We start from the raw sequence: 72,089 nt of genomic DNA on the forward strand, positions 1-72,089 counted from the left end.
AAATGTTTCGCACTTGAGAAGTCGGCAGACTCAACTATTTTTTTTTCATATAAAATAAAATAAGAAATACAAACAACTATGACCTGCACAAGAAAGAAATGGATAGTGTGCAACTTCAAATAGCTAGATAGATTGGAATTCGATAGGAAGAGGTATACATGATTTATTTATACTCCCTCCCTCCCAAAATATAGTTCTCATTTTCCTTTTTTCACGGTAATTTATGCAAGTAGAATTTAAGATGGCTAGTAAATATTTTTTGTTTATTTAAATAACTGTTGTACGGAAAAAGATGATTTTAGGCGAGAAAATGGAGAATAATTGGTGAAAGAGCATTAATTGTAACATTTTGGTCGAATAAACAAAGGAAAAAACAAAATTCAAGAAGCAAATGAATGATGGGACACAGTTTTTCTAGACAAACTAGTGAGTGTCCCAGGCGATGCTCCAGATTGTTTCTTTTCGTAATTTTTTGTCTTGTGAGGAAAAAATTGAAGTCATAATTTGAAGAATACAAGAAATTGGAGTAAGAGTTTATGTCTACAATGTCTACTATCATTACCATTAATGTGTTAGGTATCCAACTACTTGTGTAGTCTTTTAATGAAATATAATTACAAGACATTATTATATTTTATTTTGAAATATTAAACAATGATATTATGTTGGATCAATGGTTAAGCTTTCACTTTCTATTTCAAAGGTCACGTGTTCGATAGCTTCTAACCACACGACATATTTTTTTTAGTTGAGGGGTTTGACATGAAAATAGAGTATTTGCATTAGAACCTTAGAGGAGAGTGCCACATGGCACATAGACATTCTTATGAACGCCTTTTAATATATTAGTATAGATTACGAAAAAATGTGGAATTAAATATGAAAATGGAAACTATATTTTGGGACACCCAAAATAAAAATGGAAACTATATTTTAGGACGGAGGGATCGGAGTAATTTGTATCTCGCACTTAGCTTATTTTGAAATGTAATCCGAACTTAGTATTTTCGTTGTCATGAATTTGAGCTATCATATTTTATATATTTTTTATTTTGCCGTCAATCTCATGTTCTTAACACGTGGCTTTTAATTTTCTATTATTTAATAACAAAATAACTTAAAATAATGATAACAATGACATTTATAATAATAACAACAAGATTAATAATAATTACAATATTAATAATTAATAAGTACAACAACAATAATAATAATCAATACTTTGATCAAATTTTTTTTCTCCTAATAAATTAGTATTATTTTTAAACTCTCTTTATAACCCACAAGGAGGATAACGGTTGGGAACATTCTTAGAGTAATAAACAAGCAAACGGTTTTACAATGTAACTAATCAGGGTAACTTATAAAATTTAACTAAAGTTGCTCCATCCTCTCACTTTAAGGAGGCATAAGTCATGATAATCATATTTTTTAAAAAATTGATAAGAAGAATTCTTTTGAACTATTCTCGTGCAGACTCACTTAAAGGCTCGTTACAAGCCAAACACTTACCAACCCCCTTTTCCCCTTAAATCCCAAGTAAATGCTATGAACCATAATCATATGCTATGGCCTAAGACGACGTACAGGTACAGCTACGGGTGAATAGACTGATGCTATATATGGACCATAAGGCCGACCTTTTTGTCACAAAAGTTAAATGCAGTACCTGTGGCCTGTGGGTTGTACAACTACACAAGCTGCTAATAATAAAAACATAAACACTGTTAAAGGGGACGACTAATTAACAAAATACATGTTAGCTAAATTTTATCCTGAGAGTAGGGATGGCAGTGGGGCGGGTCAAGTAGGAGACCCGCTCCATCCCCGCCCAATTGGGGCGGGGATAGGTCTAGGTTTGGCGGGGATGGGGCGGGGATAGAGATTAAAATTGTACCCGCAATGGGTGGTGGAGCGGGTGTGGATTTTATGTTATACCCGCCCCATCCCCGCCCGCCCCACCCCCGCCCCGCATATTTATTATTAAAATTGTATTTATATACATATATATTACTAACGTATTTGAAGACACTTTTGAAATGTAATAAAACATTTGCCTTTGTTAATGTATTTTAACTTTTCTTTTACTATATTATATTGTGATTTTGTGAAGTAGACAACTATAATGGGCTTATGGCAGATTTTTTGATGGATTTTTTGCGGGGATGAAGTGGGTATGACGCGGGTGCGGGGGTGGGGCGGGGGCGGGTCTAGAATTTCCCCCCGCAATGGGTGGTGAGGCGGGGATGGGGATGAAATCTTTCCCCGCAATGGGTGGTGGGGCGGGGATGGGGATGAGAATTTAATGCGGGTGCGGGTGTGGGGGTACCATCCTCCGCACCCGCCCCGCCCAATTGCCATCCCTACCTGAGAGTACTCATGATTTTCGTATGATAGTATTGTAGAGCTCGTTTGGTTCACTTTTTTAGGGTTCAAGAAATGGAATCAATTACCGATTCCCTTTTCTTTATGTTTGATTCAACGTACTCCTTACCAATCCATTACCATTACTTGGTGGTAATGGACTCCCCCAATTTATTACTTCCCCTCCTCTCAAGTAACAAAATCCATTAGTTAGTGGTAAGGTTACCATTTCATTTCCATCATGGTTTGAATCAAATGTAATCATTTTTATTACCATTTTCCTTCTTTATTTGTTTTTATTCCCTTTCCACTTCATATCTTGAACCAAACGACCCCATAGTATAAAAACAAAAAATACCGAATTATTGATTGGAAAATGCTAGAGTGTATGGGTAGATGGACGTTTTTCTAATCGCCATTATTGTGAGATTTAGACTTTTTGATCAGTAAAATAAATAATTATGGATATTTTCAGGTAAGTTTATAAATTGAAATATTCAATTATTACTCAAACTCTCAAAGCCATGATGGATATGTTAATACTATCTCATTTCAAGAAAACATTGTTCCTATTTCTCCATTTTTTGATTTGTCAACACATGTTTTATGTCATTGTCATTTACATTACATTCGTTTTTCAATAAATGAAATACTTTACTTATTTGAAATAGTTACAATAAATACAACCAAGCTCAAATGGTTAAAAAATTTCAATATTATTACAAATATGCTACCAAAAAGCAAGGGAAGACTACAACTTTTTTGTTTCACCACTTGAGTTACCTTACTTTATTATAGTCCCAACTTTCACTCTCAACATACCTTGGTATTCCCCAATCCCCCACTTCTCTGATCTATGTTTCACTTATTGAGAAACGGAAAGAATATATATTAATAAAAAAATATAAAAATTAATTTGATGTTCATAATATATGGATTTATTGAGATGAATCAAATAAAACACCCTATGTCTATGTTTTCTTTTATAATACAATTGAAGGATTAATTATATGAGGAGCACTTTTATATGTACCATTCTTTTTGGACAAACTTATTGAGAGTGAGGAAAAATGGTAAACAAAAATTCAACTCCAAAGAACTCCTGAATAAGGCTTAATCTAAGGTTATGAAATCAAACCTCTACCACGATCCACGCACTACGATCTACTTTACTAGGCATAAAAAACCATTGCATGTCTCAAATAATACTACTTTGTAAACATTCAACTCCAAAGAGCTCCTTAATAAGGCTTAATCTATCTAAGGTTATGAAATCAAACCTCTACCACGATCCACGCACTGCGGTCTATTTCACTAAGCATAAACTATTACATGTCTCAAATAATACTAGTTTGTTACTTCCTCCTAAACAAAAAAAAGTAACATTTGCCATAATTGGATGTAACCCAAATGCAACAACTTGAAATTTACTTATTTTAGTAAAAAAAATTCAACAAAACTACAAAAATGTCACTACTTAAGAAAATAATAGTATGATTATAACACCCTAATTTTCATTACGTTTTAAACACAAATCATTAAACTTAATCATTCTACAACACATCACCAACCCCACTCATCATCACCACCCATCTTAACCTTCGCCTCTCTCTCTATCTTCACCTCTCTCACCATCACCAACCTTCGCCTCTCTCACCACCTCCAACCGTCACCACCTCTATCTTCTCTCTCGGTCACTCCTTTAGGTTTTTTAAGGTCCGAATTTTATGGTTCTTGGGGTATTTTAACGGTGGCAGACAGTAATTTCTGCTATTCTCTTTTAATTAATTTATCCACGGTTGCGTTCGCTTGAGTCTTGACAGACGATAAGACATTCTGGCGGACGGTAAAAAGCGTCGAAATTTATCGCGGACGGTAAATTTTGTATATTAGACAGTATTCAGCTTCTGTTCCACTTCAAACGGTAATTTTAAGTTTACCGTCCGCAAATATAGACGGACGGTAAAAAGGCGGATTCTTGATGTGGTTCAATTGTTGGGGTTGAATTCTAGGTTTGAAAGTTTGGGGTGATTGACACTGGTGAAGGTGGTTAGTGTGGTGGTGATGACGTTGTGCTGACGAGGTGAAGGTGGTTGGTGTGGTGGTCAGTGGATGTCGGTGGTCGGGGTGATTGGTGTGGTGGTCGGTGGTGGTTGTCGGTTGGTGTGGTGTCGGTGAGGAAGGTGGTGTTTGATTATATATCTTCTCTCTCCTCCTTTTCCCCGAATACACCCCCTAATTTACAATTATCAAATTCTCTCTAGGAGTTTGTGCCGAGCCAAAATGTTGCAATAATTTTGTTGGAAAAAACTTTATCTACCCACCGGGTAGACTACCCACCCCTAATTGGGAGTGTAATAAAGAGTGATAGTGTAATCCAACTCAATTTTATTAATGATTTTTTAATAACTCTATTAGTAATAGGTTATCTACCCAGTGGGTTGATGTAGCAATGTCCAATTTTGTTATGGAGGAAATACATAGAATTTGAATTGATGGACGGCATTAAAGGTGATGTGAGTAATTTAATTTTGCATGCATACATTTAAGACTTAAACCACAAAATATTACCCGACATGGCTCATCTATCCCTCCAGATCTGTTTGATGGTTTGACCAAGAGTCACTTTTATGCATCTGGTGAAGAACTAAGGCCGTCGTGACCTCATTTGGGGAAGGGGGTGTTTGGCATTTGAGTCGTGTTCCATTAATATCAATATCAAAATTTCCAAAAAAACCCTCTCTCCCCACCAAAGAAAAAAACCCCAAACCCTATCTCAAAAACCCCTTTGGGGAGGCCGCCGCCTAGCCTCACAGCTGGTTTAAGGTGTGTCTCCCCTCCCTCTGAGTGTTTTTCTTTTGTTGGTTTCTTTGTGTTTACGCCCGATCTATTTCCTCATCCTCATAGTTTCTTTGCCCTCATCTTTTTGCTCTGGTTAGATTGTGGGTTGTGGTTTTTTTTCCTTCCATCTATTCTGAATAGAGAAGGTAACATGTTTGATTGTGGTGGCCCAAGGCGGTGATCTTCCTTTTCAATAAAGATTTTGTCTTCTCATCTGGTAGAAGTTTGTTCTTTCTTTTGTTTTTTTGCTATGTTTTATGGTTGTTTCAGTGGAAGGCTTGATTTGGAAGATGAAAGATCTGATCTACAACAAGAGTATTGATATTCAAAAAGTTACAGCACATTCAGTGAAGATTCAGTTTAAGATGTGTAGACATCGATTTAAATGGGATCGAATAGATTTCCAGTTATCTTCTTTGGATGATGTATTACTTGTTGTTTTCATAACTACTTCTTTATCTCATTTATCAATCAATGTAGATGTCGGATGACTTTTCAATGAATGATAATTTTATTCTTGTCAAAAAAAAATATCAATATCAGGATTACGCCAACACTAACATATTTGGTGGTGAGACGTAACTAAGTAGTTAGAGCGTCATTTTCGATTTCAAAAGATTTTGGGATCAATACTCATCCTTGATAAATTGGGACTCCTTTACTCTTCCTAACTTTTCAAGATATCTCCTTAACAAACAAATTAAAAATAATATATTTAGTGCCATTTTCGTAATAGATCCAAGATAATATACTATTGCACCTACTAAATGGCACTATTACGAATATATAGTATCTTGGATCTATTATGAAAATGGCACGTTTTCCAATGTCCTTATTTAACCTTAAATATCTTTCATTACATATTAGTAAAAATTATAGCGATTGAATATTTATAAAGTACTCATTGAGACAATCAAACAAGACCCCACATAAGTATATATTTTTCTTATATATTGAAAAAATTTAGAAGATTATTTCAATTGTGAAGAGTGTCAATATTTTAAGTAGGAAAAACCAAAAATATACCGAAGAAGTATATTATAGCATTTTTTAAATATTTTATTAAAAAAAAGAGATACACAAATAAATATGATAGTAGATATGATCATTGCGATCGTATATATTATTTTGAACTTATTACAAATATATCATTGGATATGTTATTATTCTCATATCTAGGAGCAGTGTCGGATCTAGAAAATATATTTAATAGGTCAAAATGAAATTGAAGAAGTTTAGAGGGATCAAATAGTTAAATTGAAAGAAACCCAAATCTCGAAAAGTTTAAAAGAAAATTTCGTACTTTTCATATTTGAATAATGGGGTCAATTGACCCCACAAATTGCTATGTGGCTCCGCTACTGTCTACGAGATCAATAAAGACTGGAGTCATTATTCAGGGCGATTACCACATCCCTAATAATAATACTTAAAATTTGGTGGTTTAGATTTCGTATAAAAATTTAATGGCTAGAAAATTTCCATGTCAGTGATTAGTGATGATAACTTTCATTTACTAGGAGAGAGAAAGAGGAAATATATTACGTGTCAAATTTATTAGTGGCATAAGTCCTATAGAACTTTCTCCGGCGAAAATTTTCTAAAAAATGAGCAAAGTATATGCGACAATGACCTCTCTCGCCATTTTAAATAAGTTAGAGGTTCTTTTTAAAGAATATAAAAGAGTATTACGGATTTGTTCAATGAGTTGATTGATAATTGATTGTACCTTGTAAAATAGGGGTGAGCAGAAAGATTGGGTACATGGTTCCAAACCCAGAACCGGTTAGACCTGGTGGGTCCAGAACTGGATCTGGTCTTGTTGGGATCGGTTTGTGTCCAAATTTGAGGACCAGGTTGCAAGTGGTTCCAACTCTGAGTAGTAAAATTTTGGACCGGTATCCACAGGATATCCAGAAAATGTAGATACTTGTCGAAACCAGGTCTCGGGCTAAGTACCTAGTAAATATTTTTTTTAATGTATGATGAATAATTTAGTCTTAAAACTTATTAGCTCGTAAATAGAAGTTTGGCCGAAATTATATCAAGGGATACTAATATATATACTATTCTATGATTCTTATTTTAGTCGTTATGAAGTTTAACAATAAAACAATTTAGCTTTTGAATGTCATTTGGTACTGGAACCCAATACATAAATCGATTCCTACAAATTCCAAAATCAATTCTAGAAAGTCACCTCTGGTCAAATGGATATTACATCATACTTCCAGAGAACCGGGTACCTGATGTTGCAATTGGTTCGAAGACCAATTCCAGAAAATGAGGACCTGCTCCAACCAATTCCAGTTTTGATTCCAAATTTCGGTAACAGGTTCTGATTGGGTCTGAGTCCAATTCCCATAATTTTGATCGGGTACCGGTTCTACTCACCCCTATTGTAAAATACTAATAAACAACTATTTTATGCCTTTAAAAGCTCTAACTATAGGTAGGTACAAGTGGATGCCATCAAATGGCAAAACTCTAATCCACGTTGATAGAAAAGTTGCAACAATTTCCCTAGGCCCATAATTAGTACTATGATGTTGTCAATCAAAAAAAAAGTTGTATGAAGTTATATTTAGAAAGTCCTTATGTCCTTATTGTATGTATAAAAACAAAAAAAAAATAAAAAATTGTTGATATAGATATTGTTGATATAGATATTAAATGAGAAGCTCTTATTTAATGTTGGACCATTCAATATTCATCCAACAAATTCGTTCATTCCCTCTCCTATTCCCCATCTAATCTAATAATGCTATGTCTATAAAGTGATCATAGACCCACCGGGCCCATTTCCGGGCCCTACACCTCCTTATTTCCTTTGTTTAAATAGGCCCAACCACCTCACTTGTCCAACATACACCCACAGTTTCTTCACTACTTTTGCATTTCATAAAGTTTCTTCTCCAAAAACAAATATAATAAAATAAAAATATTCCCTTATTTCAAAAATAGTACTACAAGATTTATTAAAAAGTTGTCAATGGATGATAACATGGTAATCTCATCATCTTCTTCATCATCTCTGATATCAACAACTCCATTAACACAACAACAAAAACTTGAGTTTTTACTGCAAAACCAGCAACAGTGGTGGAATTATGCCATTTTTTGGCAAACTTCTACTAACAACGTTGACAACAGTAGTATTTCTCTTGTTTGGGGTGAGGGCCATTTTCATGGTATGAAAAGCCCATCAAGTAAGCCCAAAAAAAAGCCCAACTTGTTTGTTCAAGTTGAAGATGAGTTAGATGAAGGAGTTTCTTCAATGGATGACGTTGTTGTGACGGATGCTGAGTGGTTCTATATGACGTCACCTCCTCGTTCTTACCCTCTAAAGCAAAGAAATGGTGGAAGTGGGCCTGGAAATACTCTAGCTAAGGCTTATACTACTGGTTCTTTGGTTTGGTTAAGTGGGGCCCATTATCTTCGTTTGTATAACTGTGAACGGGCCAAAGAAGCCCATTCACATGGGCTTCAAACCCTTGTGTGCATACCCGTACCTAATGGGGTTCTTGAGTTGGGCTCGGTGGAGTCATTTGAGGAGAATTGGGCTTTAATTCAGCAAGCCCATTCTCTTTTCGGGCCCTTGAGTAATCTCGATCATTTGGGCCTCGACAAGCCCGATTTTGGCATTGATAAAGGTTTTTCTTTATACGAACCGGGCTTGTTTGGTGGTACTAGTACTACCCATCAAGCCCAAACCCAAGCCCAAACCCAAGCCCAACCCGACTTGATGAGCTCGTTCGAGGATTTTGACTCAGACGGGCCCGTAAGTCGTCAGAGGGTTGTGAGGAAGAGAGGTAGACGACCTATCACGTCTCGTGAAGGTCAAGTTGTAACAATGAACCACGTGGAAGCGGAACGACAAAGGAGAGAGAAAATGAATAGCCGATTTTATGCTCTACGTTCAGTTGTACCAACCGTAACAAGGATGGATAAGGCGTCTTTATTAGCTGATGCAGTGGCTTATATCAATGATTTAAAAAATAAAATTAGTTCCCTTGAGTTACAATTTCAGGTAACAAATAATGATCATAATACATTAATGAGTAGTTCAAGTGGAATTAGCAACATTAATATTCATAATAATGTTGTTAATAGTAGAATACCACTTGACGTTGAGGTTAGGGTTTTGGGGAACGAGGCAATGATTAGGGTTCAAAGTGAGAATGTTAATCATCCATCTGCAAGGTTAATGAATGTGTTTAAGCAACTTAATTTGCAAGTTCATCATGCAAGTGTTTCCACTGTTGAACAAATGATGCTTCAAGATGTTGTCATTGCTAAGGTTCCACAAGAGTTAAGAAGTGGTAGTTTACTCAAAGCTGCTATCAGGAGAAGTTTTGAGCAATAGTGTTTTTAGTCTTATTATCCGTCTATGATGGAACACGTTTTTCCTACATTGCATTAATGGTAAGTACGTGGACGATTAGTCTAAGCATTACTGTTTAAAATGAATTATAGTCATATTTTTCTGCTACTATCTTGTATCTTAATCCAAAATTTCAAATGATCATCTGTCTCGTAAATTATGTACCACTTTTTTCTATTGTTTGAGTATTATGTACCTTATAACTTGTCATACTACAATTTGTGTGATAGAGTCAAGCGGTAATATTTAGTGCTATGTAATGATTAAAACAATCGTGTATAATTTTTTAATTTAAGGAAAATATTATGTTTATGTCTATATAATGGCTTGACCATTCTAAATTAGATATCCATGTTTTATCATAAGAATTTGTTACTATATGTAAGATGGTATTAAGTAATGAAAATTCATGAAATAGTGTCATTTCTCTCAATGTTTCATTTAAAATAGAACGGAGGAAGTATATTTTTACTTTGAATATATATCACTGATCGGCGATCGCCCTAATACTCCCTCAGTATTTTATTTTTTTCTTTCTCCTTGAAACGTTAACACTATTTACAATTAGAGAGAATTTCCGAAATTCTTCTCAATATATAAAAATTAATATAGTCAAGTGGTGTCTTATTTGATCCGTCTCAATAATTGTTTTATTAATATTCAATCGTAATAATTTTTACTAATACGTAATGAAAGATGTTTAAGGTTAAAAAATTACAGTGGCAAATGCTCACAATTAAAGTAGGAAGAACAAAAAACACAGAGGGAGTAGATGAAGAATAATGTTAACTTGAAAATAATAACACAAAATGAAACAAATTGAAAATATTTACTTTTGAGAAAATAAAAATAAATTTAGGAAAATTGACTAAACATAATATGAATTTTTTCTTATATCATTTTCTTTATTCGGTAATAACCTGGCCCAAACAGGCTCAACCCTCATGAGTTAGGGGGAAAGAAGGAGATCCCAACCCATAAAGAAACGTTTAGAGATTGGAAAATGGGAATTTATACCAAGAAACACATATCTACACAAACGCGCCAAATATGGGGTTGATGAAAGTCGAACTCCCAATTACAAGGTTGAAAGGTGGGAACTTCAACCATTAAATTCCCACATGAGTCTCATTTTTCCTTATATCACGTGCCATAAAAACAAACTAAATTATTTGCTATTTTTCATATAAATTTTATTCTCAATTGTACAAAATTGTACAAGGACTACTAGTAGCCACAAAATATTATACGATAATGCATGTACTATCTGAAAAACTTACTCAAGGCTACTATAAAAAAAAATAAAATAAAAAACATTGTACTCCATCTATCGAAAAAAATAAAAAAAAAATCATGTGTTCTAAAATAGCATGACTCTGCATGAGGACTTCTACTTGGACATGACAAAGTTACTCTCACGCCGTCATAGGTATCCCCATTTCACCATGTCTGAGAGTTACAAACAAAAACTCTTTTCTTATAAAATATCCCACTTTCTCCCTTATTGAACAAAATCATACCCTACCATATTCTATAACATTTAAATTCTATAATAATAATAATAATTATTATTATTATAATAATAATAATAATAGGGATAATAATAATAAGAATAATATTATTATTAATAATAATAATAAGTTAATAACCATTTAACACATGATATGTGTTAGGTTTAGCTAATATGGGACAAAGGAAGTGGATTTTAAATATTTTAGCATATTATGGTTTTCTTCTTTTTTATATATATTTAATATATAAGTTTTTTCAGCATAGTATACTTGAAGTATTATGCCATTTATTGATGAGCCCCAAATTTTTATACACACTAAAGAGTAAGACTCATATCTTTAATAATGTATAGAAAGACGTTCCTAAACAAGGAACGATGTCACGTGGTGTCTTCATTGAGAGTGATTTATGACATGTAATCAATCTACTATCTACATACACTAAAAAAATAGAAATTTATTATGTAAGATTTGATTTTGTTATCACAAGCATATTTACTGATGTATTAACCACTAAACCATGTGATACAGATGTTATTACTTCAAATTAAAATATTTATAATAAAAGATATAATTACTCGGGGCGAAGTTAGAGCATAAAAACTAGTTTTATATATATATATAATATATATATATATATATATATATATATATATATATATATATATATATATAATAAGTAGTTCAGTTTATATTATTCTCTACATATTGTGGTAACTTATGTTGTAGTATAAATTAGCCAATTAATATGACTCCCTCCAATTTGAAATTAACCAATATTGTCTTATGATATCCTATAAATTAATTTTCTTTCATGCATTTAGGCCTCGTTCTTCTCTGGCCTGTTTAAAAAATTGAAATAATATATATTAAGTGCAAATAAGAGTAAACATAATTACACAAATTTATTTGATGCATTTTAATAAGCTAATATTAATTTACACACAAATAAGTGTATATCATTATTTTGCCCTCCTCTCCCTCCAGTCTCCTAGGGCTTTGCAAAGACTAGAATCGGAATAGTCATGGATCAGATCAAATCGAAATTTGGACCGAGCGATCCTCGTTCCATAAAAAAAATCCCAAATACGGTTTTCCGTCAGATCCAAATCTGGGAAATTTCTGTCCTTACCGATTTATGTAATTTTTTTTTAAAAAAAAGTTTATATGATAATAAAAATTTAAAAGGTAGAAAGTTAAAAACTAAGTTTTATTGTGTTAGAATTATCACTATTATTAAAACCAAATATTTTTTTTTTAAAAAAAATATAGATTACAGTTAACAGGTTCAAAACTTCGGACCCGACCTAGTAAAAAAAATCAACCAATCAATCCAGCCAGTTACAATCCGATCCTGGGACAGTACACACCTCTTCTCTAATCTCCACCACATGAATGTGTTCACGGGAGAAGAAAAATAAAGGACAGATCAAAAACAAAAATAAAATAAAATACAGTTGTATGATTCAATCAAAACAACACACCATTTATCATTATTGTACAATTCGGGATAGAGGCCCTGATCGCTGAATCTATTATAACCACAACGAGGAATGATAAACCTCTTTTTGCTAGCAGGAGTAAAACTGTCAATATCTAAATAAAAGAGAGAGAAGAGTAAAATAAAAATATGATGTCAGTCAATTGAATGTTTTTTTCTTCTAGTATCTTACTATTTTTGCATGTATAGCTAATTTCTCATTCTCCACGTATTTTCACAGTCCTTTTCGTCCGTAATGTTTTTCCTATATATTACAAATTTACAATTTAGATTTTTTTACCCAATCAAAATTAATACTGCAGTGTTAATACTTATGGTACGTTTGGTTAGTAGTCATAAATAATTGTAATGGTAATTAAATTTATCGTAAATTTGTAAGGAAGTTTTCATGCCAATGACTGTGAAAATGAAACTTTATCACAAAACATAAGTTCCCTTTTATAAATTTTCATTATTACCCAATGTCACATTTCCACGTTGTAAAAGATAGTAATGAGATTTTAGGAAGAAAATGGATATCTTGGGATGGAGTAGTATTACCATAGGTAATGACATCGAATTTTTAGTACAAATTTACACTATAATGCATTACCATTCTCACCATTATAACATCTCACCAAACGAACCGTTACTGTATTAGAGTAATAAGGATAAGAATATTGCTATATTGTTAGGATTGGACCTCTTACGATATGTTCTCTTCGACATAAAACAATTTAACTGAGCTGAACTGGATTGAAAACTTATTGCAACTGAACTGAACTAAAATGAATTAAATTATAACTAAGAAATGATAGTTGTAACTAAACTGAACTAAACTGAATTGAACTGATTGCAATTGATCTGAACTGAATTGAACTGAAAATAATTGAAGAGAACAGGCCCTTAATCAGACCAGGTCTGCAGTATATACAAAGTCTTTTGTTTTTAAAGTAAGATGAAGATTTCTTGCTAATGGGGAATTCAGGGGCAATAATCGAAGTTCGAAACTCTGTATAGTATACATATTGTTGAAATCCATTAAATGTCCATTTGTGAGTGCCCCACATTAAAGAAAGAGGAGAGAATAAACCACTTTATAAGATTAGGAGTTAGTACTCCTCCTATCACCAATTGGTTTTAAGATGGAACCTCATAGCTTATAAGTGGACTAAACTCTCATCCTCCTTATTGAGTTACCTACATCCTCCTTATTGAGTTACCTAGGTCCATTTTCATATAATCTGAAGATTTATATCATTCAATCATCCATGTATCTATTAGCTAGTCATGCGCAAACAATAATCATGTTTGCACACAATAGGCTACAAGCTTACCACCATTGAGTTATCTTATACTTCAGATGAATTGGCTACCTTTTTTTTTTTTTTTTTTTTTGATTGGGAAATTAAGTTAGCCTAAGGGCTAACCCCTACCAAGGCTACTAGCCTTGTAGGAACTACCAACACATTGGCTGGTAAAGCATGCAAAACATGCTAAGGAAATACCCTAACATAATGCTGGGGGTAAGGATCGAACCCCTGACCTCAAGGATCAGAGGGGAGTGCTCTACCACATGAGCTAGCTCCTCATCCGGTGAATTGGCTACTTATAGTTTCTTGAGAAAGCTAGAAAAAAAGGGATAATAAATGATATAATGTGTTATATGTAATCTTCAACCTAATAAAACTGAAAAATTAATTATTTTCAAACTTTTACACTGATTTTTGTACCCCTCTAATAGATAATACCTAGTTTTCAATCTCGTGCATGCACATATATATTTATTTATTTAGTTAAATGAAATTAAGCAGATTATTTATGGATATATAGTATCTTCTACACTTTTAGCAAGCTGTATGGTTTTTACCTATGAAATAATATACAAAACTTTTGTAAAATAATAATACTTATTTCGCTTTCATTCATATACTTTTGAGCTATATTCCGGACTTCCGGTGCATTCTTTCATAGGCAACAGCGACAAGTTGTATTCCTTTTAGCCACGAATTAGAGAAGAAGCTTAAAAAATTAAAAGTTTTAGTGGAAGGAATATAAATGGAGTTAATATACATGCAACTAAAAACTACAGAAATGTTTTCCTAATAGAAAAATACAGAAATGTTAATTCATGTGCGAGAAGAAAGAAAGAGAGAATATATTCTGAAAAATAGAAATGTTGCAAGTAATAGAGAATTGCCAAAAATGAAAAACGGTGTTCATGTCTCAACATTTCTTCGAATTTTTACAATTTGGAAAATCAACTTTGAAATTATCAAAATTACCTTTCATTAAAGGCAACTAACAATATTATAATTTTTATGCACACAATGCGTGCGAAAGTCCTGTTCTCCCCAGTTTATTTTCAGTTCAGTTCAGTTGCAAATCAGTTCAGTTTAGTTTAATTCAATTCAGTTCAGTTGCAATCAGTTCAGTTTAGTTCAACTCCAACTATCATTTCTTAATTATAATTTTGATTCATTTCAGTTGAGTTAAGTTGCAATAAGTTCAGTTCAGTTCAATTCAACTCAGTTGTTTTATGTCAAAGTGAACAAACCCGAAATCATATGTAAAATTAAGTCAATTGTAGGTAGGATCCACCGAAAACTAACTCTATGCTGAAATTATAAACCGACTCTTTTTTTTGTTCATTTTGCAGATTTTTGCTGATTTTATGTGTTTGCTCATTGCAAGACACTTTTGCTAATTTAACGAAGTTTTTGCTCATTTTACAAACTTTTGTTCATTTGAAGTTTTTTGCTCATTTTAAGAAACTTTTACTCATTTTACAAATTTTTGCTCATTTAATATTTTTTGCTCATCTAATAGTTTTGCTCATTTTATTGTTTTGCTCATTTTTAGAGACTTTTTACTCATTTTATGTTGTAATTTTCAGTTTTCAACATAAGGAGAGGTTCTTACGTGATCCTATTCCTGTATATATAGAACTGTCTTTGCATTTTGTTTTTTCAAAAAAACTGGTGCATTCGATACTTTTTCTTCCCCCTCTTTTTCGTTTAAAGAGAAGCAGTTAATTATCCTTTTTTTTTTTCCTTTTTTTAACCTTTGATGTCTCTCATGTATTACCTTATATAATAAATATATTTTCATATAAGTGATCGATTCTTATTGGTAAAAACACATTTGGGCTCAATTATTGATGTAAGTTACTACTACTATTAAGAATGATTCTTTTTCTTGTCATTCATTGATAAAAGTTACTATTAGAATCACCTTTCACTAAAGGCCATATTAGATTATTAGGAATAATGCTCCTAGACTCCTATTGCTATTACTAGTGTACTTAATTTTTATTTAGGGCCTGTTCTCTTCTGCATAAAACATCTAAATTAAATTGAACTGAACTAAAATGAATAGTGATATGTGAGAGTAAAAGTATTATCCAGAGCTGAACTAAACTGATCTGAACTGAATTGAACTGAACTAAATATAAGATGAAGAGAAGAGGCTCTAAAGTCCTCAAATTAGCTGACAGTATGACAAGATACTTCAAATAGCTAGTTACCCGACACTCCGGCAAGCCGGTACATGCCTTTTGAACAATGGGGCTCGTCCTTATGAGAATATTTACAGTAATTAGAATAAAACAAGAAGATGTGAATAAAGAACAAGTATATGTCAAATAATATTGAGGAAAGTTTTCCAATAGACCTTCTAGGAATATATTCTCTGAATAATCTGTCAGTTTTTGTTTTACTTATCTTGACTAATTTTTAAAATAAATAAGTTAAATTAAGTTTTGATTGATTTTAAGAAAAAAAGATGATAAGTTAATTTCTCTCTTGATATGGAGTGGATAACGCAAAGCTCATATCATTTTTAATGAGGCTACATAAAAGAAAAAAAATTATCTTTCAGGAGTCAAATTTATGAGTGCAATTTTCTATCCCACTTTTTTGTATCGTTATATTATGTTTCACTCAATATTATTATCTACATATTAAATTTAAACAATGTTTAAATATAGTGATTTTCTCTCTTACTATAAAATGTGAGTGGGGTATATCATTTATGCACGTGGTTATGGTCATCTTGTACAATGACCCTGTGCTAAATTAAATTATAAGGATTGAATTTTTTTTGCTGAATAGAAAGAGACGAAAGAGTCATTAATGGTTTTTTTTTTTTTTAAAAGAGATCGACGAAGCAAAATACTAAATAAAAGTTTAATATCTTTGAATTTGCATCCAACATTATACTCAATAAATGGGAAAGGAACCACCCGTAATTAGATTTACTTTTCTTTTTATGTTGGCGGACAACTAATAGAATCGGACCCTTATATTATGGTGGTCTTGTACAATTGTCGTATCTGTACATGGACATAGCCGCCCCTGGACATTGAGCTATGATTTACTATGTGCATGATTGATGTTATTTTGCAAAAAAGTCCTGGTTGTGACATTCTATCTCATTATCGTGAAGACGTGAATATGTATGATGTAATAATTATGATGTATATGTATCCAGAACATTAGTATATATGACTATCAAATATTCAAATTGTAAATTGATAAGCTCGTGCTCATCATATTAATCATATACCTAACATCTTGTCTAAACTTTGTCCGGTTTCATAAATTGTCAAGTTTTGAATTCTCACTTGTAAATACATATATAACTTTGAAAATATTTTTTACTTTGGTTTTATATTAGTAAATATTATCCAAATTTCTTGATATTTGGTAAACACAAACTGAAATGAATTCAAAAGTATTTAATTATATACAAAAATTGTTACATGGTCAAAATACTTATCGACAAGTAACACAAAAGGAATAAAACAACAGATTGAACCGAAATGTAGGAAATCTTGTAAACTTTATTTGTATATTAATACTTGTAATAGTCCGCAGCTCCTCACAATTCTTGGATCTGATAAATTAGGTGTAGCCATCGAGAGGAGAGCCTCCTAATTGTATTCTTTTATCTATTTAGAAAAAGTAATAAATAGATATTAGTAGAGATCTCCAATCAAAGTTAATACTTCTTCTTTTCTAAAATTAGTAAGAGTTAGGGGGGAGACACGAGGATTAAGGAGAGAAGGAGACAAAGAGAAATAAAAAGAGAGATTCATGTGATGAACATAAATAGATAAAAAATACTCTCTTCTTTTATAGAAGATCTACTCGCTTTCCTTTTCCGTCCGTTTTTTTAAGGTCTCTATTCACTAAACTTTATTTCTCATTTGAGATATACAATTATTTAATCATCCTTACTCCACACTTTCTCTCTTCCATGCTCCCTATCTCTCTTAAAATATAATAAACACATCCTTTTTCTCCTCATTAAAAAAAACACTCTTTCTAATTTGCCTTAAAATGTGTATCTACGATAACTTAACATATTTTTAAAATACGGAAGGAGTTAATGTTAAATAAAATAATGTTTCATTCATTTGAAACAATCAAAAGTTGCACGAAAAATATGTATGAATAGTGTAAAAGTCAAAAGTGTAATATGAAAACTCGAGATTTTGTTTTTGGTTACTTTCATGATAGACAAGTGATGTACATTATTTGTACTTTATGGTATGCACTAGCTCGTTTTACTTATGGTTCATGTATATGGACGACTTTCAATTTAGGGCTCCCAAATTTCAATTGTCTAAAGAACTAATAAAATAATAAATCCAAACGAGTGAAAATGGACCTGAATTATATTTAATTTGACCTCATGTTTTTTTATGTTGCTCTCTTCTTGACAGGAAAAAGGAAGTGTTCATGCATCTCATAATCTGCTTCTTTATCTATCAATTATATAATTGTATTTAGCATTTTACCACGTGATGGAAAATATAAATGACCCCACACTCAATTTATATATGCCCAAAAAGTTGCTCAACTGAGAATTGAAAATTCAAACTATACTTATTATGGTACAAATGTTACATCAAGAGATCGACCTTTTCGTTATTATTGGCCATATTAGGGGTCCAACTTTCAATATCACCACCTAAGGGTACCAAAAAAGGATGAAAGAATCTTAATACCCCAGTGTAGTCTATCCCTTCCAACGTAAAATATATATATAAATAAGTTCATATGAGAATGCATATTTACATGAGAATGAGAATGAATTTTATACGTCATAACTCTTATGAATAAGTGATGTAACTCTAATGAAAAAGTGATGTAACTCTAAAAAAAACGAATATTAGAATAAAAAAAATTCAAAAAAAAAAAAAAAAAATTTGGCTCAAAATTTTCTAGGGGATATAACTCTAATGAACAAGTATTGTAATTCTAATCCGACCGTGTGGTTGAAATTCATTCTCATTTATCATGTAAGGAGCATTCTCATGTGATCTTGCCCCTATATATATACACGTTGAACTTCAAATCAATTCCATACATATCGTTTACGTAGGATAGTATGTCAAAATTTTGATTTTTTTAACAAAATCGCTACTCCAAGTAACAATTAATATTAATAATGTGAAGTTGATTGGTACTTCAAATAGCGGATATATTTAAGATAAGGTATAATGCATGCATATAAAACGCTACTCAAAATGCGCTTAGGTAGCGGTTTAACTTAATGTTAACTGCTACTCAGAGTAGCGGTTTGCTTTGTCGGAAAAAAACTCGGGTGCTGAATTATTGCTTAGGAATAATTTTAAAATTTGGAAAAAATTATTTAAATAAATTAAAGTACTATTTAATTTGATAAGGTCCCCTCCAATAAGATGATGGGATTAGCATCTAATACGACTAGATAGTACATACTAGGATTATTAATGACAATTTTTCTTAAAAGATCAATATGATGGGTTGGGTTTCATTGTTCACTTTGTCTCACAATAGTCTTCTTAACAAATTATTGGTGTTTTAGATATGTCACTCATTCGAGTTTTTATGTCATCATTTTCTGTGGCGAACCTTCTTGGGAGCAGGCTTGGGCTGGCCCCCAAAAGATTTTGGACAAAATTTTAATAAAGCTTTGTTATAGCCCAATAAGAAAAAAGCTCGAAATAAGGAGTACAACACATAGGCCATAGCAAATATATACGCACGGTTTCTTAAGAAAGGGAAAGAGGAAAGAGAAAATACTTTGGCCCACATATTTTGAATAGTTTTTTTTTATTCATATGAGTCATGAGGCAATACAAAAAAAAGAAGGGAATTCGGAATTCGTACCTATGATATATCGTTCATAGCACCTCAATCTTAACCGCCAAGACATCATTGGCACACATTCTGAATAGTACTTGTGAATAATACCTTTTTAATTAACAACTAATTATTAGGCCCGGGCTATGTCCCCGGGAAATAAAAAATTTCATTTATTAATATAATACTTTATGATAATAACACTAAATACAACTTAGTCTACTGATTAAGACTTTAGTATATGTACTTGAGGTCTCGAGATCAAACCCCTATACTATGCAATTTCTAATTTTTTTTATTGTATACATGAACTGAATCTCCCTAAAGCAAATTCCACGTAACGCCATTTCTTATTTATGTACGCCTTTTAATATATTTGTATATCATTCACTTTCCCGTGCCTATTACTTTAGGCTGCAACCCAAAATAAAAGAGAGACCCTAAGACCACAGGTCCACAGTCCACTCCACAGTCCACACGTTATACACGTATACACTCCTTTCTTTTTTTTTCTTGAAGGGTATATTGTCTTTCATTTTCTATTATAGATATTTTTTATCTAGTTATTTTTACATATGTTTTTCATTTAATGCTATTTAAAATTTGAAACTTGTGACTTGTTTATTTCGTTTTTGTGCCAAGACTTATTACTTATCAGGTATAGAAATCAATTTATTATTCAGCTTATTTTGATATTCATATATAGTATTTCCTTTTGGGTTTTTGATGCAATGAAATGATATTTTTAGGTCAAAAATGGTTTTCCAATACAAGTAAAGAAAAAAGGATTTTCTTCGTTAAAAAAGAGCATCATAATTTCTTTCTCAGGCCTTGCATTCCTCCCCTCTCTCTCATGCATCTATTTCCTTATTTGTTTTATATTGCATTAGTAAGGAATTAAATTAAACAAAGAAAAAACAACTTTTAAAGCCGATTTTTATAGAGGTGTAACTTTAGACATAGAATAAGAATAACGTAGAAGGAGAGGCGTTAGCTCAATGGAATACCACCTTGAATTTTAGAGCTTTGCCCAGGATCCGAATCCTCATCTCAACAATATGTTGAGCAATTATTTTTACTATTTATCCTTGTATTCAACCTCTTATCTAGTAAGTCGTAAAGACTAGTAACTTATTAGAGGTTGATTTTCGCACTAATTATCTTTCTTTATAAAAAAAAATAAAAATAAGACCAACACAACATCCTAACACGACGAGTTTAATTCTTAAGAAATTGTGAACACCTAACGGAGCCCAACTAAATTTAGCAATTAGTGGGCTGGGCTCTTGGCCTGATTGAGTTTCTTTCTCACGCAAGGAATTTATGAACAGGGCCCAACAATTGTTAAATGAACTTATTTACTTATCTATTCATAATAGTACTACTCTTTTCTCGTTACTTGCATAATTTCCTAGTGCACATTATGAAGATTTAGTCTTTAAATTGATTATGCTTATTTTAATTTATTATTTAATATCTATAATACTACATGCATAAAAAAACCATAATATGTAGTCATCTCACATTGGTTATTGAGATGATGTTTTAACGCATAAACTAATGAACAACTTACATACATTCAATTGGTAATCATTCAACATGTGCATGTGTATGTGCTCATCAAAGATCTATTAATTTACTAATCCGTCATACATTAATGTCATATTATAACCGAGATTACTTGAACTTGTATAAGCTGGTTTCAAAATAATTTTCCAATGACAAAAAGTAATGTTGATGCAATTTTTTGTAACGATAAAGTTATTTTATCGATTACTACTAGACTATCACTCCAGACTCAATCGATTATAGATACATTTAATCAATAATTTAGAAAACAAGGATCCAAGTTGAAAAAATTCAATCCATATATAGCTTAATATTCAATTCTTTAAAGATGAAAAGGAAAATACCCCAACCTAAAGTAAAACACTTTAGATTGAACCATAGTTCTCACTTACCTAAAAAAAAGGAACAAACTAACGATTTTAAGTTACTTCTTGAACATACAAGGAATCAAGAGGACAAGCATATGCATCAAGTTAAAGCTATATTCAAGAATCAGTTCCAATCACATCGTAAAGTTATGAATACAACCACAACCCACAAACTAAACTAGCTAGCTAGTGAGAATCATGTGAGAGCACAATGGTTGGAGCTCCCACTTCCCAATCGTGTGGGTGAGAATTCGATTCTCATCGATCCTATATTTGGGGTGTTTGTGTGGATATTTGCTTATAGGTATAAATTTCCAGTTTCCACTCTCTAGAAGTTTCATAAGTTGGGATCCTCTTTTTACCCCATAACTCATGAAAACTGAGCCTGTTTGGCCCAGTAAATTACCGAATAAAAAAAATAATTAGCTAGCTAATACAACTTAGGAACCTATGATACTCTTATATACTTCATATGTTCTTTCGTACTTGTGACATTTTGGGACAATATATTTCATCTTTTCTCTCATAGCACCTAGAGATCCTTTTTAATTTCTCTCTATTTATCATCTCCTCTCCTTAATTCTTATGCATATTTCAACATTGCGAGTATTAAAAACGCAAGAAACATATACTACAATATTGAGCGTTGATAATAAAGATAACTCAAAAATATTAACTCAATAAATCCCAAAAAAAAAAAACAATTCTTATCTCATTTCCTTTTCCTTCTTTATTTCCTATACCATACATACATAATAATATTATCTACTACCACACCCCCACACCCACAAAAAAAAAAAAAAAAACTCATTGATGTAAACAAAATGTAGAAATGAAATTTGTATCACACTATATATATGACTAGCTCTATGCATAATGCCGTCATGTCCGTTCTAAAATAAATAAAACACTCCTCTATTCTTTGTTCTATATAAAAGTTTTTTGAGAAAAGCGTTTCACGTCGTCACTGAATAACCCAGTGTTGACCATCAACATTAACCTTAAACCCATTAACCTTAGCAAACAAATCAACAGCTCTCCTTACACCTTTTTGATCATATCCAGTAAAATAATCATGTCCAAACATAACCCCACCTGGTCTCAACAACTTATAAGCCCTATTTATATCTGACCAAGCTGAATGAAAATCATGACCTGCATCAACTTCTATTAAATCAGCCATCACACCCAACTCACATAGTTTCTGTAAACTTGACCCAGTTGAAAATACAATTGGTAATATTAACTCAGTCAAGTTAAAATACACAACATTCTGAATAAACTGTGCTAACAACAAAACGTCACCGTTTTGTGTTATTGGAACATAATCAACTTTATCACGAAAACCAGGCCAACCTCTGAAATCATCTAAACATAAGATCTGAGTTTGGAGACCGAGTTCACGAGTTAACTCAGCCATGTGAATTGCTGATGCACCTAAGAAGGTTCCAATTTCGATGATTATGTTTGGTTGGACTTTTTGGATAAGGTTTTTGAAAACGGCACCGTATGAGCCCCATCCTTTGAGTCTTTTGGGCTTGAGTAAGTGGGCTAAGTGGGCCGGGGGGAAGTTGGTGTATGGTGAGGTGTTGTTGTAGATATGGGCTAGGATTGTGGGCCGGACTTGGTTGGGTTGGATTGGGTTTGAACATGTTGGGCCGAATTTGTTGTGGTCGTTGTTTTTGTCGAGGATTGGTGGTGACGTGGCGGGTGGGTAGTTATTGGTAGTTGTTGTGATGACAGTTGGAGTGGTGTTGTGATTGATATTGGCGGTAAAGTAACCAACGGCGTAGGTTAAGATAAGGAGGATAATGTACGCTGTGGGTTTTTGGTTACGTAGGTGGGTTAATAATTCTTTCCAGAATCTTCTTTGGTGGAGAGGTGGTGGTGGTGGTGGTATGTGGTGGTTGTTGCGGTGGTGGTATTGATCGAACTTCATGTTGTTTGATGATAATTTGATTGTTTTTTTATTTTTGAAGAGAGAGAAAGATTAAAGGAGTTGGAAAGAAGAAAAAAAGGAAGTAGTAGTAGAAGAACGAGGTTCCTATGAAGGAAGGTGGGAAAGTGAAATGAGATACTATTATATACTAACTGTGTATTTTTTTAGTTGTATCATTTCGCATTTATTGAGACGAGTGTTTGAATGTTAATATTTTTTATTAGGTGTAAGTAAAAATTATTAAAATTTGATATTTAGAATCGTCGCATTGAGATGAAAAAATTTGATATTTAGAATCTACGCATTGAGATGAATTTGACAAGATTTCACTTGATTATGTTTTTTCTTGTGTAATAAATGCGAGATAGTTTAATAAAGTTGGTTGATTAATAGTGCCACCAAATCAAATGGTGCAACTAAAAAAATACAGAGGTATATTTACAAAAATTAAATACTGGTATATGATTTTAAATACTGGTATATGATTTTTCGATTATAATTTTTTTAAGGTAGGTTATAGAAAGATCTTAAGAAACTATTCATTCCATTATTTTTAATTTACTCACTTCAATTTGGAGAAGAATGAAGGAGAAAGTGCAAAAGTATGAGAGGAAAATTGTAAAGGTAGAGACTGAAACTGAAAAATGAGATAGAGAAACTAAAAAGTGAGTTAAAATATTAAAAAGAGATGACATAGATGGAAGAAGATGAGAAAGTACATATGAGATGTTATCCAAAACAGAAAAACCAATTTTGTAGGCCAAACTCTTTGAAAATGTATGGAAAATGATAAGGAAAACCTTCCATTTCAAAGAACTTCTAGCGAAATTTGATCCCATAACTTTTAAATTACGAGATCGAAACTTTATTACTAGATCAAGCCTTACTTTATGATTTTTGTTTTTAATAAGAAAGTCGTCAAAGAATTTGCCTAGCTTAAATGAAAAGGACGACTAAAGCGCTTAAAACTGAATTTATATTATGCGTCGAAATCCCCAAACACGTGGTATTGGATCATTCGTTGCGTGCATGTCATTAGTTTGTGATTACTTTTTGTGGGTAATAAAAAAATGTTAAGTTTTGTATTTATTGCGTGGTTTGATTATTGACCTCATTTTTTCTTTCACATCCTTGCACGTCGTGTTAACCTATGCAACCTAAGCACTAGTCAACGATCCAAACCAAATGCTCTAATAAGTAATAAGAGCTGAAATCATATACTCCATGCATTTCAAAATATAAGGCACATATGATGTTTGAGGTCGGACTTTGACGGTTAATTACTGTCAATTTATATTGATAAAAAAACTTAAAAAATAATATTATCATAGTATTTTTCAAGACAGAGCCAACGGTATAAGTTTTGCTTACCATATTATGGGTCATATTTTTGGTCAAATAAAATTTTCGTAAAGCGTAAATACCTTATATTTTGAAACGGATGGAGTATCTCTTTCTCGTACAATGGAAAAATTATTTTTGATTCATTTCCTTAAAAAAAAAAAAAATATTGCTCAATTTTGTAATTTCATAAGCCTAATATGACTTTTTCCATTTCCTTTTTTAAAACAAAGTACCCAAAAAGTTAACATTTTACCTCAGAATAAAATATTATTTGCCAACTTTCATTGTTATAATTAACTAACCTTAAAAGACATTTATATACAATATACAATATTCAATAATGATACTAAATAATTTTATTCAACGACTTAGGCCATGTTATTTCCAGTTTGACTAGATATAACTTAAGTGAGTTAAACCTGAAGTGCATTAAACTAAGGTGTACAATACTACTCCCTCCGTCCCATAATATAGTGCCTATTTCATTTTTGGTGGTCAAACTTTAAAATCTTTGACCGAATATTCTCATTTGTATATATAAAAAAACATATTCATGTAGGATCTTGTTAGATTCGTCTCAATGTGTAGTTTCATAATATCAACTTTTTATATTTTTTATTAATAAGGAATTGAAGATATTAAAGGTCAAAGTTACGTTTAGAAGACCGTGAAAAAAGAAACAAGCACTATATTATGGGACGGAGGGAGTAAATTGAAATAGGACTCAAAGGAGCAAGGTCTTAAAGAAATTTCTTACATAAAAAAATTACTTAAAGTAATTCAAAATATGTTAACTCATTTTGCCTCAAGTTGAATAATCATCTACCATTGCATCCTTTTATTTGAAAAATCGAGGTCATAAAAATGATTTTTGAAAAGTTTGTTCTCGGTAACCAACACAAATGAAAATGAGCTCACTAAAATAAAAAAAATGTTATTGTCGACTTACCGATTAGAAGTAGTCTAATAAATCACTTTTAAAGCAATCATGAGGAATCTTATAAAATTGATCGATCTAAATTGAAACCAATACAAAATTAATGATCCCAACTTTTAATTGTTTTCTTTTGCTAATTTGGTTTTCTGAAGTTCTATTAAACAACTTTTTCCTTGCAAACGAGGCAAAGAACCCTCATAGAAACTAGTGCTACGTACTGTTTATTATGCTAAGACGACACTTACCTTTTTCTTCATTGCTTGCTAATCAATTCTTCTTAATTTCTCACCCACTGATATTAATTTCCTACTAGTTGCATTACCAGGACCAACCTAGCTCATCACGCCACCAAAGAGGCATTAGGGGAATGTAAACACTTCCCCGTTTGATTTTAAATACAACGAAGAGGTATTATTTGTGAGATATAAAATATTCATTTGTTGCATTTAAAACGAAATGTAGGAACTACTATAATTAATCTGTTTTCAGTTATCAAATAATAGGTCTTAGAGTTAGCCCCATGAGGCCACGATTGAAATGCAGCAAAGAGCATCCACACTATCACCAGCCTGAAAATTTTGCATTAAAACATAGAGGTGGATACAGATTGGTTAGGTCAAATTGGGTTCAAGTTATAACTAATATCAAGGCCATTCAGTTCAAATCGTGTTCGAGTGAGTTATTTGATTAGATTTGTCGTATCAAATTTGTAATCTAGACACTGAATCAAGAAAAAAAATCTAAAGATGTGATTTCATGTTCTTTTTGAGTAGGGGTCACTGAAGATCGAGTAATCGAATAATAAAATCATCACAGTCAAATTTAGGTTGAACGTTATCAATAGGTATTGTGATGCTAACGTTATCAAGGAAGTTCTGCATGTCGATTGTCGACCCCATTTAATAACTACCACATTAAAACATGGTATTGCGTGGTAATGAAAATTTATTAAAAAAAACTTTGAGTTTAAGAATAGAACTTCATCATCACAGAAAACGCCGTAAGAAAGCTTTTCTGCTATTCCTGCAAATTGACATCCGCAGCAGTCAGCAGAGCCCTAAAGAAGTTATAGATGGCCAATAAGGAAGATCAGATGTCACCCTTTTTCGCAGATTAAAGTGGTCTAGATCATAATTGGCATAATTTGGACACTTAATAATGCTGAATTTTAATTTTAGCCAACATGCTACAACACAACATAACCGAAACCCTACATCTTCCTGCTAACTTTCACTAAGTTAAGAAACAAACAATCAAGTACACATTCCTATTTTAAGCTTACCAAAGATGAGGCCGTAGCACCACCATCTTCTTCCTGTATGACAGAGACATATCCCTACTTATCAACAGTCACATGCCTATACACAGAAAAGGCATCATCACTTTCCTTCTTCTGAACCTTTTAGGTAAGACGGTTCTCCTTCACTGCCATGTCCTGCACCTGCAGCAGAACTTCCTTGTCCGTCACCAGTTGACCCTGCCTCAGGGCCATCTTGTTTGTTTCCCCCACGTGTGTCACTTGGATTGGCTGACGTAGGTGGCCCACCACTGCTACCACCTCCATGTGTTGCTTCAGTTTGCATGGGATGCATCCCGTCACTGGGTCCTGCAGGTCTAAAATGCATTTGGCCCGGGATAGCCTGCTGCTGCTGCTGTTGTTGGTGTACCTGATGTTGTTGCTGATGCTGTTGCTCATGCATCTGAAGCGGACTAGTGAATTGTGTGGGCAACCTAGGAGGGAAAACACCTTGCTGTTGAGCCATTGCAGCAGCTTGCTGCTGCATGTAGTATGCTCCTTGTTGCATAGCAGGATGAGGGGGCACCTGCAGATTGTATTCTTTACATAAGCACAAAGATTATGGTGTTTTAAATGGGGTCCGGAAGGTGATGTTGCAAGCAAGCTTACTTGGGCAGGTACTGCTGTCACCTGAGGCTGAGCATCAGCAATTGCAGCCAGATACATCAAGTTCTTCTGAAGTTGTGCTTGATATCTACAGAAATTACATAATTTTAGTTGGGGATCATGACAACTATAATTCTATAACCACTAATGACTCCTACAAGTAACAATCCACTAAAGTGGTCAGAAACAGAGATTGCTTTAGGCCTCAAGGCACCTATTGACCTCTTCAAATCTTCTACTTATTGGGAAGTACGATTCATGGTCAAATCAGTTACAAAAAAACAGCGTAAAATACATGGTCTTATGCCAATCATCTTAATCCAAAGTAGCTGGAACCATCTAATTATTCACTATGCAACAAATTAAACCCATAGCAGTATCTCTAAAAACCCATATCTTTGTCATGAAATTATTTAATATGTACAGATGACAATTGAAGTAAAGTTCCATAGATAAAACTATAAAGAAACTATGTCACAGTTGAACACAGTTTTCTGTGTAAGGGTAACAATGATCCAAGCCGAGTTCTAGCTTTACTAAAGAGTGGCTTAACTCCCAAGTCAGAAAGTCAACTGCTCACCCCTGTTCATTGTTACTATCTATTGTCGACCTCAAAAGCTTCAGCCTCGGTTCATCATTATCCAAAATATTTAAAAGCCACCCAATTGTTTCATGACCATAGCAAGAGTTATCAATAGTAAGCCTTGACCAAGAAACAGATAAGGATCATAGGACAGTCACTCTCAGCAATTAAGTAGTAGCTTCGAACAAAACGAAAAGCACGGACTTACTGAGCACACTCGGCAAGCTTCCCGAGGTTTTGGTTATCCAATATAGCCAGGATCAACTTTTTGTTCTCATCAAGATACTGCATTGAAATGTACATTAAGGTCACTAAAAGACATAGGCATTGGTGTCATCTCTAACATGTTCACATGGGAGTTCGAGAATGATACTTGTACAAATACACAAGAACTCCAAAATAAGTCACCAATACAGCTATATCGAATAAAGCATATCCAAGATCATAATAGTCAATGTGTCTAGGTAGAACATTCAAAATGATGGTTGATTATCAGGCAAAATCTAGTCTCATATGAAATTAAAGATATAGCATAAATTAGTGATGAGGGTTGTATTGTGAAGGACGCTATGACAAAAATAAGGAATGGTGATCCAAAAAACACATGCAACACAATTGGTCCATTCAATCAGGCTGGTCACAGAAATAACTCCTTTTTATAATGTAAGGAGGGGGGGGGGGGTCAGATGAACTGTAGTCTGTAACAGAAGAAAAATAATAGACTATTTGAAGTGTACTTTTTGTGCTCCAGATGTTGAAAAAACTGAAATAACAGATAGAATCCATGTCAGCAGCAATTAAGGAAAAAATAAGGCTAATGCACAGAAATCATATAAACAGAGGTCCATTAAAATAAAAATAAAAAATAAAACGTACACAATATTGAATTCCCATGTAATAGAGTTGATAAAATTCCAATATTGGTACAAGATCTGCTCGAAATCAACACAAAATGTCAGAGAAAACCTGGTATGCTCACAATTATCTTACAAATTTGACTTCCAGGCTGTGTTTACTGCTTACAGAACACATAAAACTATATTCATCAAGATAAATTAGGCACTTTCAGAAAATGTATCATACACAAACAATTATTGTTTTCGGTGTAGACATGACACATTAGACGCACCATAAGGTAAGATGAACGTCTAGATTCTGAAGCATGATATTTCTAAAGCTACAGTTTTAACACAGAAGATCTTGGTAATATTGACAATCTGAAATAAATACGAGAACAGATATACATACATGGAACTGTATTTGACAAGTAAAAGAAGGGTCCAAAAAATTATGCATATAGTATCCGCAGACACAGTTGCAAACTTGCCATTATGGTGGAAAGTGGAAACCATGCAACTCATACCCACTCAACAAATGAGAAAGAAATAATCTTGATAAGTGGCCTGTCCTAAGGCTCTAAGCATGTGCAAACCCTTTGACTGGTGAAACATGCATCTGGAAGTGACACATGAAGTACCCAGCTCGAGTATTGTCAGTTATGGGTATGAGTATGACCAGAAATAATTCAGCCAAAATACAAAAAAGAAAATGAGTAAGGTGCAAGTGTTGTTTCAATTACAATGTGATGTCAAGGCATCTCAATGACAAGATTAGATAATGTGCTGCCAGTTAGTTAATAGGTTTAGCAGAAGAAACATGGTAAAAACTAAAGTAGGATAAGTCATGACTTCTATATCCAAAAATTACATATCCCTTGACAAGATAATTTTTCAAGCAGACAAGAGAGAAAAAGGCACATAAACCCAACTCTCAGGCAACCCGCTAGAACCAGAGACCAACTAAAAAGGAGTAAAACAGTAGGCAGCAATAACTAGTTAACTGGGTTTAAGCTTCAGGTTCTTACTCTTTTTTCCCTATGTGTATCCAAGCCCCTAGCCCTTTTAGGCAGCAATAACTACAAAAACACCCTTCAATTGTGGTGGTAACTGGTAAACAATGTCGTGTAACTTTACTGTGAGCAGGTAAAGAACATATTTTCCAGAGAAATGGGTTATTTTAACCCGCCTATCATCCACCGGCCAGGCCACCACCGTGGTCCATAACATGCCTATAATCGAAGGTCATCTCAATGACTTGGCATGTTAAAACCAACTATCAAAAAAGTCGATCACTTGACTGCCGATAACAGAGCTACCAACTCAAAGGTGCTACTTGCAAAAAGCAAGAAGTAATACTGCATTACCGTACTCGCTATCACCATCACCGTCCACAGAAACATTAGCATTTTCTACACTGCATTTTCTAGATACCATAATCAAAGTTCATTTACAGATCAACAATCATTAAGCCAAGCACCAAAAATTGCCGTATCTAAACATTTATGACAATACACTATATTGAATGTACCAGAATCATAACCATACTCTTACAGCACCTCAAGTAAATTCTTCATTTTACCTCACACACACACACACACACACACACACACACACACGCTAATCTTTCCTATTCTACTAAAAAATCTCAATTTTTTTTCCCAAAATTCATATCTATCAAGCAACAGTAAATGAAATACTAAATCAGAAAATAAAGTACAAATCGAATTAACAACAGATCACACTACTTCTAATTCATTCATTCATAAATAACTAACTTCCCAACAAAAAATGAAAGAGATAAAATTTAACAATAATAATAAAAAAATAAACCTTTTGAATCTGCTCGGTAGTGATGTTAGCTGGAGGAAAAGAGGGCATAACCGACATCATCGAAGCAGTTGGCTGCTGCATTTTTGTGTTCTTTCTTTCCAGTACTTTTAATTCGTAGTTTCTGCAAACTAAAATTGACAAAAAATAAGAAACCCTAACCCTAATTTTACACAAAATTAGAAACTTCAAAGTGAAAAAAACCAGAAAATAAAGGAGAGAAGAGACAAAACAATCAGAAGATGAAGATGATTTAAAGTTTACCTGCAGAGGAGAGAGAAAATATGTGAAACAAGTTTTGAATTTGGAGGGGAGAGAACAGAGAAGATTCTCGAATTTAGGACTGATAATTTAAAAAAAGAAAAAAGGGGGGGACTTTTTTCAGTTTCTGGGTTTAAGTTTCAGGTGTGTGTGATAAATTGTGAATAAAGTAGTTAAGTAAAATAATATGCTCTTTATTAATCTGTCTGTTTTGCCGGGAAGTGTCTTCACTCTTTACACGTGCAATCCTTCCTCTTTGAATTTCTTTTCAATTTTGTTCGTTTTTAGTCGAACGAGTTTACAATAATTTGATATGCACTTAGAGTGAGTAATTTTGTACAAGGATAGTTTAAAGCAAAACTCATCCTATCACGGATTTTTTTAAAAAAAAAATTACCAAGAAAAATAAAAAAATTTAAAAGATGTGTATTGTTTATGTAAGTTCACATGGTTGAGAAGGAATGCCTGGATTTTTGAAAATCGCAAAATGGATGCCTTGTCGGTGATCGAGAAAGCTGTAAATATTGTGAATGAATATCAAGCGGCACGGGCCGAGCCAAAGGAAGTGCCTCCTGCAGCTGGTGGGGGGCAAAAAATATGGCAAGCTCCGACGTCGGGTACTTTTAAAATCAATTCGGACGCGGCTGTTTATGGCGATGGGACTCTTGGCTTTGGAGGGATTGTTCGAGATGAAATGGGGGAGGTGATGCTAGCTACCTGTGACGTGTATGAGGGAGGCTGTGATACGGATGTTGCAGAAGCAATGGCGGCACGTCATGCTGTGAAGGTGGCCGTGGAAGCGGGGCTTCGTAACATAGTGCTAGAGAGTGATTGTCTAAAGCTCATTACGCATTTGAAAAAAGGGTTGCTAGAGAATTCTGGTTTTAGTCTCATTGTAAAGGATATTTTACTTTTTCGTAGCTCAAATGTGTCTCTAGCCTTTAATCATGTACGCAGGGAAGGAAATCGGGTAGCTCATCAGCTAGCCCAGATGAGTAGAACTTTTAGGGAGTTGAGAGTATGGATTGAAGAGGTTCCAAACGAGGTTTGGACTTATGTACTTTCTGATATGATTTCAATGAATGCTTAGGTGTGTGGTGTTTTCCCGTCAAAAAAAAAAAAAGTTCACATGAGTGGCATAAGGGCAGGGTTGTATAAATACCAGGGTCGAACCGAAATATGGACCGAACATAACCAAAATTTAGAACGGATCGGAGATTCCAGTCCTCGGTCCATAAAAAAACATGATTTCGGATTTCTGGTCCGGCCCCAACCCGAAAAATTACAGACCGGAATTTCTATTATTTAAGTAAAAAAGAAAAATGATAGGTTAAAAAAAAGTTTAAAAGGTAGAAAATTAGAAAGTTAAAAACCTGCTATTTATTACTATTTGATTATTGTTATTAAAATTATTAATTTTTAATGTATTTAGTTTATGAATATATATTTAAATAGAATAAAAAGTTCTTTTTAATGAACAAAAATTCTAGTCCAAAGGTCCAAGACCGGACTAGAGCGGAAAAATTCGGACCCGATCCCGTTCCAAAAAAGTTCGAGATTTCGATCCACCGGTGCACACCCCTACATGATGCTATGAGAGACATCTCTATTATATAATGCAACACATGGGGGACACCCAAAAATAGATAAAATGAATAAAAGGGAAAAAAAATAGAGGATAACTAACTATTTTATTTGAATGAAAAGAGGGGGAAAGTAGGATATTTAAACTGAACATTAGTTTTTTGAGAAAACAGAATATAAAAACAGTTTTTATACCCAATTAATCTATTTTCTACTTCATTTGTTGTCACACATTATCGCACGCATTGCATGCATGCAAGACTAGTATAGTACTCCCTCTGTTTTTTTTTATCTTTCTCACTTAGAATCTTGACACTATTCATGCATAGATAGAATCTTCTCAAATGTTCTCAATTTATAAGAAAAAACATAGTCATGTGGGGTCTTGTTTGATGCGTCTCAATTAGTACTTTATTAAAATTCAATCGTTATAATTTTTACTAATATATAATGAAAGATATTTAAGTTTTAAAACGTGCATTGACAAACGTGCAAAGTCAAAGTAGGAATGATAAAAAAAAACAGAGGGAGTATAATCCAACACTATTGAGGTAAATCTTTTACAATCATTAGATTTTAGGAAAAAATTCAAAAAACTATCTTTTATAACCAACTTTTTTCAAAAAAACGACCTTTTCAAAATTTCTTTCAAAAAACTACCTTATATAAACATATTCTTTTCAATATACTACCATATTACGTTTATATTTAACACAAATTATTAAAAAAGGCGGTCTAATCTCTATTATATAAGCCAAGGGAGGAGGTGTGGTGTCCTCTTTTGAAGTGACTAAAATACCCTCTAATAATTTAAGTTTTTCTTTTTATAAAAAATTGAAAAATGAGAATCAATGAAACTTGCCATATGAGTAGGTCAAAAATGGAATATGCAATACCATTAATAACCTGACAAACTAGATTGACACAATCAATTCACGAAATCAACTGGAATCTTCAACCAAAAAAATTTAGCAACATATCATGATTACAAAGTTCAAACAATATGGTTTATTAACATCTATTGTTAAAGAACTATACTAAAGTCGATGAAAAGAAAAATTATTAAATCATCTACCAAATTTTACAGTGATGGTATTGAACAGTTAAAAATCATTCACCTTTAATTTAAAAATATAATAACATCACAAAAGAACCTCGATAATTTACATCACTATCAAAATAATTTTAGATAAAAAAGCATGTCCATTTATATATAACTACATAAGATCGTCGACGCACACATCGCGTGCATATGCAACTAGTTTTAATATAAAAGGAGACATAGTCACTAAATATATTAAACTAATCACCGAAAGAAATGAACCTACTCACTATTAGGCTAATTCTCTTTTTAATATTGGGCTTACCATTGCCTAATTTTAATTTTAAAGTAGGGAGTCTCTTACAAGGCAAACTTTATATTTAATACTAATCAATAAATCACAATCACCCTAAATGTTGTTGCCGATGAAGTGGTGAGTAAAGAAGCTAAGGAAGAAACGATAAAGAATAACAATTTATAGTGACTCAATTATTAGTGGTTAACCCCATTTATAGTAAAATGGTAGTATATTGAAACAAATTTGTTATATAAGGTAGTTTTTAGAAAGAAAAATTCTAAAAAGTAGTTTTTTTTAAAAAAAAATAACTATAAAAAGTAGTTTTATGAATTTTTTTCCTATATTTTAATTATTTCATTTATACATAGATACAAATAGCCAACTTTATAAAAAAAAATGTCATTGCTAAAGTAAACAACTTTACTCATAACTAGTACTTTAGTAGATCATACTCCCTCAGTTCTAAATTTTTTTCCATTTGTAATCTTCACAGTATTTACAAATAAAGAGAGTATTCTAAATTTCTTCTTGTTTAATTTCTCTCAAATGAGTACATCACATAAATCAATTGTTTTTATAATTTTTACTAATATACAATTAAAATATCTATACTAATATATTAAAAGGCGTGCGTAAACGAGGAACGGTGCCACGTGGCGCTCTCCCTAGGGAGTTTGAGTTCATGTAATCCATGTACAATAAAAAAACTAGAAATTGCATAGTATAGGTTTTGATCCCATGACCTCAAGTTCATGTACTAAAGTTTTAACCACTAGACCAAGTTGTATTTAGTGTTATCATATCAAAGTACAATATTAATAAATGAAAAAAATTTCTTACCCGGGGCATAGCGCGGGCCTAATAACTAGTTAATTATACAAAACATGCATCGTCAAAAGGAGAAATGAGAAATCATTTGGGGAAACAAAGGGTGTATAATTTAGACCTAATTTTAAATTAATAAACTTATCAGTGTAATGTAATTTGACCCGACCTCCAAAGAAGACATTTTTGTGCATGGTAGATTATCAACCGAGTAAATTAGATCGCAAGTAGGGAGATAATCGTTTTAAGCTAGCCACAATCTGAAAATTCTATTGTGTTCCTGGGAGCACGGTGCACACGATGCACCGAGTAAAATTGTTCCATTTTCGATGAGTTTAGCAAAAAAAATATCTTCTATTTTTCGTAAAAATTGTTTGATTTGTAATAAACAAATGTTCTATTTCAACAAATGTTCGTTTTAAGCTTATTTTTCAGCAGAAAATTATGATCTATATTTCGTTAATGTTTTTTTAATTTTCGATAAGCAAATGTTCTATTTTGAAGAATGTTCTTTTAAAACTTATTTTCAACCAAAAAAAATTGTTTTATTTTCCCTGAAATTATGTTATATATTTGATAAGCATATGTTTTACTTAAGTAATTGAATTATAGTAATGTTCCACTTCATAAAAAATGTTCATTTTCGTATTTGAATTCTAATAATGTTCCACTTCAACAGTAAAATGTTATTTTTCATAAATGAATTCTTATAATGTTTCATTTCAACAATAAAATATTCGTTTTCATACGTGAAATTTGTAATGTTTCACTTCAACAATAAAATGTTCGTTTTCATATTCGTAAAATGTTATATTTTGTATTGTGGGAGCACAATTCTCATTATACTCCCAGGAGCACAATACACATATTAGTCACAACCCAATTTTTTTTTTTTATAGAAAAAGGTTGATAAGATCGAATCAGCTAAAATGAGCGTGCGAGGCAAGCCACAACCCATGTCCCATATATCACCCTCAAACGGGCTTGTCCGGGGTCTCTACTAATAGGGATGGCAGTGGGGCGGGTTAAGTAGGGGACCCGTCCCATCCCCGCCCAATTGTACCCGCAATGGATAGTGGAGCGGGTGTGGATTTTATGTTATACCCGCCCCATTCCCGCCCGCCCGCCCCACCCCCGCCCCGCATATTTTTTATTAAAATTCTATTTATGTATATATATTACTAATGTATTTGAAGACACTTTTGAAATGTAATAAACATTTGCCTTTGTTAATGTATTTTAACTTTTCTTTTACTATATTATATTGTGATTTTGTGAAGTAGACAACTATAATGGGCTTATGGCAGATTTTTTGTGGGTATGACGCGAGTACGACGCGGGTGCAGGAGTGGGGCGGGGGTGGGTCTAGAATTTCCCCCCGCAATGTGTGGTGGGGCGGGAATGGGGATGGAATCTTTCCCCGCAATGGGTGGTGGGGCGGGGATGGGGATGAGAATTTAATGCTGGGGCGGGTGTGGGGTACCATCCTCCGCACCCGCCCCGCCCAATTGCCATCCCTACTACTAACACGATATGCAAGTAATGTACCATTTTCTGAAACTAGTATTCAACTATCATCTAAATTCTAAACTACTCTCAAACGTTAGTTGTTTTTTTCAGTCCGCCATTTAAACTTCCCAAAAAATCCCAAATATCTAACCCTAATTAATCAATCATCTTCCCCCTTTCCAAAATCTCAAGATTTCAACCTTTTTTTCAGAAATTCGCAAATCAATTTTCGTTAATTAACAAAAACCTGGCTTCAGACTTCTGGAAATCTTTGTTCCCACCCAGAAGAACTAAATCTCCACCTCTTCTCTCACTCTCTCATACTCGGATGCTCCGAGGATCCATGGATTTCAACCCGTTTAAGTACTGTTCTGGGCTTCGTTACTTGGGCTACTTGATGATCCTTATGGTTTTAGCTATCATTGCTCTTACTTACTGGGCCGTCATCGTTCTTGTTTGGGGGCCCAAATTGATCCATGGTGGGCCTCAGGCTGTTCTTGCTGCATTCATTGTTTCTCTCTTCCATGTTCTTGTGAGTTCAATTTCAACTATATTTGCTTATTTTTACTGTTTCATTGTTACTATTTACTTTATTTTGGGTTTTTTTTAAGTGAAATGGGTATTTCAATTTTTAGGTAGATGGTTTATGAGTTTGTTGAGATGATTATTGTGTTATATTACAGGGATTGAAAGAATAACTATTACTGTTAGGCTGAATTTACCGGTTTCGAATAATTGTCATATTGTCCCAACCCCTCGGACTTATATATTATTGATACGAGGTTGCTGATAGTCATAGAACGTGATCAGCTATTCGTAACTCGTAATCCTAATTACTGATTTAGGAAAGGCTGCAATTTTTCTAAGCATTGCAAAATGCGAAGATAATGTATATAATTTTTTTAGTTTGGGACGGAGGGAGTAGTTTAGTTGATTGGAGTACGAGGTTGGCGCTTGGCAGGGTTTAAGAGGTCAAGATGTGCCTGTAGGCAGGCTTACTCCTGTTAATAAATTAATCAAGTATTTAGATTTCTGAGTGATTATCTTTACTTTTTGAGGTGGTGTGTCTTGACTCTAGATTGTAGAGGCTGATTGGTAGGAGATGCTGCATAAATAGTTGTCTTGAAATCTTCCATCCAAATGGAGTCCGAAACCGGGATTAGGATCAGCGTCCAATTTGGTTGGATGAAAAGATGACTTTCTAGTATGTCATTGGCGGCAAACTGATTGTCTTCTTTTGCCCCTTTGCCAAGGGCGATTCTTCTAAACTGTTTGCTTAGGATGCCTATTGAGTTTTGGGTTCTTTGATCACATTACTCTATACCACACAGAACACTCTAGATAGTACTTGTCAGGTTACACTGTTGGAGAAAAGGAAAGATAATGACTTGGGAGAAAATAGTAAACTGATTTTCTTTAGAAGCTCAAGTAATTTTAAATCTAGTCTCTGTTTATGAAATTATGTGGGCATGATATGATGCGGCGGAGCTGTCGCGGGTTTTTTTCTTCTTTATTAGAAGTTTGTTCTGATCTCGGGTAGAACAAGCAAATTAGATCTGGAATAGTAACCAGATATAACTTTGTATTGATGACCAGTGAAGTAAATCAATTACAACCCACAATTCGTTCGAGAGGATTGTGGAGCTTCCCCAACTTCTGTTTCTCTCATATACTTTTCTGATTGCCTTATCTCTCCTTTCTTTTCTACATGTGTACTACTCAGCTAGCTTGATTACTACTCCACTACTAACAAACTTCTGACAAGATAATAATCAGTTGAGTCTCTTATCATTACAATTATGACACAACTAATACTGAAACAAATTTTTGCAATGTTTTTTGAGTGAGTGGTGTGTGTTTGTGGGGAGGGGGGTTGATTAATGAAATTGGATTAGGACTAAAGAAATTAATTTAGAAAAGAGGTGGGAGCAACCCATCACAATACCCATAGACGCTTAAGGGAGCACAAGACTACGATAATTAGCTCTTTGGGAAACATCAAAGTGTCTGGCATATAATTTTAGAAAGCTTTGCAAGCGCGTTATTTGCAACATGCTAGAGGCAAGACAAGATATCTGCTAATCAAAAAAGTTGATCAAACTCGTTGAAGATACCAGTTTCAATTCCTACAGAAATTTTGACGATCAGCGAGTGGATACTTGTGAATTTTGATAAAAATAATAATGACATTTTCAAATCTATCTTGGTTTTTTGGTAATCCAAATGGTTTATACTGCTGCACATTGGAATCTCAACATATAGCTGTCTCTGATTAGTGATTTTCCTGTCAACGAACTGAAAATATGTCCTGGAACTTTATTTTTGACCTTGTTTTCTGTTTCCCTATACAATTCTTTTTTTTTCCCCGTTTTCATCTCTAATTGTACCTACATTCCATGTCATCCTTTCACCATGCTTACATTCTTCATTGTTGGCTGAGCTCTAGCAATACATTATACCAGTCAATTTTAAAGGTGCTCTTTGATAGAGCTTACGTGTTAAGGATAAGGTTAGTCATTCCTGACTTCAAGCTCCACATTACCATCTTCTCTCTGTCCTTCAACTATGTAATTCTTTACCTTCACCTCTACTATGGTGCTCTAAAATCGATATGATGTATGGAGTATGGACACTGGATACTGTGTTCTGGACCAGGAAAAAGAACATGCCTTTGCTTGGTTATGGCTATGTGTACTATGAACCATATAATTATTTTACTGAGAATTATATAGGGCCATGACCCCATTGAGTATTGTGCCAGGTAATGCCCGCTTTTGCTATCGTCTGTTTGAATCTTTTAATTGTTAAATGCATTTTTGTTGTAGATGTAAAGTTAACTTATAACTAATATCATCGGCCCAGGACAGCAACTAATGATTTGACTTTCACATGATGAAATGAAGCAATAGAGTTTTGAACTGAAAATATGTCTGTTGACTATAAAATATTGTTCTGTATATCCGTGGTTGTGTACAGGTATCTTATTAGTAATTGTTATTAATTGATTATTCTGATTGTTTGTAGACTACTCCTTTTGTAGCTTATACTGTTGACTTGGAGCTACTTGATGGTTGTCTTTCAAGACCCTGGTTCTGTTCCGCAAAATTGGAGTCCAGTACTGGATGGTAATCTGGAAGAAGGTACCTCATCATCATCTTTAGCATCTCCATGGCCTGCATCAAATGGAAGTGAGCGCAGATCGACTGCGGGGTATTGTAGTCGATGCCAGAGTGCCAGGCCACCGCGTTGCCACCACTGTTCTGTTTGTAAGCTACTATTAACAATTTTGACAGCTCAATACTATGCTTATATACTTAGATTCCTCAGAACACTTATAGAGACGTGAAGTGTTAGTTTTCCCTATTTTGCGTGCCCATATCCCGTGTTTTGTTTTTCATCTTTGAACATGAAAGTCCAAGGAACATAAGAAGAGAAGCAAATGCTTGCAGTCAATGGGTAACTTTTTAGCATACTTGCCCAGTCATTATCTTCCTTTGGAGCTTTACTTAGAGATTTGGAGAACTCTAGTTCTGTGGCTATCAGATGCTTCTATTTGTATACCAGATTCACGGTGTAATCAAAGGATATTTCTTCGTGTTATATCTGGATATTTATGTGTTATGTTATTGCCTTTCTTGGGGTGTGTTCCACTAAATTGATTACAGTATTGTTTTCCCTTTATGAATAATAGTTCTAATACTGGTCTCCATTATAAAATACTACTTGTTCTTTATCATACAAAAAAAATTAACTGATTATTCTTTTTTTTTTGGGGGTGGGTGGATTGGTGTTCTTCAAAGGTCCAGAGACTTTAACTTATTAAACTGCCTTTTTTTTTTATGTAGGCCAAAGATGTGTTCTCAAAATGGATCACCATTGTGTATGGGTAGTCAATTGTGTTGGAGCACGCAATTACAAGTTCTTCCTCTTATTCCTCGTAAGTCCAGTTGTTCCTCTTACTTCTTGAACTTGAAGTCCATATCATTCTGGATTCTTTCTTTCTTCCATTCTTTATGATGGGAAGTTGCACTTGTTTGCCTGAGTGAGTATTGGGATCAAGAGAAGATAATTGCTTTATGATGGCTGATGTTGTATCCGACCCAAAGGGCAGATTATCTTGAAGGATGATTTCGAATTTCAGTTTGCATTTAGTTGAATAATCTGTTATGATATGGGGTATTACTGATTAGCATATTTTTTAGATTTTTTTTTTTGTCAAGAGCAACCTTTTATGGTCACTTTTTTTTTTTTTTTGCGAGAAACAACCTTTTAATTTTCTTTTGCGACTTACAATGTAAAAGTAATTTTTTTTTTGTGAGATGAAACCTCGCTCACTTTTCTGGTGTTGACCAGTATATTCTTTTGACTACCACCATTCTCACCAGCATCCCCACTCAACCACACAACACTGGCGCCATCATTACACCTCTTTCTCTCATCACAGAACACCGCCACTGCCGCCCCACCGCCAGTCACCGACACGCCACCACCATCCTGATGTTCTCCCGCCGTACTAACAACCCTTCCACCTCCTCCCTCACCCTTTTCACCTCAAATCCCTTCTCAAGTCTTTACCGGCACACACCATCCCGGACACTGACGTACTACCTTCCCCCGTTCCTCTCTTCCCCTCCTCAAAAGTCACACCACCGGACTACAATTACCATATCGTCAGCCTCCCTGCTTAACACGCACAAGTGCACCACAACCCAGCCAGCGCATTTTTGTGCTCCTCTTCTTCTCTCGCTTCTCGCTTGTTTTCTCTGTTTCTTTTGCCTTCGTTTCTGGGCCCTTATTTAGGGATGAAGATACGGCGGTAGTGCCTCGGGCAGCGGCAGTGTCTAACCTTGTTAGAACTTCATCTTTGCCTCTGGAGAGTGAGGAGCAGTGGAGGAACAGAAAAGAGATGCAGACATTGAGGAGGATGGAGGCGAAATTCCCGCTGGTCAGAGAAGCTGAGGGTTTCCAAGGAGAGTGGTGGTGGTGGAAATGGTGGGAGTATAAAGGGATTGAAGGGGGTGCCAGAAAAGAATAAGTGAACACCCGAAAAGTGGGTGAGGTTTCATCTCACAAAAAAATTTACTTTTAGGTCGCAAGTTGCAAAAAAATAAATAAAAGGTTGTTTCTCGCAAAAAAGTGACTATAAAAGGTTGTTTCTGACAAAAAAAACTCATATACTTTTTTATTACTTCATCCATATGAAGTGTTATTTAAGGTATGCAAATATCTAGGAGGTGTTAGTTATTGCAATGGGATTTAAAATAAATAATCCTGTATCGGTTTGTCAAATAAATAAATAATTGTGTTATGATATTTTGATTGACAAATAATGTGGGATGAGAAAAGTTAAATTAAGTGCTCAGGTGATATTGTATGGGGGGGAATAAAACTTTTCATCTGGAATGAGAACTTAGCGGTGGAATGTTCACCAAACTTTACGTTTTCCCGTCTTAATCCATAATATTCTGTGGTCTTTGGAGCTTGGAGGATGGATTTACTTGTTGAAACTAAACAGAAAACTTTGAAAGTTATGAGTTTGGGGTTTTGGGCTGTTTGTAATTTTTTTTTTGTGCAGTATAGCTTCGTCCTTTGGGCAACTTTTTTTTTTTCAGAATAGGTTTATACTTTATAGAAGTATAAAACAAGCTTCACTTAAGACACCTCCTTATTTTCTCTTTTTGGGTCTCGAGGAAAGTAGGCAGGGGTCATTTGTACGAATCTGACGATTGTACAGTTTGGAATACTTTAAGAACTCTGTTGTAGCCAAAGAAATCTTTCATTCTATCTTTTCTTCCAAAATTGATTAATATGGTTTCTAGATACCCCCCCCCCTCCTCAATATCCCCTCTCTGTTTCAAATTTCCAAAATTGTTTACGGAACATCTTAAGCAATTTATATTTCCGAAATTGTTTCCTAGCATTCCCCACAAAATGTACCCTATTATATAGATTTTTCTAAAAAAAAGTTTCAATTACCTTATATAGAATGCCAACCTGCGATTACTAGGAAAGTGATTTGAACCTGTCTTATGAGCAGAATGAGATCCAAAGGAGGTCACCTGTTAGCAATGCTCACCTAGCATGGTCTCTATCAGTCTCCTATACATCTTCTACACGAGATTTCTTGAATCTTGAACCAATTGCAAAAGGTTATCTCACCATAACATGCATCTCTTCCAAGAGGAACTCATTCTAAGATGCTAAGATACTTCTTTTTGATGTTTAACCAACCAGAATGCAAGAAACATCTTCCTCCAGCTGGCACTGTTACAAGTGCTTTGTCCTTCTATCCTATGGTGCCTTCTTTGAGCAACAAGGATCCTTCGGACAATTCCCTCTGTAGTTGGGGTCTGAGGTTAAATATATGCAGCTTATCTTTAATGCATCCGAAACTTATTAAGATTTCTTCTTCAGACACGTTTAAGCTCTAAAACACAGCTGAAAACTATCTTCCCTTGGAATCCCGTGCCAAGAAGAGAGAAGTGACAATTTTCTGATAGACACAAGCTAAATCTTTATTTTTTCTAAAACTCTCCCAAACTGGTTGGGTACTGTGCACAAGTTACAAGATTGGTTACCTAAACAAGAAGTAGAAAGGGGCTTTTGGGTATTATTTGAATGTTGACAGGGGTTCTGCAATCTCTCTAAGAGCTCCATCGTGAATGCAGCTAGCGGTCATATTTGTTTGATTATGGAACCAACTACCTCACATCCTCTTTAATCATCCTGATCTTCTGTTCAGATTTACACATTTCTGGAGACAGTATTGGACACATTTGCATTGCTCCCTAGAATTATTACATTATTCGGAGAAGCAAAGAAACATTCCGCCTCTCCTGGAAATCTTTCTGTCACGGTTTTGGCATTTGGTGAGTTTTCTTTACTCACTGATCAAGGCATTATTACTTCTTTCAGCATTCTCATCTTTTCGGTGTTATTTACAGATGTTGTACCTTAATGCAGTTCTAAATTTGGCCTTTGCTCTCAGTCTACTCTGTTTTGTTATCATGCATGCAACACTTGTTTGGAGCAACACAACAACCATTGAGGTAAGGAGACCCCTAAACGCTCTTAGGCTACTGAATCTGATGTTTCAATATTTCAGACACTAGTTCTGAATATTTGCGTCATATTACATTTTGCTCTACTAGAAAAGTTTTTGATGTAGAATTTGAGGTCTTAGCTGCTTTTGTCTGTTCTTTCAACTTTTCTGATGTGATGACTTAAACTTGAGACCTCAATTTATTAGTTGACACTTGACATCTCTATTAATCTGTGAGTTTTTAGAAAAAAATTATGTGATGAACTATCCAATCCGCTAATACTAAAGGAAAGGGTGTCTAGGAGCTTTGTTGAAGTACAAATGGATATTAATCCCTAACAGTTATGTACATACACATTATACATAACTAGCAAGACAATGACTAAAATACCCTGAATGATTAACTATACCAACATGCCCTTGTTGATTGAAATAGTAAGGACACTATAGTCATGTTCATACTTGCCATGTGCCTAACAAGTAGGTATATCAACCTACTCGTACAAATTGGCTACGCCCTATCTACTTCTAACATTTCTGTGAAGCTTACAGAGTTACAATACAAATAATACATTGGTACATTAACTTCATGATAACATAGCTTAAGCATTGCATTTCACTCACTTGATATATGTAACTTACCGGAGCTTGTAACGTGTATTCCAGGTCTCTGAAAAGAAGAGAGATAAAAAGGAAAGGGCATCCAAATGGAAGTACGACTTGGGTTGGAAGCAGAATTTTGAGCAGGTTATTTGACACACATCTGAATTCCTGGCTGCCTTCTTAGTGAAGCAAACAAAATTATACTTCAGTATCTTTCAGTTCTTATAGAAGCTTGATTCCGTTTCTAAATTATAATAAATTCTATTTTATATATTCTTGAATTTCAAGCTTCTGTTCTATGGTCTTCTCTAATGTTAAGCTATTTGGTCCGTTCTTTCTGAACTTTATCTAATCTCTTCCATTCCCTTGATATATTCAGGTCTTTGGCATGAAAAAGGCGCTATGGTTTTTCCCTCTTTTTGCAAAGGATGATCTAGACAATGTACCCTCATTACAGGGCACGTATTTCCCAGTGCGTGATGATTGTGAGTCATAACAAATCGGTGTGTGTAAATTATTTGAACCCTAGTGATCTTGAGAGTGCTGTCACTCCAGCCAAATGACACCATTGTAAGTTTCAAAGTTGAGGGAGGTCGAATTTGTCATTGTAATAGCTGGAGTGGCAAAAAATTGTGCCATAATACATGTTTATGTGATCATTATATTCATCTTGTATTAATATTGTCAAAAATACAAATAGGTTAGTACTAGTGTGTGATTCATTCTGATGTAGATTGTCTACTTTCTCCTTTTTTATAAATACATGTCATCTCTTGATGAGATGATCATGTTGGTTTCTGCATATAATTCTCGTTTTCTCATGGGCGTCAGGAAGAGGGGTCTTGATCATTTCACTGTGCACCAATTTTTCTCATAATCTGACCTCATTGATCATCTTTTTCCCTTGTAGCCTCAAATTTCTTTGAAACTCCAACAATTACTTTTTTCATTGTAGAATATGTCATGTTTCTTTTTCCTCGTAGAACTAGCTTGACCCCGTGCAAATAGTGCACTGGTTTAACTAAGATCATTTATCTCTATTATATAAGAGAAGGGGGAGGAAGATGGTATCCCCGTTTAAAAATATTAAATTATTACCCTTGATGATCTAATGGAATAAAAAAAATTACAAAAGAAAACAATTTAAGAAATGTTTTCCATTTCAACTTTGCATTTTAAGTGGATATAAAACACTATTTTAAATTGACACATGCATCACGTGCATATAAAGCTAATTTAATATAAGTCATTACTTTATCTCACGTTCCCCTTTTATAACAAGTGTATAACAAGTGTACCTAAATTATTTGATACTCTCCTTCACTATTAAGACTTTTGCTTAACCATCTAAATTTGAAGAAATTTTGCTTGACTACCTACATGTACTATTGTAGTGCTATTGTATAGAAGACCTACTCTATTAGCAATTACTCAAACTGAATTACATGACTCCTTTTTACTTCCCCTATATCTAATAAAAAAGTTCATGAAATCACTACTGAATCGATAAGAAATGACCTAGCCCAAAGATAATTGCGATAATCTTAATATTTTTATCATATAAAACGAATATTGATAAAAAGCTAAAAACAACCACAACACGTTCTCAATTACATCCATATTAATTCAATACGAAACCTCATAATAAGAATAAAATCTACTACGAAACAAAGTTATAAAAGCGAAAACATAAACATTAGTCTCATTCTAACTACTTCCTTCAATTCAATTCAATTCACATACCTCTAAACCCAACTAATTCAACACTAAGAAAAATTGCATCAGGAACCGCAAAAAAGAAAGTGCACGCAGCACGCTTTTTGAAACGGAGGAAGTATTTCAAGCTGGAACACTTTTACCGGCAGGCACCTGCACGCCAGCATCAACTCCATTCTTGACGTCGTGCTCAATGCTCGAGGCGTACTCGTCAATTTTGCTTATGATGTCCGAACATGAAAATGCTACGCCATTATGCACTTGATTAAGAAACATACACGTAAAAAATACAAGGATCATCCACTTTCCAAGTCCATATAAATTCTGAATCCCACATAATGCACATGCAATATTAATCTCCAGAAACCCTAAATCTTTCTCAACACCAACATTCATCACCCCTAACATTTCCAACATACTCATATACTCAGCCAGACAAAAATTTGTCCCTAATAAGCCTACAATGGCAAAAAAACTCGTAACCGATGATTTATCAGAAATTTGAGATGACTGAAAGCATGCCATCAACAATGCAACTATCCTGCAAAACCCTATCAAGAAATTTATGTTGATATAATCTTTTAGTATAAATAAAGCCTTGGAATAATAATTTTTCTGGTTTTTGCATAAAATTATAAGTAGTGTAACAAAGAGGATAATTATAGGTTGCACAAAAGCCAAGCTTCCTGCAATGATTTGGTGAGGTTTGGTGGTTTCATGCTGTTGTTTTTGTTGATTAAGCTGGTGTAGGGTTTGGAAATTAAAGAAGCAAATAAGTGATGTTGATATGCTCATAATAAACAGCATGATAATATATAGAATTTTCATGCTCATACATTTTAGGGGATCCATAGTATGAAGAAATGAAGAATATAGCAAGATTTATGTTGCCTCTCTTCTATATACTTTTTCTATGAAATTTCTTAGAGTATGGCCATTGGTTGATCTACGCGATAGATTATGAGGAGAGAAGGTATAAAAATTAATAAAAAAATTAGGATAGAGAAAAAAAAAAGAGAGAAAAGAGAGCATTGATAGGATCATGGAAACAATCCAAAATGAACGAAAAAAAAGGTAAATCATTGTCCATGTGGCGCATGGTGGGAGGATGGAAATCTTTCAATGGGTCCCACACCTGTTGCATGACAGAATTTTTTTTTTTAGGGGAAAGAGAAGTGCATTAATGCATGACAGAATTCTATCGACTCTTTGTTTGATCAATGTAACGGCTACCATTTCATTAAATTAGTAATGTTGCAATTTTTTACAATATTTTTTTTTTCTAGTATATTTTTTTTGTCTATACATAGAGACGAATATTGAGCTACTCCTACCCATCTTATTTTTTGAGCTTATTTTGTTATTGAAAGTTATATTTGTTTCCTTTTAAAATTTATCCACCCCACAAAGATAAATTATATCTTAATAAGGATTAATAATTGATCCCAAAACCGGCAAAAAAACAAAAATCCTCCAAAAGCCAAAAGACTTCAACAAAACCTCACATTCATGATCCAAAAAAAATGTAACTGAATGCATCCACTTCCATGATATAAGTAGTTAGTTACGTATGTGATGACTGATGAGTAAGAGCACCTCAATAGGTGCTCATAAGTCATAAGTTGTAGTTAGAAAAATAAGAAGTATCGTGTAAAATTCAGATGTATCTTAGATGAATGTGTATCGTAAACATGGAAAAGTTTCGGAGTGTACAAATGTGTGTTAGATTAATGTGTATTAATCTGACATCTTTTTATTAGTGTTCGTGGGAAGATGTAAGAATTGCAAATTCACTCCAAAAGAAGAGTCTATTAATGAATCAGCTCTAGCAAAAGAGATTAACGAAAATTTTAACTTGATTGATTGACTGGATAAAGAAAGGAATCACAGACAAATGCATCAACGAGATTCTGAATCGTGCAATTACTAGCAACAGAGTAACGTCTACACTTGAAAAAAAACTCCTACTGAGTTTGCGACTACACCTGATTTAAACTTATTGGACCTAAAACTCATTTGAATTCTCGACAAAAAAGGAACGCAGTTGTAATATATGGCCTTCAACAAATCAATAGTAGTCAATAACTTGGCACTTGCTCAAAATGCTTACACTGCTTATGCTCGGATTAACACTTTCAAGTGTGTATCATGTTTCTAAAATGAATCAGCTCATGAACTGATCAATTTAAGATGTAGTCTTTTGAATATGTGAGCAAATTGTTTCTTCAGTGCTCACAACATGAAACTTTTGGGACTTCTATGAAAATGATGCATGCTTATCACTCCTGTTCTGAAAATATTCAATAAGAAGTTATTCTTTTTCTAAGTTGTAAAGATGTTTGCCATAAGCATAGTTGATGTAGCGCGATCTCAGAAAGAACGAAAATGGCCACCATATCAAACAATCAGTATTCAAAAGGAGATTATAATGAAAAATTAAACAGTGGAACCTGTGCCAATTAAGGACATTTAAGATTATTGTTAACTACAACGATGTTCTATGGGAGCTATCCTAAGTATCCCATTACGCAAAAGTCGAACTGTCAATGTTTTTTCCTGAGCTAGTACGAGGAAGAGGGGAAAAACATGCAAGCTAACTAACCTTAAGGCACAGCAAAACCTGAAGAACAACCAAAGAAGATCAAGACACTCTATTGCTTGATCATTATACTTTAGATTTGCCTTTAGAGTCCAGACAACAATGAAAGCGTGAAGGAGCCTCAACCCAGAAACTGTTTTGCATTGGATAACGATCAAACTGTTTGATCATTTGGCGGGTGGTTAAATCGTAAATGCCCCTATCTTGTTTCCCTGCTCTTTTACCACTATAGTTGACATAGTAAATGCAATTAGGCTTACAACCATCGGGAGAAGCCTGCACAGAAAAGGAAGAGCTACGACCCAGAAAAAGGGCTCGATTCCCCAAATTCTCCACTTCCTTAGTCTGCCCATCTTCAATATTCACCTCCCACACTCTGAAATAGGGAGTACGGGATAAATACCCTGGATGTTGATCATTTGGACCTACATACTTGAGTTTATGGAGAACCAACAGTAAGGCTCCATCTGATTCCACCAAGAATGCATTGCTCGCCTGCATATTATTTGGTACAAAGGTGTGGCCTAGATTCACAGACCTAATTGTGTTATCGGAAGCATTAGCAGCCACAATTCTAGCACAGCTATCCACAACATAGAACTCCCCCTTATAAAAAGTTATATCCATGGTGTCATCCAACTCTGTAAATTCCTTTATAACCCATTCCTCATCCTTGCTTCTCCAAAAACCAACAGTACGGACTCGCCAACACTTGAATATCATGGCAAGAGTGAAATCGGAAGTGGTTGAAGGGCTATCAGAGAGAGCAAATTTTCCATATTGAACAAGATATGATTGTGATTTGAACAAATCACGGAATATATTTCTTGGAAGACAAGGGGTTATAATTATCTTCTTGGAAAGTGGGTGCACCAGAGCAACTCCTTTATAGCTGAAATTAAAATCAGACCTGTGAACTAACCACCCACGTGAAGAACACAAGTACTGAGACACACAATCTTTAGGGCCATAATGGTCTCTGGCATCATCATCGCTATCGCTATCGCTAAGACCGGAGTAGCAGCAGGAGTAATCATATTCATAGTCTTCATTTGGCGAATCATCTAAATCATCATCAATACACGACCAATACTCATCCTCTTTGTATGAAATCTTTGGCAAGTCCATGAGCCTGAACTTGCTGTTATATACACTGTAAATCTTGACCGTAGAAGAGCATGAACTAGGGGATACCCCAAGCATCAGCCACGGTGTTTGATGTAATGCTGCTGATCTATCAGCAAGCTTCGCTGCATTTCTCCACCGAGTACAAACTTTACCAAAGGTACTAAAATCTTCATAAAATTCTACATGTTCCGCTACCTTCATCGTCAACTCTAAAGGAAATTCACTATAATTAACCATTGTTAAGTTTCTAAGCTTATTAGGATCAAGGCCTGCATTAAACGGTAATCATAATTGTTAGATTTGAAGAAAGTTAATGACTAACAAAAAACTAAAACTTTCATTAAAATTAATGAGAGCAATGAGCACTCTGAGAAAAAGGAATGAATCTGAGCAAAACAAACAATAACATAACAATTCCTTGATCTCACGGAAATCATTTGCCAGCTATCAAAACAATTCCAACACTATCTTATTGGTCTAACTAACAAACTCAATTCTAATCATTCATATCTCCCCAGAAAAAACACACTTAACAACTAAGCTACTTTTTAATGTTATTATTTATGACAATTCAAAGCTGACCCAAATTCGTTACTGAACAAAACCTGCACCGATTTCCTCGGTTGTAAGCAGAATCTAAGGGGAAAGCCCATTAAAGCTAATTGCCTGCTTATTACGGAGAAGCACTAAGTAAGTTGCTGCCTGGAAACAAACCCAACAGCTAACTGTAGTAATTATTTGGACAACTATTAACATCAACTGCTCATGTCAAATCAACACTTCGACATGGCTATAGAAACTTCGACACTTGATTTTTGGCCATAAGAAAACACATTTGGAAACCCCAATTGTAAGTTCGTAACCACTAACTTTGGCAAATTTTCAATGGTAAACCAAAATTTTGTTGATTATCAAAAATATCCCTATCTTATATCACTAAACTGTGACATCAATGAGTATCTCGCAGTTAAAACTTCTCTCAAGTCTATAAATATTCGACTAACCAAGGTTAACTTAGGGTTTCTAACCCAATTCACCCCCCTTTATTCCCTCCAAAACAAATTATCCTTTTGCCTCCAAAACCTCAGCCTCCATTTCCCCCTCATAACTAACTCAGACCTTCTATCTTTTTCTACAAATCCTCAATGGCTACGCCTCATGGATCGTCTGCTCACAATTTTCCTCGATATAGGGTTTTTAGGAGTTCTAACATCACCTTCCTCAGCTTTAACCCAGTACTCAATGATGAGATCAATTAACATAACTTTATCATTATAGGGTTTTTAGCAGTTCTAATTTCACCTTCCTCAGCTTTAACCCAGTACTCAATGATGAGATCAATTAACATAACTTTATCATTATCTTTGACTTGTGACCACATAACACTGTCTTTCCCTTTATTTTTATTTTTATTTTGGGCCCCTTTCGGGAACTCGTGGTAAGATGAATTTCCTCTAAGCTCCCTCGCAAAGGGCCACTCACCCAGAGGCCTAACAAGCCCCAACCCCCCCCCCCCCCCCCACAACAACATTGAAATTTTTGCTTCCACAAGATTCGAACCTTGGTTTCCCATGTGGACAACAGAAAGCCATACCGTTGGACCTAAGGGTCCTTGGTAACAATGTCTTTCCCTTTATACTGAAACTTTAAGAACCACATTATAATTTATACATACTACTTATGAAAAGACAAGGAAGGAAAAGAAACACAAAAACATAAGCAACTTCTATAAAAACTCAGGCTATATAAACAAAACAAAAAAAAACCCAGCAAGAAAAACATAATCATCAGTCAAGTATTACACCATTACCCTGTAATTGCATGTAACAGAGCATAGAAATAAGGGCAAGATAATATTCAACACAATTATGGGTTTAAAGATGAAATTGATTAACCGTAAAAATGAAACTTTGATGAATAATGAGCAAATTCAGCCAAAACGATGAGTAAATTTACCCAATTTCCTTCAAAATTCCAGAAGGCTTGCAAGAAAAGCCACGCCACTAAAGAAAACTTAACCAAACTGGTACATTTTATAGCACAACTGAAAAGAGATTGGGTTTTTTTTTTTGGATGAATCTAGAAGAAAATCATAATAAGATCAGAAGGAAGGGAAGAAGAATGGGAAGGTGAATGATCAAAGAAGGAAAGAAATTAGAGAAGATCAGAAGTTAGTTTTTTTGAATAAAATTGAAGGATTGATATGCAAAAAAATTTACCATACACCGGAGTTTACCATGAGACATGAGTATAGTAATCCAAGCTTATTTTTCCACTCATTATTACAATTATTATTATTATTTTTATCGAAAGCTTATTATTAATTTGAAGTCATCTAAATGAGTAAAATGTTTTTTAAAAAAATGATAGTTTCAAATATGTACGTAATATATTCGAGCGTATGATAGAGTAAAATTATGGATATGTTACCGGGTTGGCTAGTTAACCTTGAATCTTGATTAGTCAAATAATTAGACTTGACAAAAGTTTTAACCACTAAACACTCATTAATGTCATAATTTAGTAATAATAGTATAGGGTTATTCTTTATAATCCATAAAATTATGATTTATCTTTGAGAATTTGCCAAAGTTCATCAGGGTGACATATTTAGTAACCTACATTATCCTTTAAAAATAAATCTCAACATTCAATTTACTTTAATTACGATGATAAAAAATTGTAAGCGTCGGATGTAACATGTTACACCATAATTTATTGTATAACATGCATAATGACAAAGATTCAAACAATAATGACGTGGACTATAAAAATTACAAATACTAACATGAATTTCATGCCATATATCATTTGTTTCATGTCATTTGAGTTTTTTTAAAAAAAACACTTTATTTTATGGATTGTGACACCATACACTTATAAATTTGTGAATAAAAAAGTACAGAATTATCTTAAAGCCTCTCAATTGTCTAATCTAAATGATACTCATACTCACATTCAATTGGAAGCCTATGAGCGTAGCCGCGTAGGTCCAACTGTGCCAATGGCAGCAGGCCTTTGTGCCTTCATTGGTGGAACTATGTCTTTTAGGAAGGACGAAGGCTCCATACTTGTAGGGAGGTCTTTTCCCGCATTATTGAAACTAAGAGCTTGTTTGGTTAACCTCTTTAACTACACGGGGAATTAGAATTTCTAGGAAGTAGGTATATCTATATCTATATATATATATATAAAACAAGGTTCATTTTGCTTACGTGTCAAGCCAGCATTATTCAATGTTCACTTCGCCTACGTGTCATGCTACTACTACATCTGCCACGTGTCATCGCCAAATTCGACACTCTATATATAACGTGTTCACATCCAAAAAATCTGATATCACATGGCGTGATAATTTCCTTCCCAAAAAAACTACCTTGAAATCAAACAATGATATTAGTGTGGAAGTTTAAACAACTGCCTAAATTATAGCTACCGGTCAAATATAATTAAATGTTTTTTATTTAAAATTCAAAATTCACCCACCAAGAATTGTTATTATAGTTGCGGGAAAATAAAGGTAAAAAATGTTATTATATAAGATGTTCATGTAATCACACCCTAATATAAACTGATTGTCCAGAAATAAAAATGTTCATTCATCCATATTTCAATCTCAATTATAAATTCCTAAATGACAGTTATACTACTAATATATTAAATTAATTTTCACTAACTGTTAAAACTTACAATCTTGATTTTTTCAATATATTTCTCACTCACTAACTGTAATAAATCTAATCCTTTCCCAAAACCAACTCAAGTTATAATTTCGGAATGTTCTTTTCTCTCTAATTTTCTTTTTTGGACGAAAAACTGATTTACAAAAAAAAATTCTGATTTTGAAAATTTTATTTTTAAAAGATAAAAATCTGATTTAATAAATAAAAACATGTTTCACAAAAAAAAATCTGATTTATTATAATTTTACTTTATTTTTCAGAATTTATATTTATAAAATCTTATTATAACAAAAAAAATTAATCTTATTAAGTAATGAGATGATTTATGTATTGTATTGTAGTGACCGTTAAAGAATTGATATCGGTATTATATAGGACCCATAATCGATTGTGTTTTTTTTAGAATAATATTAAAAAAAACCGATTTGCTTGAATAAAATAATGGGATTATTGCCTCATCATGGTCTACATAGTGTATAAATTGATTTGCTTGAAAAAACCGATTTGCTTGCATAGATTATTGCTTCATCATCATATTCTTTCCTAAAGTAAAGATTCTAATTAAATAAAGTAATATTATCGCACCTATAAAACCGATTTGCTTGAACTGATGGCCGAAGTGATATTCTTTCCTAAAGTAATATCATCATATTCTTTCCTAAAGTAATATTATTGTCCTTACATTAAAATTACCACGTGGTAAAGCAAAGCAATAGGTTCAAATGAAGATGACACGTGGCAAAAGCAAAGAGGTGACCGGAAAAATTAGGATGAAAGAGAGCAGAGGAAGCTTCATGTCTTGCCACGTAGGCTGAAGTTTTCTCTCTAATTTTCTTTTCTCTCTAATTAAAACTTAGAATATTTTTTATAAGGCCGTTCTAATAAAAAAGAACAATCATACTACTAATTATAGATAATTCACAAGTCATAATATTGCAGCATAAGGGTCGTAAGCCAGTTTTAAACTATTCTCATTACAAGATTCTAAATTTTTTAATCACAAGGCCATAATAAATATTTCAACCTAAAATTACGAGATACACCTCTTTCACGAGTATGTTGGAATGTAAATATAGAAGTTTGAAATTGTTCTACAATACAATTCTAAAAATCGAAAAGAATATGGAAAAGAACACAGGTCATATGGTGATTAAGAAATAAAAGGCAAATCAAGACAAAAATATGCCATATTTGTATAATTTTCTTGAGTGATTGTCTATTTAAATTAACTTTTTCACTTAGAAATTTAGAGATAACCCCATTCATTTTGATGAAAATCATGCTATATAAAACTTTGAGATTGTTTTTTAATACAATTTGGATAATCATATCATAAAAAAATAAAAATTTGTAATAAGATAGTTTAATAAGAGAGAGGAGTTGAGCGGGACTGCAGAAAGCAAGGAGTGAAAGTTGTTGCATGATCGAGTGACAGTAGTGCTGCGTATTGTATTTTTATATGAGCCTCTGTATAAAACGATAGGCAGAACAAAAGCTTCTTCATTCAACTTATTTTGTTTTAAGAAAGTTTTTTTTACTAAGCAAGTAATTATATTAATTAGAGCAAACAGTTACAACCTAAAACCAACTAAGAGAAAGCAAACCTTTGCTTAGCAAAAAAAAAAAAAAGTTGGTTGGTCACATGTTTTATCATGACATTAGCTACATCAATCACTAAACATACGGGTCATGAGCCGGTTTTAAAATTTATTTTTAATACACAATATGATTATGAAAACTTGAAATCAATCAGCTACTATTCAAATCATGATTTTAGGAGAAACATCCTAAAATCTTAAATTTATAAACAAAGTATTCCCACAATTTAATGTGTTTTTTTTTGTTTCATTTACGTAATTATAAATGTATATATCACGATCACAATATTTTTAAAGTTTAAAATGTTATAACAAAGGAGTGAAAGTTGTTGCATGATCGAGTGACAGTAGTGCTGCGTATTGTGTTTTTATATGAGCCTCTGTATAAAACGATAGGCAGAACAAAAGCTTCTTCATTCAACTTATTTTGTTTTAAGAAAGTTTTTTTTACTAAGCAAGTAATTATATTAATTAGAGCAAACAGTTACAACCTAAAACCAAACAAATAGAGAAAGCAAACCTTTGCTTAGCAAAAAAAAAAAAAAGTTGGTTGGTCACATGTTTTATCATGATATTAGCTACATCAATCACTAAACATACGGGTCATAAGCCGGTTTTAAAATTTATTTTTAATACACAATATGATTATGAAAACTTGAAATCAATCAGCTACTATTCAAATCATGATTTTAGGAGAAACATCCTAAAATCTTAAATTTATAAACCAAAGTATTCCCTCACAATTTAATGTATTTTTTTTTTGTTTCATTTACGTAATTATAAATGTATATATCACGATCACAATATTTTTAAAGTTTAAAATGTTATAACAAAGGATTTTTATGTATATTAAATATAATTTTACATTTTATATTCTTTAATCTTAAATACATGGATTCTAAATAATCACGGATTCAATATATTTCAAATAAAAACAACTACTTAATATACAAAATAATGTTGTCGTACATTATATACAACTCCAAACCATTTCTACATAAAACCTCCCGTGCATTTTTGCACGGGTGGAAAGCTAGTTCGTATATATATTGTTGTTTGGTTGGCAAAAACATGGGAAGTAGAACTTCTTAGAAAGTTTTATTTCCTATAAAATGGAGGAAATAACTTACCTAAGCCCCCTATGTAAGTGGAAATTCCCATGGGAAATAGAATTTCCCATGCTTAATCAAACAAAAAAATATACTTCCTAAGAAATGAAATTTCGTGAGCAATGCAAATTCAAGAGAAACTATACTTCCCAACTTCAACCAAACGACCCCTAGAAATATGAGGAAAAACCTTAAAAAGAAGGTGGATAGAATAGCACAAGTACGGTTAGAAAGAAACATCTTATTTCAACTATTGGTGGAAAGTGAAAACCTAGCTACCTTAACCATCACATAAATTTAGTTCAACAAAAAATGTTCAAGAATTTGCTAATTTGTTAACACCAATAATTTTACTTTATCCTTTTTAAATACATACCAATTAGAGCGAGAGAAAACAAGAAGAAAATAGGGAGGTTTAACATATAAGATCCTCATACAACCATATTCATCTTTCTAATATGATAATAGAGGGGACCACCTGATTACGGTTCTTAAACTATCATTTGCCTGCCAACAAACCTTTTTCATTCAAGTTCATAAACCCCATAATTTCCAAAAGTACAAATTAGTGTAAAAAGTAAAATGAAAGAGGGCAAGGCATGTAGTATTAGGTACTACTATAAGTTTATAATCGTGTACAAACTATTAGCATAAGGGTAGGCGGTATAATTTAACATAAAATTAAACAAAACGAAAATTAAGTTATTTTAACATGCCGGTCCTATTTGACTTTAATCCAACATTATCTCTATACATCTTCCACCAACCTAATCGTCAATTTTTAATTTTTTTTCTTTGTTTCTCTTATAATCTCGAGTTACAATTGCCAATCTTTAAAATAACCCAACAATCTTATCGAATGATTGAAAGTCACTCAATAGATTAAAAAATGTAATTATTGTATGGATTAAGTTGGTCACTTAAGAAATTAAATTGGTCATTAAATAGATTAAATTTGTCACTACACTCAGAAAGGTGATCCATTCTCTTCCTAATGAGCAACTCCAATGGTGAACTACAACACCTTGTAGCTTGATTTGCCACACCAGCTTTTGAAGCAATGTAGTTTTCTAGCTAAAAAGTCTTCTAATTGTAAGTTACAATACATTGTTGCTTGAATGGTCCCACATCTCAATCAATATTTTCAACTTTAATTTTAATTCAATTATAATTAGATAGGAAACAAAAAAAATTGTGTCTTTATTGTGGATGGAGATGCACTCACCAATCATATGGAGTGTGAGTATCACCTTTTCCTTTTTCCAATTTCAAGCCGTATTGACTTTTTAAAGTCAAGCAAGTAGCTTTGGTGGAGCAGATGTTGCTCTCAAACAGGTTTCAATTATTTTGCTCCAATGGTTGAGCAACTTGCTCACTACTTTCAATATTACAAGAAAGTCCAAAATTACAACCATTGAAGTTGCTCTAAGGTATCTAGGTCTAGGCCGTTGCCTAATTTTAAATTAAAAGTAGGTTATCGCTCATAAGACCAACTAATAATCGTATAAGGTGATAATTGCATTTTAAAAAAATCATATTAGGTGTTACAAGTGTCCAGTAATTATACTAAGTGTTACATTATTCACTTTTTCACTTAATCCAACGTGCTTATCTAATTATTACCATTTATAGTTATGCATAAGTAAAAATTATAAAAAGTTGACCTTATGTTTTTATTTATAGTTTTTAATAGCCGGGAAATAGGATGGCTAAATGTCGTCCTATTTTTCCTTATTAACGCCCTATATACATACTTATGTATTTATACTCATATACATTCACTCACTCTCTCTCACTCTCCCATTCTCAAACATACTCATTCTCTTTCACTATCCCACTCTTATACTTACTCATGCTCTCTCATTATCCAAGGACTTCTCCAACTATTTCTCCGACCACTTTTCCGGTCACTCTATCTCATCACACATTGAATGAGGTTGAATGGAATTATCTCGTTCCCACTCCTTCGTCAACCTTTCCGTTTACATTACGTGTAACTTTTCGGCCACATTATTGTATTTTTTTTAATCCATATGAGCCAAGAAAGGCAGTACAAAGTACAAAGAAGGGGAGGGGATTCGAACCTTTGACCTATCAGTTCACAACACCTCAATCTTAACCACTAGGCCAAGACATCCTTGATACATTATTGTATTATTAATATTAATGAAATTTAATAAAAAAAATACTATAATGACTTGAAGATGCCAAAAAAGTGCGTAGTTGCTTGAAATAGGCACCCAAACATGTGGTCAGGTGCCTAAAATAGACCCCAAATAAAGGTGCAGGCGCCTAAAGTATGCGCCTGAGCACTTTTTCGACATGTTTAAGTCAATTTATGGTAAATTTCATTCTACTCTGAGATGTTCAAATAAAACTAAATAAAATCTGTCAAAATAGGGACGGAAACAAAAAAATGATTATACTAAACCCCATGACCCGTGCTAAGTTTTTCGAAGCGTTGGTTCAGCATATTCTATCAATTTTATTCGATTTTTTTTAATTACATTAATATTTCCCGTAATATAACAAAATGGTAAAAAAAAATTGAAGTCATTGAAAAATGTAAATTTGTCTCAAAATTCTAAAATCTCGTGGTCCATCAATGAAAAAAATGGAAGGGATGAGAGATAGTAAAAGATGAGAGAGAATGGAAGAGGTGAGGAGGAATGTAGGGAAATGGAAGGGGAATGAGTGAGGGAATAGAGAATGGAAAGGAAAGAGAAGAAAAGATCCTCGTATGGTGTCATTCAGCAAAACTTTTTTTTTTTTGGGTATCATCAAATACTGGAATCTCTCCTCTTCTCCTCTCGAATGACACTCATTCGGCAACATTGGGTTTTAGCAGATCTCTGTCTTCAGCAAATCTACAGCTTTAACATCTGGTAAAGTAAATATCTCCTCTCAAATCTCTTGTTTTATTTTCTTAATTCTAAGTTCATGTGAAATTTCATGTTTAAGCATTACTTATGTTGAAGCCGTATATCAAAGCATGTCATCAATTTTTGTTCATTCTGATTTCTGGGTGTTATATCATCTTGTTATTCTTTTAAGGGTTTGAGATATTGATAAGTAACAATGTAAGGATTTTATGGGTCTGAAGTATCTTCGTTTCGAATTTTGCTCTGAAAACCAAAAAAATTGTGTTTTTGGAGCTAACATTATTTACTTGTTATATTAGCAGCATGAAATTGTCATATCTCCTATTGATTGTACTGTCTAGCATATGCAATTATCTTATTTGAGCTTGATGCTGTGAAATAATTGCAGTAACTATGTAGCTCTATGTCGTTGGTTTGCAATCTGAGATGAGGCTTGGTGTACTTATTATAGATAGTAACATATGTTCCAGTACTTATAGCAGCAAGTTGTTCATGTAGAGTCTTTGAATTCTGTTTCGTATTTTTGGATAAAATTGAATGCGAGAATAAATGTAATTGACTTCTCCTTGTTAGGTTTTCAAAATGGCTCGCCTTCCACAACCATTAAAGAGGAAAAGAATGCTTAAACAACTAGAATTAGCTATATTAATGGTCATTGTAGTTTTCATGATGTATTGGACATTGTATATGATGAGTGTTGCTACAATTAGAGGTTTCAAATAAGAAAGTGTTATGCTTAATGAACTTGTATGGGTTAATAAAGGAGAGAGATTTGACTTGCAAAAATGAACTTCGTGTCACTAGGCATACTTTCAATATCATTTCTGAGATGGTTAGGGGTATTGGAGGTTTAAGTGGAACTAAAAAATATGTCCCTCCAAGAGATAATGGCTATGTTTTTGTAGACTGGCTCAGCATAAGAAGAATAGGTCCATTGGACAATTGTTCTTAAGAAGTGGAGAAACCATGAGCCAGCAGTTCAACCTTTGTCTAAGGGCTATCGTCAAATTGCATGACCACTTGCTTCACAAGCTTAGACCATTATCCAATGATTATGAGGATGAAGGTGGAAACCTTTTGACGTATTTGTCGCTTATATGTTCTCCTTTGACCAAATTTCGTATTTTATGTGCAAATAGTTATACTTTAACTTTTTTTATCTTAAAGAATTGTCTTGGAGCATTAGATTGCACTGACATAAATGTTAGAGTGCCTTCACAAGAACGAGGGACGTATCGAACACGAAAGGGCACAATCTGTATGAACGTATTGGATGTTTGTCCACCCAATATGCAGTTCATTTATGTTCTTCCGGGTTGGAAAGGCTCCATCTATATCTCTATGATGTTCACGTCCTTCGTAATGCTCATTCTAGGCCTAATGATTTTAATTCCTAGTAATCATCTCATTTTGATAAATGTGAAGTGTACCTACTATTTGGTTGATGCGGGATACACTAATTGTGAAGGATTTCTTGCTCCATATCAAGGGAAACATTATCACCTTAAGGAATGGAGGGTTAGGCAACCGGAAAGTGAGGAAGAATAATTTAATATGAAATATGATAGAGCAAGAAATGTGATAGAGAGGATTTTTGGTTAAATATGATAGAGCAAGAAATGTGATAGAGAGGATTTTTGGTTTACTTAAAGGAAGATGGAGCATACTTAGAAGCCCCCTCGTTTTTCTAATTTTCTCTATTCGGAGTCAAGGTGTATCATGATGGATTGTTGCTTGTTACATATCTAGTTAGGAGGGTAATTCCCACGGATGATATAGAGGAAGAAGAGTTGAGTGAAAATGATGACTCCAATTCTGATGATGAGATAGTGTATATTACATGTTCCAACTGTGGACCATTGGACTAATTTTAGAAACGCATTAGCGCAATACATGTTCAATTATTGTAGGGCAAGAAGAAGACTTCATCAAAATCACGAGGCGACCACCACAGAATGATCAGATCAGTATTAGCTAGTTTTCATGTTATATTAGTTTGAATTGTTTGAACTTGGCTTGTGGTTATGTTGTAGTCTATTTTCAATTAAGATAGTGTAATGAGATATAAGACATTTCAAGGTCATTCGTAATTCATGAGTTCAAGTAATCAGTAGGACTTTTTTCTGGTTGTGCTTGCTCTGCACTCCCAAATTTTTGCTTTCTAGCACCTGCAGACTGCAGTAGTTTGAAATATTGAATATGTATTTGTTTCTATGTCTGAGCTCTATTTCTCTGGTTATAAAATATATAGGGGTGTTCTATAATGTTTATGCCTCTGGTTATATTGATCAGAATGTTGTATGAAAACAGCTTGTAAAGCTTTTGTGATAAGAAGGTTATATAAAAACATCAGGGCACTCTGTCATCTTTGTAAGTTGTACAATAGGAATCCTGAAGTGTTCTGTGATGAATCACACACCTCAGTTGATAACTTACAAGAGGAGCCGCAAGAAAGGGAATTTGGGGAATGGACCACAAAGCAGTTAGTGGGTAGTGCCCAGTGGGTGTGTCAGAGTTGGTTAAAAAGAATCTCAGTGGTGTGTCAATAAATAAGGGAAGAGGGAAATGAGAGAGGTATTGGAAAATTGTGGGAACTTGGCTGGGAGATAGTGAGCCTCTCGAAAGCTTATAGTATTTTGTATTTCTCATTTCCTTGCAATACCAATGTTACACCATCTTCCTCAATCTGTTTCTGTTATTTGTTCTGCAATTCTCTTTCTTCCTTCTCTTATTCATCTTCCTTGGTTATCATATTGTGTTGGATAGCTGCTTGGGTGATTTGTCTTAATTCAGGTGAACGAAGTTCACACATGTTCTAGATCATTGATGCCGGGAACGTGGTACGTGGCCACGTTCCACGTTCCAGGGGACGCATCCTGGAACGTGGAAAGTGGTATGTGGTACGTGGTCTAGGAATCCATCTGGTTTACTCTAGAGGCTGCGTTCGCGTTCCCGTTTCCATACCACGTTCTGGAACGTTTTGCGTTCCATGTAACAATGCTCTAGATTATCTTTTTGTTGGTGTTTTAGATACTCTTTTTGCTGTTGTATAGTTGGCATTAATTTTATTGTATTAACACTCTACACTATATGTTTTGTAGGATGGAGACAGATGCAATCAATCAAGTTAGTTGAGGAGGGAAGTAGTCGTTTAGAGGGATCAATAAGAGAGTTTGGTCCTTTGAAGAGGATGCTGTCCTGATTATATCTACATATGTTATCTTGTTACCCTAAGTGGAAAGGTGAAGGTGGTTACAAAAGTGGGTACATGAAAAAGCTAGAAGAGATGGTAAATGGTGTTTGCTAATAGTTGTTTGAGAGCAGATTCACACATTGAGTCAAGGATCAAGCATGGTCAGAGAAGTATAGTGCGCTAGCTGAAATGTTGTGATTATCTGGTTTTGGGTGGGATGATTGATGAATGGGTAAAGCCGTAAAGGTATATCTATCTATTTTCTTGCATTAGTTGTTACACTCTCTGCATTAGTTGTATTCAGATTTACACATTTCTGGAGACAACATTGGAAACATTTGCATTGCTCCCTAGAATTATTACATTACTCGGAGAAGCAAAGAAACATTCTGCCTCTCTCAGGATCTTTCTGTCACGTTTTTGGCGTTTCGGTAAGTTTTCTTTACTATCACTGATCAAGGCATTGTTTACTTGGCTTCTTTCAGCATTCTCATCTTTTTGGTGTTTCTTACAGATGTTGTACCTTAATGCAGTTCTTCATTTGGCCTTCTCCCTCAGTCTCCTCTGTTTTATTATTATGCATGCATTATTTGGAGCAATACAGCAACCATTGAGGTAATGAGACCCCGAAAGGTTCCTAGTGTACTCAATCTGATGTTTCAATATTTTGGACAGTAGTTTTGAATATTTTGTCATATTAACATTTGTTCTACTAGATAGGTTTCTGTTGTAGAATATGACGTCTTAGCTGCTTTTGTCTGTTCCTTCAATTTTTGTGATGTATCATGATTCATGACCTCTAACACTTGAGACCTCATTTCTCTACTAGTCGTTATTTTTTGGCAAAAATTATGTGATGAACTATCCAATCCTTCAATACTGATGGGAAGGGGCTCTAGGAGTTCTGTCCAAGTGCAAATTGATATTAATCCATAACAGTTATTTACATACATATTATACATAACAAGCAAGAAAGTGACCGGAATACCCTGAACAACTAATTATACCAATATGCCCTTGTTGATTGAACTAGCAAGGATCAATATTTACCTAATTCGCTATCTAATTCGCCTTTTGAATTCGCCCAAAATGAGCCAAAAATGAACCAAAACCGACCATAATTCGCTTTTCTCAATTCGCGATTCACGGGGGAATTAGGTAACACTGGCAAGGATATTTTAGTCCTTCCATACTGTTATGTGCCTAACAAGTAGGTATATCAACCTACTCGTGCGAATTGGCTACCCTATCTACTTCGAACATTTTTGTGAAGCTTACGGTACAAATATTACATTGTAACCATTAACATTATGATAACAACGCTCAAACATTGCATTTTACGCACTTGATAATGATTTATGTGACTTACCGATCTTGTAACTGGTATTCCAGGTCAATGAAAAGAAAGATAGAAGTAAAGGGCATCCAAATGGAAGTATTTCTTGGGTTGGACGCAGAATGTTGAGCAGGTTATTTGACACGCATCTGAGTTTTTGTTTGCCTTCTTAGTAACGCGAACATAAGTAATTCTTTATTTGATTATTCTTCAATTTTAAGCTTCTGCTCCTCTATGGTCTCTAATGTAGGCTATTTGGTCCGCTCTTTCTGAACTTTATCTAATTTCTTCCATTCCCATAATTTTTTCAGGTCTTTGGCATGAAAAAGGCGCTATGGTTGCTTCCTGTGTTCATAAAGGATGATCTAGACGACGTACCCTCATAAGGCACATAATTCCCAGTGCATAATGATTACGAGTCATAGCAAATTGGTGAGTGTAAATTATTTGAACCCTAGTAATCTTGAGAGTGATGTCACACCTTCCATATGACACCATTGTAAGTTTCAAAGCCAGTGGAGGGCGAATTTGTCATTGCAACAGCTGGAGTGGCAAAAACTTGTGCCATACTACATGTTTGTGTGATCAATAATCATTATATTCCTAAACCGTAGTAATATTATCAAAAATTACAAATAGGTTAATACTAGTGTGTCATTCATTCTGATGTATCTCTATTGTCTCTTTCATATAACTACCGGTCATCTATTGATTTGATGATTATGATGGTTTCTGCAGATAATGCTCGTTTTCTCTTGCAGTTATCAGACTTGTATTACAGAGATTGGTCATCTGCAGATATCTTCGATTGAAATTTGATGGCGTGTTCTAATATCGTGCTCTGCTAATACCATTATATTGTGTTCGGCAAACATCAGGAGCAGAAAGGGGGAGTCTTGTGGGGGGTTAAGATAGGTCCGGCTTGACTAATAGGCAATTTTTTTAGGGTGGCCTAGTTCGTCTTTTGATCACCTCTAGCTTAGCTCTCTAGTATGAGACACAGGGTGAACTCTTTCCATATAGGAGTTGGGGTGATTGTGATTTTCATCTCTTTTTTTTTTTTATGTTATTAGAACTTGTGAAGAAAAAAGAATCCTACCATTGTTAAATCCTTTGAAATTTTATATTGGAGCTAGTAAACCATTGATTCAAGTTAGTAATAAGAAAAATCACTTGAATTGCTCCATTGGAAAAAAAAATTACAGAAAAAAGTTTAAAAGACTTGAAGAAAGTGACATGAATGATGAATGTAACCAAATCATGCTAAATCAGCTCGGCGGCTCGACTTTGCCTCCTTTCCTGTGGGACCCTAGTAATCTAGATCTTTCAAAGAAAGAGAGAAAAACCTCTCCTCAATGATATGTAAGTACGTTGACTATTAAGAGTCTAAGAAAAATTACTAGTACAAAGGTATTTTGGTAATTTTATAAGTTAGTGGTACTAAAGCGAAGGTAAGTTAGTATCAAATTATAGTAAAGTTGGTACCAATTATCCAAGTGAAAATTTTGGTATCAATTTGACTGTTATTTGAATATCTACAACTTGTGAATTTACCAATATATCTTTATCGGAGAATCATGCTTGCTTGACGGAGATGGTAGGGAATTCACTTTGTGACTTGGAGGTCACAAGTTCGAATCTCACTAGCTACTTATGTTTGGGAGTAGGGATTTTCTTATATTCCCTCTATTTTCAAATGTTGATCTGTGTAGCTGTGTTGACTTACCTAAACGAGGTAAGTGGACTCTAACAATGAGACACCAATAACAACTTTAAGTTGTTCAAAATGGTAATACTAGTAGTACCACATATTTAGTCAAGTTTGATAGTATTCTAGTTTGTAATTGTCCAAAAGCATTTATGCTTTAATATTCTAGCCCCACTAGAGAAAGTAGTGAATGCATCTGAATCTCTTCACATGTTTACAATCTGGTCTATCTATTTACTCAATTATGCCTTGAAACTTTAGAGTAATAAGTTCAAAGATGATTTGATCTATGAAGTTAAAATAGTTCTAGTTGTCTAGTTTTTAATAAGGTAAACAAGAGTTAGGAAATGTGTAGAAAGAGCAAAGTTACAAAGTGCCCTCATTGGATAAATGAGACAATAATAAAGCTAACTATGTTTAGCTACTATAACCATACTAATGGAGCTATGATGGTAACTCATTTCCAACAATTATAACATACATAAAAGTTATATATTATTCATAATCTTTCTAAACCCCGACTTTTCCCTTGGGTTCTCTTTAATCCCTTCTTATAACTTATAACAGTTGTAATTTAAGAAATATAAAATACCTATTTAATGGAATAACTCAAAATTATATAGTTAGAATTTAGAAATAGATCTTGTCAGCTTGTGAGTTCACAATTGTACTATAGCATGAAAACACGTGTCCTTCTATGCAAAACACAAGGTCCGGCACAAATGCTACTCCTCTAGCATTATGATGCGCATATTGACGTTACTCACTACCAACTTTAAATTTAACCGTGTCTATATGTTACTATGATGTGCATGTTGAAATTACCCCCCACCAACTTTAAAATCTTGTCTGTATTTACTTACTTTAGACGCTTCCTGTATCTTACATTGTTTGGAAATCTACACATAATAACTCATTCAATTGTTAGTTGGCTTACAAAAACAGGTCATCTATCTCTTCTTTTATTGATGTAAACATGCAATTTGAATTTAGAAATTATCTCATTTTGCACCAAGTATTAGGCCTTATCTTCTTTCACTTGCAAGGTGGTCCTTAGACTCCCCTTGCATGTATGAAAGGAATGACTAATGCTTCTTTTGATTATAGTCAAAGAAAGCTACTGATTTACTCTTTTGCTACTTATATGCCCATACCAATTTGCTATATCTTTGACTTTGATCTTGTGCATTCGTCTTCAATATCTTGACATCAAATTTGCATCCTATTTTCTCACGTATATGATACACAATCATCAATGACTTAGCCAAATTTTACTCCTTTCAATTTATACATAACAGAATTAGCTTTTAATCACGTAAAATACATAAGTTCAAAAATAATCATAATAATATATCTTAGATTGAAAACAAATGTGTAATATTATTATCAAAACTAATTGTAATATTATTGTAAAAAAGGCAGGTCAAGTTTTTGTTTTGTTTTTTTTTAATAAGGTGTCTTTAATTAACTATGTTATCTACAATTTTTTTAGAGTTTTTTACGGGGATATACCAGGATAATAGGGCATTTTGTGGGGATATACCTCACTAATTTTTTTTTTGTAGGGATATACCGACCTAAATTTATGTTTTGTTAAAAGGTACCAAAATTTGACTTCCTCACCGGAAATAGTGTTTTTGGTACTTTTTAACAAACTTAAATTTAGGTTGGTATATTGCCCAAAAAAAAAATAGTGAGGTATATTCGAACAAAATGCCCTATTACCCTGGTATATTCCCGCAAGAAACTCAATATATTATTCTTTATTTTCTCCAATATCTTTGTACTAATTGTAGTGTTCAAGTTCTAAAACACACTTAAAGCATGTACGATAATATTCTCACTATAGTTTGGAAAAATACAGGATAACATACTCTGAATTTCTCAGATACCGTTCCAAGTATTTACACCAATACATGTAGAAATGCAATTCACGCAATTATATAATATCCTTACATTTGAATTTAGTTGTCACAATAATATGATGGAATATTGTATAATTTTTTTTTTTTGTAATCGTTGTATCACTTTTCTATCAAAGCCGGATACTTATATTTTTAATAAAGAAGACTATATTTCCACTCTTACTCGATTATACTGGATTAGATTTTCTTTAATTTAATTAGACTTCATAAGTCATATTATAAGTGTTGAAAGTTGACACCAATTTGTACCAACTAAATCTAATTTTGCCATTTGATTTAGTGGTGAACTTCATTTGAACTTATAAGTGGATCGAACTTTTTTCATTTCAGACTTAAATTCATAGTATTTAAACATTTAGCACTAAGCGCGATGAGTTGATATATTGTTTTTATGAATGATGAGTTGATTTTTTTTTTTATGAGTTGATACTTTGATGATGCATAATGATCACCCACCAAGTGGCCTGGGTCAATCAATCATCCAAATGTGGGGTGAATTACACAAATCGAGCATGCTACTCTTAGCTCCACTCTTGAAGAAAATAGCCAATTAATTATGAGTATAATCCAAAAATAAGATTATTAAAATGTTTAGATAATTTTACTACTTATAAAGATAAGGTGATCTTCGTGTCCTTATTAGGTTATAATACATGTAACTATTAGGTAATTGCATGCTAAGAAGCGTTCAATTTGGGTACATATATAGAGGAAGTTGTTGAAAAGAGGAGCCCACCATTGAAGATGTTACTGAAAACGTGATGCGTATGCAAATATAGGAGCAGTTTCTAAGGTGAAGAAGTGAATATGCATGAGAAGTTCTCCAAAATTCGTTTGGGAGTCTTGAATTATAAACAGGCAAATGTTACGTCTAACGCATGCTTCAAGATAGTTCATACATTAATCATTATACATCCTGGTGTATCATCCCGAATTTTAGGAATTTGTTCAGGGTTCGAATCCTCATCCCAATAATATGTTGGGCATTTAATTCTGGGCTGTTTAGCTTTGTATCCAGCCTCTGAGCTGGTGTGCCCTGCAGGCTAGTAGCCGAGCAGAGATTAGTCTTCGGACCAATTATCTTTCCTAATCAAAAAAAAAAAAAAAAAAACACCCTGGTGTACCAATGTGCATGGTACACCCAAGACTCTCATTTGAAACTCTCCTTTTTAGTACAGTTCACTCGCTTGGATGATTTCAAATAAGCAATGAGCAAAAAAATAATCTCGAGTGTATCATATTCAAGATACACTTGAGTGTATGAAAAAATTTATAGCCCGATAACATTAGATATTAAAATTTATTGATTACAATTAAGGAGTTTTGATACACATATTTAAGTTTCAAAAAAATCTAGAGACACACAAAATTAGTGTGAGGATGCTGTCAAATAATAACTCAATAGAAGTCTTTGTCTCATTCTTTGTTTTTGTCAGGCTGCAATAGGTTGTGACCTTGAAATTAAAGGCTACAAAATTTGGAGTCAAAACTCAAAAGGGTTGTATCATTATTGTTTTGCTTAACAGTTTAGCTTGTGTGTTGTCTAGTACAGCCATCAACTGGGGAAGGCTGGGACACCAACTTCCTCTTTCTTTTTAAGCAATGATTAATCTCTAAATATTACTCACTTTATTTGAAGTTTGGATATATTTTTTTCCTTTATTCTAATATTTTAATTTAATTTAGAGAATCTTATTATTAAAGTAACATAGAATGGAATATAAAATATGGGAGTATATTATAAATTTGGGGGTATAATATAAAGTCCCCATTTGCTAAGAAGCTGCATTTCCAATAGTTTGCATAATTAGAAAATGTCAACTGGTTTTCAAGATTATTGATAGTTTAGTTTTGTCCATAACTCCTTTTTGAAGTATTAATTTTGTTTATAGGCTAATGAATAAATAAGATAACAATTGTACATAAGCATTATTGAAATTGAGTAGGCACACCTATGTTATTTTGATGGCTTGCTCAAAACTTGTAGCTAATTAAACTCCACAACTAGTTTGGAAACGAATAAAGATCGTGTTCACTTCACTTGTTTTTTTTTATTGAATTTCAATTATAATTATATGAGTTTGTCTTATAAAAAACCGCTTATTTTTGAATTAAAATTAGGCAATGATAAGTTCGATATTTAAAACAAAATTAGTCCAATAGTAACTAAATTTATTTATTTCGGTAACTAGTTTAATCCATTCAGTGACTAGTTCTACTTTTATATTAAAATTATACAGTCTCTTTTAAGTAGTTTTTCCTAATGAAATGTTTATTTACTTAAACCGATTTTTGCTGATGAAATCTTATTTTTACTGATGAAATTTTTTACTTATTGAATTTGATACTTAATATCAATTGTTTTTTTTATTAGAAGTGAATTGAACTAGGAATTTACATCACTTAGCTAATAACAAAGATTAATGACTTTATAGACACTAAACCAAAATACAATAAAATAAAAAGATTGTAAAAGCATTTCATTAATTTACTTCATCAATGTATGTAATGATTAAGATAGGGAGCCAATCTAGTACACATAATCCAACTAAAGTTCTCACATGAACAGTTTCTAGTTACCAATAATCAATTCTAAACACAAAATCTATACATAAAATTAAACTTACACCTTATAATTAATGTCAATTATCAACAGCTAATTAAATTAAACTCACTCACATGATCATCATGATCAAATTCACTTTCTTGTGCATGCATGTAAGCATGTTGATCATCATCTTCTTTCGGGGTCTTGATCTGATTGACTGAGCGAGTTAGCAGCGAGTTGACTCAATTCTGAAACACCGAGTTGATCTTCTTTAGGACAACAAAAATCAGCAAAAATGGAGATGAACCAAACAAGAGGAGGAGTTGTAAACATTATAAGCCCAAAAGGAACCATCCACAATTCTCTGTTATGTGGGTGGTAATTTATTATCCAATATACCAAAATTACCCCTCCAACCATGCTAACCAAAGTTGATGACAATAATAAAACTAGGAGTTTTTGTGTCTTTCTCCTTCTTGGAACTTCTTCTACACCATTCCTCTCAATTCCCATCAAAAACATTCAACTTTGAATAGACTAGCTAGCCCTTTTTTTTTATTAATCGATCAGCTTAAACTTTTGGTTGAGACCCCAGAAATAGATCGATACTCTATCACTAGTTCAGATGTACGCAGTCTTACCCCAATACACGAATCATAGTGCTAAACTGCTAATGAAGGTATGTAAAAAAGAAAAAAAAAAAGACTATAATCTTATATAGAAACACTTACATTATTCTTTGATGAGGGTGTTGATACACTAATATCATACAAAAGTAACTTGCACTTGTTATGCTAAGTTTGTTTAAGTTGGGTGTGTAAATATTTGTGAGGCAGAAGAAGTGATTGTATTTCCAACAAATGGGTGTTTTTGTATGAGCATATAAAGATTACATAAGTAGACTGACGCACAAAAAAAGGAACTCATACTTTCAATGAGTTACGTTTGTTTTAAAAAAGTGGTTTTTTTCAACACTGACTAACTAGTGACGACTTGGAAATTGTGGGCGTATCTGAGGAAAGATGTTACATATTTTCTTTACTCTCTCTATTTGTGTATTGTGTAAATTAATTAATTACTAAATTTGGGGGTGCTTAACTGCTGATTATTACTCCCTCCGTCTCAAAATATAGTTCCCATTTTTATTTTGGGAGTCAAATTTTAAAAACTTTGACCAAATATTCTTACTAATGTATACAAAAAAAACATATTCATGAGAGGTCTTCTTAGATTCGTCTCAATGTGTAAATTCGTAATATCAACTTTTTATATTTTTTATTAATAAGAAATAGAAGATATCGTCGGTCAAAAGTACGTCTTGAAGACTGTGCAAAATGAAATGGGAACTATATTTTGGGACGGAGGGAGTATGAATTAGTGATTTTAAGTGGTTTGATTAAAGAATGCGTGGCAGTCGCACCGCAAGATCATCTTGAAATAATACTTTGATGTAGTTGTTACGTGTATCAACTATCAAAGGGGCCAAATCTTTTGTGATCTCTTCTCGACTAATAATAAGTCACTCTATACCGTATTACTTAGTTAAGGTAGTATTTATTACTTAGTGCATATCTAAAAAGTCTCATTGAAGTGTGATTGGTCGGATTCAATTACCAACTCTTAAAGTCGGAACAATTGGCCATTATGGCCAATTGTCCCAATCAAGCTTCCTTCTTGTGTTAAAACGTGAGTTAAAAAGCTTAAACGGTATATACATAAAATATTGGATAATATTATATGTAAAGGGATAATATTATATTGTAAAGGGTAGAATGGTACTTTACTAATCATAGGTCTGTATTATAAACAATATATCTCTATTCTATATGGGAAGAGGGGTAGGACACCAAAATATTAGAAACCCCATTTTACCCTCATAACATCTCTATTATAACTACTTCCTTTAATGAAAAAATAAAAAAGAAAACTACCTAATTAATTTAAAAAAGAAAAAAAAATTACAAAAAGAAAACCATCAAGAATTCAAATATTCCTAATTTATTAGAAATAATTAATAATTAATTTAAATTTTTTCGTCTCCTAAAAAAATAATTTTGTACGTATGTTCGCATGCATCGCGTGCATATAAAAACTAGTATATTGAATGTCAGGTTAATCTACAATAGGTTAACACACAATTATTCCCACACTTGTACATAAAAATTAGTTATTAGGTCCGAACTATGCCCCGGATAAGAAAAAAAATTTATTTATTAATATAATACTTTATGATAATAACACGAAATACGACTTAGCCTAATGGTTAAAACTTTAGTATATCTACTTGAGGTCTCGGGACCAAACCCTATACTATGCAATTTCTTAATTTTTTTGTATTACATAGATTACATAACTAAAACTCCCTAAAGAGAGCGCCACATTGCACAGTTTCTTGTTTTCGCACGCTTTTTAATACATTTGTATAGATATGAAAAGATCACATGAGGTAAGTATTACCGTAATTAGGAATTGGGGTTC

At 33.5% G+C, this 72,089-nt stretch overlaps 6 protein-coding genes and 1 long non-coding RNA gene across 14 annotated transcripts; 3 read left to right on the forward strand and 4 right to left on the reverse strand.

The window, feature by feature from the left end:
• Positions 1-7,917: 7,917 nt before the first annotated feature.
• LOC104904994 (transcription factor MYC2) lies at positions 7,918-9,848 on the forward strand. The gene has a single exon (XM_010693462.4). The coding sequence runs from the start codon at positions 8,198-8,200 to the stop codon at positions 9,569-9,571; it is 1,374 nt and encodes a 457-aa protein (XP_010691764.2). The 5' UTR covers positions 7,918-8,197; the 3' UTR covers positions 9,572-9,848.
• A 12,455-nt stretch (positions 9,849-22,303) lies between these two features.
• Positions 22,304-23,696, reverse strand: LOC104904905 (hypothetical protein). The gene has a single exon (XM_010693362.4). The coding sequence runs from the start codon at positions 23,587-23,589 to the stop codon at positions 22,615-22,617; it is 975 nt and encodes a 324-aa protein (XP_010691664.2). The 5' UTR covers positions 23,590-23,696; the 3' UTR covers positions 22,304-22,614.
• Positions 23,697-26,797: 3,101 nt separating this feature from the next.
• LOC104904759 (GRF1-interacting factor 2) lies at positions 26,798-31,450 on the reverse strand. Of its 6 annotated transcripts, none has more exons than XR_007275592.2 (6): positions 31,287-31,450; positions 31,026-31,153; positions 28,565-28,641; positions 27,777-27,861; positions 27,153-27,693; positions 26,798-26,893 (listed from the first exon to the last, which is right to left on the reverse strand). XR_007275592.2 is itself a non-coding variant. In XM_019251825.3 (5 exons), the coding sequence occupies exons 2-5, from the start codon at positions 31,104-31,106 to the stop codon at positions 27,250-27,252; spliced, it is 687 nt and encodes a 228-aa protein (XP_019107370.1). In that variant the 5' UTR covers positions 31,107-31,146; positions 31,287-31,450; the 3' UTR covers positions 27,005-27,249. The 6 variants fall into 6 exon arrangements, 4 of the variants coding, with proteins under 4 accessions (XP_019107370.1, XP_048503261.1, XP_010691470.1 ...); XR_007275610.2 differs by having other exon boundaries at positions 26,798-26,927; XM_019251825.3 differs by lacking the exon at positions 26,798-26,893 and having other exon boundaries at positions 27,005-27,693; positions 31,026-31,146.
• A 320-nt stretch (positions 31,451-31,770) lies between these two features.
• On the forward strand, positions 31,771-32,373 carry LOC104890171 (uncharacterized). Its single transcript, XM_010675561.1, has one exon. It carries the CDS (start codon positions 31,771-31,773, stop codon positions 32,371-32,373), a length of 603 nt encoding a protein of 200 aa, XP_010673863.1.
• Positions 32,374-36,579: 4,206 nt separating this feature from the next.
• LOC104904652 (probable protein S-acyltransferase 12) lies at positions 36,580-44,994 on the forward strand. Of its 3 annotated transcripts, none has more exons than XM_048647226.2 (7): positions 36,580-37,073; positions 39,582-39,807; positions 40,387-40,478; positions 43,284-43,410; positions 43,530-43,590; positions 44,250-44,330; positions 44,566-44,994. In XM_048647226.2, the coding sequence occupies exons 1-7, from the start codon at positions 36,870-36,872 to the stop codon at positions 44,576-44,578; spliced, it is 804 nt and encodes a 267-aa protein (XP_048503183.1). In that variant the 5' UTR covers positions 36,580-36,869; the 3' UTR covers positions 44,579-44,994. The 3 variants fall into 3 exon arrangements, 2 of the variants coding, with proteins under 2 accessions (XP_048503183.1, XP_010691320.1); XM_010693018.4 differs by having other exon boundaries at positions 36,581-37,073; positions 43,505-43,590; XR_007275523.2 differs by lacking the exon at positions 44,566-44,994 and having other exon boundaries at positions 43,486-43,590; positions 44,250-44,313.
• Positions 44,995-48,313: 3,319 nt separating this feature from the next.
• LOC104904572 (hypothetical protein) lies at positions 48,314-51,829 on the reverse strand. The gene is made up of 2 exons (XM_010692893.4): positions 51,586-51,829; positions 48,314-49,898 (listed from the first exon to the last, which is right to left on the reverse strand). The coding sequence occupies exon 2, from the start codon at positions 49,864-49,866 to the stop codon at positions 48,568-48,570; it is 1,299 nt and encodes a 432-aa protein (XP_010691195.2). The 5' UTR covers positions 49,867-49,898; positions 51,586-51,829; the 3' UTR covers positions 48,314-48,567.
• Positions 51,830-69,517: 17,688 nt separating this feature from the next.
• On the reverse strand, positions 69,518-70,688 carry LOC104904271 (uncharacterized). The gene is made up of 2 exons (XR_791601.4): positions 70,343-70,688; positions 69,518-69,859 (listed from the first exon to the last, which is right to left on the reverse strand). It is a non-coding gene; the product is annotated as an uncharacterized LOC104904271 (long non-coding RNA).
• Between the last annotated feature and the right edge of the window lie 1,401 nt (positions 70,689-72,089).

This window comes from Beta vulgaris, chromosome 1 (genome assembly GCF_026745355.1).
Source record: "Beta vulgaris subsp. vulgaris cultivar EL10 chromosome 1, EL10.2, whole genome shotgun sequence".
Lineage (NCBI taxonomy): Eukaryota > Viridiplantae > Streptophyta > Magnoliopsida > Caryophyllales > Amaranthaceae > Beta > Beta vulgaris.

Bases quoted from the DNA above. Each gene is read 5' to 3' on its own strand.
- LOC104904572 (XM_010692893.4), bottom strand. From the start codon at position 49,866: ATGGTTAATTATAGTGAATTTCCTTTAGAGTTGACGATGAAGGTAGCG.
- LOC104890171 (XM_010675561.1), top strand. From the start codon at position 31,771: ATGGATGCCTTGTCGGTGATCGAGAAAGCTGTAAATATTGTGAATGAA.
- LOC104904759 (XM_019251825.3), bottom strand. From the start codon at position 31,106: ATGCAGCAGCCAACTGCTTCGATGATGTCGGTTATGCCCTCTTTTCCT. The intron at 27,862-28,564 runs GTAAGTCCGTGC...TAATTTCTGTAG, and splicing joins AAGCTTGCCGAGTGTGCTCA to ATATCAAGCACAACTTCAGA. The intron at 27,694-27,776 runs GTAAGCTTGCTT...TACAATCTGCAG, and splicing joins TGACAGCAGTACCTGCCCAA to GTGCCCCCTCATCCTGCTAT.
- LOC104904905 (XM_010693362.4), bottom strand. From the start codon at position 23,589: ATGAAGTTCGATCAATACCACCACCGCAACAACCACCACATACCACCA.
- LOC104904652 (XM_010693018.4), top strand. From the start codon at position 36,870: ATGCTCCGAGGATCCATGGATTTCAACCCGTTTAAGTACTGTTCTGGG. The intron at 37,074-39,581 runs GTGAGTTCAATT...CTCCTTTTGTAG, and splicing joins TTTCTCTCTTCCATGTTCTT to CTTATACTGTTGACTTGGAG. The intron at 40,479-43,283 runs GTAAGTCCAGTT...TCTTCTGTTCAG, and splicing joins AGTTCTTCCTCTTATTCCTC to ATTTACACATTTCTGGAGAC.
- LOC104904994 (XM_010693462.4), top strand. From the start codon at position 8,198: ATGGATGATAACATGGTAATCTCATCATCTTCTTCATCATCTCTGATA.